This window comes from Haliotis cracherodii, unplaced genomic scaffold (assembly GCF_022045235.1).
Source record: "Haliotis cracherodii isolate W230 unplaced genomic scaffold, xgHalCrac1.p SCAF_30, whole genome shotgun sequence".
Classification (NCBI taxonomy): domain Eukaryota; kingdom Metazoa; phylum Mollusca; class Gastropoda; order Lepetellida; family Haliotidae; genus Haliotis; species Haliotis cracherodii.
The window spans coordinates 1,039,035-1,100,373 of NW_027266287.1; the positions used below are offsets into that span (position 1 = coordinate 1,039,035).

At 40.5% G+C, this 61,339-nt stretch overlaps 1 protein-coding gene and 1 pseudogene across 1 annotated transcript; both read left to right on the forward strand.

The window, feature by feature from the left end:
- Positions 1 to 9,903: 9,903 nt before the first annotated feature.
- LOC139476940 (uncharacterized) lies at positions 9,904 to 22,710 on the forward strand (annotated as a pseudogene).
- Positions 22,711 to 38,198: 15,488 nt separating this feature from the next.
- On the forward strand, positions 38,199 to 46,187 carry LOC139476941 (uncharacterized). Its single transcript, XM_071259500.1, has 7 exons — positions 38,199 to 38,244; positions 39,820 to 40,991; positions 41,903 to 41,993; positions 43,204 to 44,379; positions 44,661 to 44,711; positions 45,533 to 45,614; positions 45,910 to 46,187. Exons 1-7 carry the CDS (start codon positions 38,199 to 38,201, stop codon positions 46,106 to 46,108), a joined length of 2,817 nt encoding a protein of 938 aa, XP_071115601.1. The 3' UTR covers positions 46,109 to 46,187.
- Positions 46,188 to 61,339: the final 15,152 nt, after the last annotated feature.

Consider the following 61,339-nt stretch of genomic DNA (forward strand, 5'->3'; position numbering starts at 1 on the left):
CGACAACAGTGTGAACATTGGAGCAAGTAAGGGCCATGGGCTTAAAACTCAGTCAGTCAGTCAGTCGGTCGGTCGGTCGGTGGGTCAGGCTTGAAGACTTGAAAGGAAGTAGGTGTCGTTTCTGGAACAGAACTAAATACCTATTCAGCATTTTTCATCCAAACTTGGAATATTTATTAGTCGAGGGCTGAAGTGTTGTATTTTGCTGTTTAGGAATTCTTTAAAAGCATTTTCCAGTTTGACAGTCAGATGATTTGTTCTTTCTAATTTGTGGGGCCTGCGGCATTTGTCATCTTCTGAGGTTTCATTTTGCTGTTATTATTCACTGATTGTGATGCTAGAAATTATTATATTTTCAGACTATTGACAGTGTGTAGGAAACATGAAAGTCTGTTACTCACCGGCCAGCTGCATCTTACGTTCACACATAACGGAAACTGTAATGTCGTCATTGATTTGCTGTCTATTTAGGATCGAAAGGTTCTGAAAATAATACAACCCTGTCAACACCTCAGGTTCTACATAAAATAGAATTTTAAACAAGTTGCTATTCCAGTCATTCTGGGTGGGCGACAGGTGACGTGCGTCAGTCAATCAGTCAGTCAGCCAGTTCAGCTTTTTGGGGATTATCTCAATTTCCATAGAAACAATTTGTTTCAAAGGGTGGAGATAGGTGTCGTTTCCGTAGCTTTGCAAACGTGAAAAACTTTCCATCCAAACCTAGTACATGTATTAACCAAGGGCTGAAGACTTAAATGGAAGTAGGTGTCGTTTCTGGAACAGAACTAAATACCTATTCAGCATTTTTCAACCAAACTAGAAACATTTATCAATCGAGGGCTGAAGTGGTGTCTTTAGCTATTTAGGGATGGACAGTCAGATGATTTGTTCTTTCTAATTCGTGGGGCCCACGGGAATTGTCATCTTCTGATGACCCTTACTCATTTTAGATATCTTTTTCTTACAGTTACAAAGGATGAATGGTGAAAGTAAAACACGTGGCGCATGACTTGCGATTACTATGCTTTACCTCCATACTAGCCCAATCTGGCTAGTCCGTGCTATATACGTTTGAATACACACAGCATGATATATTTTACGAGTGTTTAATTTTGCTGTAAATATTCACTGATTGTGATGCTAGAAATTATTATATTCTCAGACTATTGACCGTGTATCGGAAACATGAAAGTCTGTTACTCACCGGCTAGCTGCATCTTACGTTCACACATAACGGAAACTGTAATGTCGTCATTGATTTGCTGTCTATTTAGGATCGAAAGGTGCTGAAAATAATAAAACCCTGTCAACACCTCAGGTTCTACATAAAATAGAATATTAAACTGTTTCAAGTTTCTATTCCAGTCATTCTGGGTGGGCGGCGGGTGACGTGCGACATCTACATGTTTCAAAAAACAACTGAAATTCAAAACAATTTTTCCCTTAAATTCAGGGGATGACACACAACATCAAAATGCACGTGGTCCATGTTATGTATCATCAAATTTGTGCATACTTGTCTGCGATTTATGCTTATGTGTTTTCGAAATATCGTCAAATCCTCAATGCCTCAGGAACTTGAAACCTAGCAAGTTATGTTTGTGGTTTGTGGTTTGTGAATCAGGTTGTCACACTCGCTGACATTGTTGATAGCGTGTCAACGCTCCTCGATGGCGTGGATTGTCGCTCGCAGTATCAAACACTGGTTTGTCTGGTCTTATAAATAAAATAATGGACCTGGACCATACAACCATTAACTGAATGCTCGAGCAATGATCAACTCCTTCGGGCAACATGAAATACAATCGTCCACATCACAAAGTCGGACCACTTAATAATCTTAAATGAATCATCCGACAAGCATGGGGTACTGGTTATACAGCTTGAATATTGCTAAGTGCAGCGTTTAACAACAAACAAACACAAAATGACGTGAGCCTTATCCTTGTCACAAAATTTAGACAGAATTAAATGTTTACAATATTATATTCATAGAAAAGATCAAAACTGCACTTGGATCTTCAGAAAAGAAAATACAGGCGAAGAAATATCAGGTCTGAAATGTGACCGCGAAAAAGGTTTTTTTGTTTTGTTTTGCTGGTCCAACCGGTAGGACAGGACATGCGTATCCTTTCGCGGACATCTAGTGTCATCTACAAATGACCCGAAGTAAGACTAGTTTTATGGATAAACAACTTCTTTATTACAATTAGTGCGACGTTTCGGTGTAGATCCTAACACCTTTATCGTCTTACATCATCACACCAACTTCTAAATGCCACTCAAAGAAGTTACAAATGACCCATTTATAAAACTTTCATCTTTTGCTTTTAAAGAGCCTGGTGAAATCTGCATGGGTGGATAATCGTTATTCTCTAACGTTGATGTTTTATTTTAAAGATGAATCTGGAGGTATAAATATATATAACCACTGTCAATATATTCATGTACGTGTGCGCTATTTATATACGTACACTCCCTTATCTGTCATGCCTTCCATGGTGACCTTTCAAGTTGTTAATACAAGTCGTGACTTGGTCATGTAAAAATATGAGAGACCAGTCAAATATAGTTATTAAATATTTCCGATGTCGTATTTAGATTCGCCTTAGTTTCAAAGCTAATGTATCATATCACTCTCTATTTCTTCCGGGGCGTTGGGGCAGCCTTGTGGTTGTAGCGTTCGCTCGTCATGCACATGTTCATTTGATCTTACTTCGTTTTATCCTTTTTTGGCTGTTTGAGCACCTTTGTCTGTACAGGATGGTAGGAATATACGCAGCTTTGTAGTCTTGTTTTAACATCAAAATGTGAATAGTTCTTGGCAGTCATGAGTGAGTAAGTGAGTATGGTTTTATACCGGTTTTAGCAATATTCCACAATATCACGGTGAGGGACACCGGAAAATTGGCTTCACACATTGTACCCATGTGGGGAATCGAACCCGGGTCTTCGACGTGACGAGCCAACGATTTAACCACTAGACTACCCTCCTGCCCCTCTTGGCAGTTATGGCATACGGTGAGAGATCCATCTATGTAATTGCTATGACTGGAGAGACTCGAAATGTCTGTGACAGGTAAGTATCCACACTGCAGTAGGGAACACGACAGTGTATATTGATGACTAAACGAAGATTAAAAGGTATGTTGAACGCAAGGCCATAACAATTAGTGCAAGCGATGCTGATATGCAAATAATAGTACGTGGTGATAGAAGGCTCTCTCCCCTGCCAATGCTTGTACCAGGAACCAAGTACACAATGACATCTTACAGTAAGTATACTGGGGAGTATCAGAAACTACTTGTGGTTGCAACAACACAACCAAACAGAACTGTGATCTGTGCGAGGGAAAGCATAGCCGTCTATTCCGGGATAATTTACAACAACTCATTTACGGCATACGATCAACTTCTCCCTGTCAAACATTACGGCCAGGAAACCCTTTTGAAACCACCACATAAACCCAACTTCAGGTGATCACAGACCAACGTGATCATGTTGAAAAGTGGCACAGCATTTTCCCTTAGTGAGAAACGTTTCTATCATCATCATCATCATTTATTGTATTCAGGCCATAGGCCCATATACATACAATAATATTATATATATACAATTTTGTACATGTACAAGTATAAACATGCAGACTTATATGCACAGAGATGTGCACGTGTACAATTTTGTGAAAAATAAATCGCATCACAACCCAACAGGAAGAGATTAAAGCATTTGATAAATAAAGGCAAATGACCTCAAGAATAATTAAACATGATTTGTACAAAGAAGGTTGCGAAGTCGTAAACCATAATTAATGTATAGGATAGTATTCTTTTGTTGATATTTCATCAAAACGGAGGAGCTTGATTAGTGTATTGATGTTTTGGGGTAAACCTTGGAAATATTTTGTTCCAAGCGATTCATAACATGGACAGATAAGCCTTAAAATAATATATACAATAAATGTGGGACAAAAAGGACAAAAACGCATATTTTTTTAAACTGAGGAAAAACGACCCGTATTACATACTAAATTGTTCAAACCTAATCTAAAACGTGTAAAGCACACTCCAAGTTTTCTGTCTGTTATTTCTGTTAAGTACTGTTCTGGAGATAAGCAGGATTTAAATGTTTTATAAAGGTCGTATCTTGAACTACTTTCCAATGTAGCTCTCCATTCGTGGATAAACATATCAGATGCAACTTGTTTAAATACACTAAGAAACGCTGTCTTATCTCCAACACCCCTGGTAAATCCAAACATATCAAAATCCATGAACAAATAAAGGTTGTCTGATTTAAGTGACCCATGTTATATAACGAACATTGTTGCGGTATTTCAGCATTTCATAACATTTACGTGGAATACGATCAGGTGACATTTCTGTAATCTTTAACCAATATTTCAGACTGCGTACATAAGAACAGATATATAAGGGATGTGTTCCACATTAAACCATACACCATACAATTTGGAGTAGATTTGCCAATATTTAAGAATCGTTTACATGCAGTTTAGTGATTTTTTTCCCAGATGTGATATTTTTCGAGACCCCAAATCTCTGAACCATATAACAGAATTGGTTTAACTTGAGAATCAAAAAGTTTAAAGAAAACAGACGGGGAAGACACTGAGTTTATCAAGAACAACAAATAAAGTAATGAGGGCTCTCTTAGCTCGTAGCGCAAGATCGTTGACGAGGTGATTTAGTTTCAGATTAAAAGGAAAAATGACACCAAGGTTTTTATAAGTTTGTTAAACATTAATTTGTTGCCAATTTATATACCATTTTTCCCTGGATGCAAGAGGACCCCCCTTTCTAAAAACAACAATTTTCGTTTTATCTGTATTAACAGTCAGTTTCCAGGAGATGGTATACTGAAACAATATCTCTATTTGTGTTTGAAGCCTATTAACAGCATCAGAAATTAGTATAACATCGTCTGCGAAAAGTAATATTAGCAATTCATACACATCTGGATAAAGTTGGACACAAAAGTTGGACACCAGGGCTTAAAATGCAGCCTTGTTTCACACCAATAGGGCAATCAAAGTAATCAGTGACACCATTTTTGTGACGAACACATGATTTGACATTTGCATATATAGATTTTAACATTTTATACATTTTACCCCCATGGGCCAACGACCGTTTTTCTCAAACAATCCCAAAGTTTACCACGATTAACACTATCAAAAGTTTTTTTGAAGTCCACAAATGCAACATACAGTTTTCGTTTCCGGCATCCAAGATATTTTTGTACAATATAATAAAGTGTAAAAATATGGTCGATAGGTGAATATGATCGTCTGAAGCCGGCCTGATTTTCTGGAATTTTATCATAAACACTAGACCAGAGCATTAAACGCTTGTTTAAAACTATAGCAAAAACTTTACCTAAAATACTTGTCAATGAAATTGCTCTATAATTATCAGGATCGCTTGTATCACCCTTCTTAAACAGAGGAACAATGATAGATTTTGACCAAGTTGACGGAACTATACCTTTGTTGAATATGTCGTTAAAGAGAGAATGCAAAAATGGAACAGTTATGTGTTTGAAACTCTTCAGCATATCCACTAAGATATTTTCAGGGCCTGGAGATTTTCCAGGTTTAAGTGAGTCAATAGCATCGAGAATTTCCTTTCTTGTTATTTCGGACTCAAGAATGTCAAACTCAACATCTGATGGTTTATAAACAGCAATATCGTCATGCTCATTTTCAATAACATCATGGAATATAAGATCGGCAACCAGTGTATGGCGCTTTTTATTTAAGTGCCACGTGACAAAACTCCATGTCCACATGTACTCACATGTCTTGTGCTCATGATCAGTTAGCGTTTGTCCAAATCCCTGAACCGTCAAATGGGTTTTTCTTAATCTTGCTCACTTATGATAATAATCACTTAGGTTATAGTGTTTGGCCATACAAATACTTGATCGCAAAATGTGTGTTTCAGCTGAACACACAGCTCAAGCTACTCTTCACAGTTTCCTTATTTCCTACATCTTAAAAAAAACCAAAAAAACCTAACCTTTATCAGAGAGAGAATGCGTGGATGTCGACTTCTTTATTATGAGGAACACAACTAGAGCGACCCCGGAGCAGGAGAGAACAAAGAAAGGTGTCCTGTTCACTGTATCGTAACTACATCAGTCTTCCTCCCAACAACGCCCCTCTATGTTTCTCCGCCCACAATCGACGCCTCGTGATCACGTACGGTATACTATTTCTATAGTAGGGAAACATACTTTGACCACAACTGTTGGAAGACGGATTTGAAGGGAATATGTTAATTTTGCTTATTAAGATATGTTTTTTTAAAGCTACAAAGTATCAGTGGTGGAAGTCAAACACGTGGTGCATTACTCGCGGGTACTATGCTTTACTTCCATGCTAGCGCAATATGGCATAGATCGTGTTATTCCGTCTATTTACGTTTGAATACACACGGCATGATACATTTTATGAATGTTTCATTTAAATGTTATTATTCACTGATTGTGATGCCAGAAATAATTATATTTTGGGACTATTGACGGAGTACAAGAAACTTTTCAAAATGATTTTAGATGTGGTGACAAGACAGAGGCGGGGACAAATGTCAGATACAATCGATGGCAGAGAACTGTTATGGAATCAATTGTATTGTGTAATTTGCAAATTTATTCACTGATGGTTACCGTTTTTATCCATTGACTTTATCTTGTCAAACGCTCACCAATGATATATGTTGTATGTGTTACATCGATTATTTGTCAATACATTAAAACTGTGCATATTAGCAAGGGTCGGGTATTAAGATCTATTCAATGGAAATAAATGTTCATGATGCAATAATGTTGTAGTTGTTGGCAAAGTGATTCTTTCATTGTTTTCTCATGGAATATCCTTGTAGAAAAACATTTTACATGGACATGTCTACATTGTAATGTACCTCTTAATGGTGTTTGCTAAATATCTGCCAAAAGCAAGTGTTCACCTACAGCATATCCTACTTGCTGTAAAGCGATCAGTATACAACACCAACTTTTTTACCACATTATTTGAGTTTTAAAACATGATAAGTGTATGAGTACATTGTATTATGGTCCTGGTATATACTTGGGACAAATGACTATGGAAAGTCGCAATGCATTTTAGAAAATGGAATTTTCTAAACTGCATATTTCCTTACATGATGGAAGATCATTACACTTTGAATGCTTTCTGAAGTACAATCAAGTGTTATATTTTCCATTAAACCAGTCATGTTCAAGTACAACGATCTCAGAATGTTTCGATATATAGCTAACCTGACCCGAGTGAATTCTGAGATTAAATATATCAACATTTGTCGATAAAAGAAGCAAATTACCTACATTTATTGAAGAGTGTTGATACGAAGACACAAGGGTGAGACTGTTTATCATCAAGCGTCCTAATTTAAACTATTTCTATAAGTGTCCAGAGGTGTCTGCAAAGGATTTGCTGTGTGTTGGGTTGGTTGATTTCAGGCAGTATCTTCTCAAGAAAGGTTCATAGACACAGAAAGTTGAGTTTTGGCTTTTGTGGGATTCAAACCACATGCAAAGGATATCCCATGGTCTCAAAGTCACACCCAATAACAACCCTTGTGATTCAAGAAGGATGACCTCTGTCCTGTGGTTGCAAGTGATGTCAACAAACACTATCAGTGACCACTACTGTATCTCCCGTGCTGCGCTGTCAGCACTCAAGCCATGTATAAAATCGAAAGGATCCTCGATTAGTCACGAGATCGCAAAAGTTAAAGTCGAAATGTGCTCTCTAATCATACACTATCGAAAAGGTTAACACAGGATGTTCAGAACGACAGTTACAAGCTGTACGACTGATTCGGAATACAAGACAGGGACATGACATTCCAGACATTTGAAATTTAACTGAGAGAAGTAGTGCCATACAATTTCAGTCATCTATGACATTCAAGAATCTTTGTTGCGTTCAGTTTTCTAATTTTGAACTAAGAACTTTGTCCAAATATTCTACAAAGCCTAATCTGGAATGGAAGTCGCCATTTTGAAACAGTGAAGATTGAAATGCTGCTTTTTGATTGGCTAATGTCATTACAACTTCCTGTTTTATTGGTCTGTCAATATGTTCACAAAAGGTCGTTCTGACGTGACCTATAATTGGCTGTTCTGAAATCTGTGTGTAGCTGTCGCAAGCTCTATTGCAGTAAAGGTAATGCTATTCACGCTATCATTTTGAATGAACGGATGAGAAGGATTTTATGCCACTTTCAACGAAAATTCAGACACATCACAGGGGAAGTGTGGAGGATTCAGAATTTGACTTTACATATTGTTCCCATGTGTACCTCATCTTCAAGGTGTACTTGTTATGAAGGTGTGATGTAGCATTTAATGTTGTATTTTGTATATGATCGTCTTTGAAAGGTATTTATGATAAAAGTAACTGACAACAATTTATGGAGACGCTCATACAATGGCAAGTCTTCTGTTTGCCGATGTGATACAGGCACGTTGTGTTGTCCCATGTGAGTGATGACCTAGATGTAGCATGACTTCCCTTGCTCCGTTTGTTTATACTTAAAAATCCGCCCACCGCTTGACATCTTCGCTTCCCACTCGGTATCAGAGGGTGCCAGTACGAGGAGCTCCACATCGTCACTTCCACAAAGATGGGTACCTTCCCGTCGCTTATAGGCAGAGCTCCTACTGTACTGAAACAAGAGCGACACGAGTGAGATTCCAGACCTTACTATTACGACCTGACTAACGTCTGTTTACTTCCTGAGTGAGGACAGGACACCTATCTGAAAACACCGTACCTGTTTAAACACTCATTCCTGCGTCATCCGATATATTCAAGTGTGACAATTACTGGACATTCATCAGTGCACTGACTTAAATAGGGCCTATACTTATATTGTTTATTACTGTTGCTACATAGCTTTATCGTATATTTCACCCATTGTATTGTCTTATATGATCGTCTGGTTATTTACTGATTTCATATTATCTTTCTGTTCGTACCGATCCCTGGGGTAACCTTCGAGTTTCAATTTGGGAATTAGTACGTAACACAGGCAATTCCATTTACAACAATTACACTGCATTGAATAATATTTCCATTAGCGATATACGCATACTTTTCCTTGTAGCGGATCATGTGAATTAGTGAATAGAGTCTAGGCCACTAAAGATAGATAACTACACAGCATTAGCATTGAGGGATCTCATTTTGTGATATATATCCATCAGGACATCCGAATAACCTGAACACGAATATGGTGCACATTGACCATAAATGTCCTACTTTTACTCAATCGGTCTGTCATACCCGATCATAACAATGTGGTTACATTTTAGGCAGTATTTCAGTCGTGTCAGATTGATGTCAGGGTATGGTTCTACCAATTATAGAAACCCGGATTCAAAACCACATTCATATCTTTCTGACAATTATAAGGGACGTAACTCTCCTTTTCCAATTGCGACGCTTTAGACGAATGGGCTACTGGTGGTAAGGCGTCAACCCCTGGTCATGATAAGTTAGATAGATAATAGATGTATGCGATGACACACGCTAAACAGGCACCACAATCACTCGACATTCAATAGTTCCATAATCGATATGACTGGGCTACATAAATAAACACTGACACCTTTTCTGCTGTTATCTTAAAAGCTTTTATACCCTAACGGCGGTCCTTTGAGTTATATTAAACAAGGAAGAAGCTATAGCAGTGATATACAAATACCCATAGTTGGGCATGAGTCTGTATGTACTCTCAATGTGTTCCTCGTTACTGACAGTGTTGACGATATATTTCAAACCACATACCTGTGCTTGGCTTCACACATCATTGTAACTGGGGAGAGCTGTCGAATTTCGTCCCTTTGATGCAAGGATGATTGACAAGATTTTTCCTTTGGCGCTGCTCCTTCTGGCAGTGCATTGTGTCAGTGGTAAGTACGGGCCAGTAGCACATTTGAAAAATGGAACTTATTTCTGAAGACAAAATGATGAAACACAGCTGATATTAAAGAAAGTTGTCTGAGACCTAAACTAATTTGTTTTCGAAATATCGTCAAAAATTGCCGAAAGTGAGAGTCGATTATGATGCCTCAGGACAGACACAAATATTTGACACTGTGAATAAGTGGTCATACACGAGTCTTATCCTTGTCCCAAAATGTATAGAGAATTAAATGTTTACAATATTATCTTCAGGGAATAGTGAGTGAGTGAGTGAATATGGTTTTACGCCGCTTTTAGCATTATTCCAGCAATATCACGGCGGGGGACACCAGAAATGGGCTTCACACATTGTACCCATGTCGGGAATCGAACCCGGGTCTTCGGCGTGACGAGCGAACGCTTTAACCACTAGGCTATCTTCAGGGAATAAGCCAAAAGAGACAAAGCACTTTGGATCTTTTGAAAAGAAAAATCAGGCAAGGAAATATCTAGTTGGACATGTGCCAGCTGAAACGTGTTTGTTGTGGAAATTTTATGGCGGGTGCTACTGGCAGGACAGGACATGCGTGCCCTTTTCGAGTAAGCCTGGTGTCATCACTGTTTTTTGCCTTTAAAGAGCCCGGTGGAATGTGTTACGGCAGATAATCGAGACTCGATGTTCCCTGGTGTTGACATCATCTAATTTAAGATCAATTGGGAGGATCGCGACTCTGTCATGTAATTGTGCCCTATTTATCTAGATACACTCCCATATCTGGCATGCCTTCCTTTTAATACACGTAGTGACTTGGTCATGTAATAATATTATATAGTTATTAGACATTTCCGAAGTCGTATTTTGATTTTTTCTTCCCTCTGTGTCTTATCTGGTCAAACATCCTTGTTTGTTTGCTTCCTTGTGTCCCAAAAAAATTTGGTTTTGACAGTGAATTAATGTTGTTTACCACCGCAGTCAGCATACATTAATAAATATCACAGCAGCCTGTACCTAATCGAATCTGGACCAGGCAAACCCATGCCCTCGGGGAACGATGGATCACCATCAACCAAGCCACTGATCCTTACCTATTGTAGATCCCCAAGCTGGGACCAATTCTATCCTGTAGTCACATCGGGTTATTTATTACAAGCGTGTTGGTTACACATATTTTATTTTATCTGACTTCGTTTTATCCTTTATTGGTTGTTTGAACACCTCCTTCTGTACAGGATGGTTGGAATATACACGGCTTTGTAATCTTGTTGTAACTTCAACAGGTGAAGACTTCTTGGCAGTTATGGCATACAAGACGAGAAACACCTATGTTAATGCAATAGCTGGAGAGACTGGGGGTCTATTACAGGTACAGTATCCTCACTTCGCATATGGAACATCAATACAATGTGGATCATTCGGTTCAAGCTCAGTGGAAATTCATGAAAAAATGAAGATTGGAAGTGCTATTGAACCCAAGACCATCATTATAAGTGCCAGCGATGCTGATATGGTAATAGCAGTAGGTGGCGAAAGTAGGTTCTCTCCCCTACCAATATCTGCCCTAGGAACCAAGTACATAGTGCCATCTGATAGTAAGTATACTGGGAAGTATCAGAAACTACTTGTGGTGGCAACACACAACCAAAGCACCGATGTGGAGATCAATTTGAGAATTGTACAAGGGTATTCAGTAAACATCAACGGTCAATACTACAGTGACGGCGATAGTGTTTCCATTGGCCTTGATACCTATCAAGCACTGACGATACTCACCCAGTATGATATCAATGGAACAGTGATCAGTGCGAGCGACAGCGTAGCCGTCTATTCTGGGATAATTTACAACAACACATATACAGCATATGATCAACTACTTCCTGTCAAACATTATGGCCAAGAATTTGTTGTTGTTGATATAGCAAGATATAGTCAACTTCAGGTGATCACAGAGCAACGTGACACGCAGATCAAGTTCAATAGTGGCGCAGCAATTCCCCTTGGTGAGAAACGTTTCTATCAGCAACTACATTACGGTCAAAACAGTCTTCATATAAGTGCCACGCGACCTGTTATGGTGACTCTAATCAGAGGAGATGGTCTGAAAAGTGTCTTTGCTACTATTCCACCTGTATATTCATATGTCAATCACACCGTCGGATTTGTGCCACATCTGGGATCTTCTTTTGGTCTCAAGATTTGTACCCAGAAGAGAGCTTCCGTTGTGATACAGAAAAAGAACCAATATCAGATTGCAGTTGACTGGGAGGAAATATCAGGCAGTGGCTACAAAATAGGAACTGTTACATCTGCAAGATCCTTTTTTTATGCCTCCTTTTCCTCTGACCACCCTTTTACTATCCTGAGGTATAAAATTGGATCAAATCCCTGTTACTTTTACCACTACAACTTGTTATTGGAAGAAGCAGCAACAAAACCTTTCAGAGGTATGTATTAAGTTTCATGAAAATGTCCAATGCAATTCCTTATTTTGACTACTACTAAAATATGTTCCGGTGTTTGCTCAGGTGAATAATTGACTTGCAGTTGTATGTGTTTATGATGGGTGCCACGGGTGTGTGTGTGTGTGTGTGTGTGTGTGTGGTGGGGGGTGGGGGGGGGGGGGGGGGGGGGGTGGGGGGGGGGGGGGGTACACCGACCTTTTTCGCGAACACCACTGTTACAATATCTGGCACGGCCCGGTTAACGGTGCCCTGCATGGAGCTATGGCCTGTCTGGATTTTACTGTACTATACACTTCCGTCAGTAAATGGCGGACTGCCGAACCTAGCTCTCTCTCACTCTCTTGCTTTGATGTGGGCTTTACACCCCCACAAGCTATTGAAACATGGTGGCAGCGGAAAAGAACTATCTTACTTACTGTATGGTTTGTGTTTAACCCTACTTTTCATTGACAAATGACTCTCTGTGCCGAACTAACTCAAATTCACACCGCCGGTTTACCGTGTGTAGAAAAAACCACGTGGATCGAGTGTGTTGCATATTCAAGGCTCAAGTGGTAAATACTGATTGAATCTGACTGGATTATTGACATAAACTGTATATGTTATCTTTATCTTACTTGAAACATTTAAATTCAAGTCAATAAAATGAATTCTAACTCTGATTTGAAAATGTCATCTGACGAATCTACGGAAGCTCAGTCTAGTCAAAACATGGCGACTACTGTCAATGATGCGAGTCATATTAGACTGCCTGAACCTCTGAAATTAGGGGATGATCCTGTTAAAAACTGGACATTATGGAAACAAATGTGGGGCCATTACTGTGTAATCACCGGTAAGAGTGATGAAACTTGTAATATGAATATCTTCAGATCTTACTTAATTTCTACTATGGGAGTAGAAGGACTACAAATCTACAACTCATGTGATCCTTCAGAAACTGACTCTGTAAGGAACATTATTGAGAAGATTGATTCACACATTCTTGGAGAAAGCAATGAGACTTTTGAAAGATAAAAGTTTAATACTAGAACTCAGCAACCAAATGAGAATGTTGATACTTATGTAGCAACTATTAAGCAGCTTGTGAAAACTTGCAACTTTTGTAATTGCCTTAGAGACTCTCTTACTAGGGACAGAATTGTTCTGGGCATATCTATCGTAAACGCTTACTGCAGGAGCGCAACCTGACACTTGCAAAATGCATAGACATTTGTCGAAGTCATGAAAACACAGCATCTCAGTTGAAAGTAATAACAGCAGCACAATCTGGTGAAGTAAACAAAGTCACAAGACAAACACCACACGTCAAAACATCACAGAGAAAACAAACAACACAATAACCCCAAACCTGCTTACAGAGGTACACACAACAGTCAAAGGTCAAATACTTACCAGGGACAACAGCCACGACTAAACACCTGCAAGTTTTGTGGTAGAGAACATGTATTTCGCAAAGAACTTTGGCCAGCATGGGGAAAGACGTGTAAGTTAAGCAAGAGACAAAACCACTTTGACATATGTTGCACATTCGGCCAGAAACCTGTCCATGGGGTACAAGTCCAAGATGATTGCTCTTACAATAGATATGTATCAGAAGATGGCTATGTATTTACTCTCTCAGAAATACAGACAGTTGTTAACAAAGTTAACACACCAGATACAGATCTTATCTTAGCGAATATGATTGTTGATGACAAGAAAACAGTGACATTCCAAGTTGACTGTGGCTCAACAGTGAACATTATCCCTGTCAAGTTTGTGAAATGTGCATTACAGGACAGTGAAACACAATTGAGAATGTACAATCAAACTCTCACAAAGCCACTAGGAAAGTGTATCATGAAGATCACCAACCCAGAAAACAAGATGACATATGACATCAAATTTCATGTCATCAAAGAAAACTTGACACCACTTCTTAGCAGGAAATCAGCAGAGCAAATGCAGCTGATCACTGTCAACTACCGCAACTTTCAACAAATCAACAACATCACCACAGATACCATGCTGTCAAACTTTAATGATGTTTTCAGCAAAAGCTTCAAAGGTAGTTTTCCAGGAGTAGTTCACCTACATGTGAAGGAAGGTATTATGCCGTCTCAGTGCCCACCAAGAAAAGTTCCTATTGCTGTGAAGCCCAAGCTGAAGGAAGAACTCGACCGGCTGGTCAAGCTTGGCATACTGACACCTGTTACTGAGCCCACAGAGTGGTGTTCCCAAATATCAGTCCAGGTGAAGAAAACTGGTCAATTGAGGGTATGTGTTGACCCCAAATCTCTTAATGAAGCTCTCCAAAGGGAAAGATACCCGTTACCGACTATAGAAGATGCACTGCCAGAGATTGCTAAAGCCAGAGAGTTTAGCAAAGTTGATCTAACCCATGGTTACTGGCACTGCGTACTGGATGAAGAGAGCAGTTACCTTACCACGGTTATAACACCTTTCATATTGAATTCCTGGGTCATGATATCACTGCAAATGGACTGAAACCAGACAAAAAGAAAGTCAAAGCAATCCTGGAAATGGAGACTCCGACTGATGTTGAAGCAGTTCGACGCCTTCAAGGAACTGTCAACTATCTCGCTAAGCTTCTCCCACGATTGTCTGATGTCATGGAACCAATAAGAAGACTCACTCACCAAGAAGTTAGGTGGGAGTGGACTGATGAACAAGACACCACTATGACAGAGATCAAGCAACTTCTGACTGAGGCACCTGTGTTGAGGTACTATGATCCTCTAGAGGAGCTACACATCGAATGTGACGCTTCAAGCAAGGGACTGGGTGCAGCATTGTTACAACAAAAAAGACCGCTAGCGTATGCTAGTAGAGCACTGTCTGATACTGAATGTGGTTATGCTCAGATCGATAAAGAGTGTCTTGCCATTGTCTTCACCCTGGAGAAGTTGCACCCGTATACTTTTGGCAGACCAACAATCGTACATTCAGACCACAAACCTCTCGAGGCTATTCTTCGAAAACCTCTGTACAAGGCACCCAAACGACTTCAGTCCATGATGTTGAATCTCCTTCAGTACGACATAGATGTTGTGTACAGACCAGGAAAACAGATGTACCTGTCGGATATGCTCTCCAGAGCATACATCAACTCAATCACACGTTCCAGTAAACCCGACACGTTCTCAGCGGTGAATGCAGTCAGACATCTGAGAGTCAGTCCTGAAAAACTAGAAGAATTGCGTAACGCAACACGAGCAGACGAGACAATGAACATTCTCAAGTCTGTAATCCTAAGGGGATGGCCTGAAAATAAGAAAGAATTACCTGAATCACTTGCTACATACTGCTCTACAAGTGATGAATACACTGTGCATGATGGTCTAGAGTTCAAAGGAGAACGCATCATTCTACCTGAAAACATGAGAACACAAGTCAAATCTCTCCTCCATTCATCTCATCTCGGGAAAGAAAGTATGCTAAGAAGAGCTCGAGAGTGTGTGTATTGGCCTTGCATGACCGACCAGATCAAGCAGATCACAGAATCTTGTGAAGCCTGTCAGACATATAGCAGAGCTCAACAGAAGGAATCTCTGATGAGTATTGAAGCCAACTATCCGTGGGAGATAGTAGGGACAGATCTGTTCACGTTTGGGGATCGTGAATACCTTCTTACCATTGATTACTTCAGTGGATTCTGGGAAGTTGATTATCTTCGAAAACTAACTCCTTAGCTGTGATTAAGGCACTGAAAATACACTGCTCAAGACATGGCATTCCAAACCAGCTCATCTCTGATAATGGTCCACAGTTTGTGAGTGAAGAGTTCTCCTCATTCACAAAAGTATGGGACATTGTACGTTGTACCAGTCCTCTTAGACATCCAAACACCAACGGCTAAGCAGAATCGGGCGTGAAAGCAGCCAAAACAATGATGAGCAAGTGCAAGAGTTCTAAGATGGATCCCTATCTCTGTTTACTCAGACTTCGGAATACTCCGACTCGGGGACTAGTCCGACCCAGAAGTTGTTCCGTCGACGGACTAGATCACAAATGCCAATGTCAGAAGAACTGCTGATGCCTGGAAAACACAGTGACTACCTGAATGATCGCAGATCAATAGAGAGTGCCTAGAGAAAAAGATCTCAGTCCTTATCTCCCTTGGAGATCGGAGATATGGGACACATGAAACCCTATCGACTAAGACAGAAAGAGTGGGAGAAAGGAACTGTGAATAAACGACTTGACAAACGCTCTTATGAAATCGAGGGTGAGAATGGTTCCAACAGAAGAAATAGAGTACACTTGAATCAAGCGAGACCAACCCTCCTACTCCTACCCAAAGCTGATTCCTGCAGCGGAGACAGGTGTAAGACCAGATGTTACACCTGTGACTCAACACTTAACAAATGTGAAGTCACCTGACCCTGTCTCAGTACATGAGACGAGCAGACCCAAATCTAAGGTAATACCTGTACCTGAAGTTCCAGGCAACCCGAGATGATCTACCAGACACAGCAAGACGCCTGCCTACCTCAAAGACTTTGAGGTGTCCATGAAGTAGATCAAAGACCTGATGTTCCTGTTCAAATTGATTGTTAATTGATAATTGTGTTCAGCGTTCAAGAATTTGCAAAAGACTGTAACTTGTGTTAATCTTTGGTGAATAAGCTCTTCAGTTAAGAAGTAATAACTTAATAAGTTCATTACCTTTCATGGTAATCTTAATCATTGTATTAATCACTTGTACAAGTGATGCTTTATTTGCTCCTGTTCTACGTTAAAGTTTAAAGCTTTTCAAAAAGGGGAGGATGTTACAATATCTGTCACGGCCCGGTTAACGGTGCCCTGCATGGAGCTATGGCCTGTCCGGATTTTACTGTACTATACACTTCCGTTAGTAAATGGCTGACTGGCGAACCTAGCTCTATCTCACTCTCTTGCTTTGATGTGGGCTTTACACCCCCACAAGCTATTGAAACAACCACGTGTCATCACTATGTGGTAGTCATACATAAACATATGCTTCTGATATCGCCGGAATCGTACCATTGACTCTTTTAGCTGATATTATGCATGATTATTGTTATTTGGTGTCACTTTCATTCACTTAAAAATATTGCGACAAACCCCTTCCCATAATCATACAGAAGCCTCTGTTCCTCCTCTGTCAAACAAACAGGATCATGAGGTCAAAATGGTGAATTGCAGCGGACATCAATTTTTGAATTAAAACGTCTAGTTTGGAAATGTCTTTCACATTTGTACCATAAAACTTCTTGAAAGCTTTGAGGAAAGAGCATGTTCAGTTGTAGACGCGAAATGCCCCTCAAGCTGAAGCACTTGTCATAGTCTTTTGTATAGTGTTTTTGTCACTCTGAACCTTTTTGCATCGATCTAACCGCAAAAGAAACGTCACTTATTTGTCCAAACGCTGTAAACATACTTTGAGACATACTAAAAAGATGAAACTTGGCAAAATTGATCAGCAAGGTTGAAATTAAGTGTCAAATGTTCTTAAAGTGAAACACAAGGCTAGTCTCTGAGAAAATGGCATCACAAGTCAGTTTTTTTATGTGTCCGCCATGTGCATTGATGATTGCCGTGCATCGTCGATACATGGAATGGATGAGGCGGTAGATGAAGGCAATAGGCACTTGAGCCCACACTCTGAGGAACGCCTGACACAGTTCAGCTGCAGTTGTCGGCCTTGGTCGGACGTCATTCAGCCGTCTTTGAATCTTGTCCCACAGGTGCTCAATGGGATTTACATCAGGACTGAGGGCAGGCCTCTGCATGGTTCTGATGCCATTCTGCTGGAGGAAGTCTCTTGTTGCTCTCGCAGTGTGGGCACAGGCGTTATCATGCTGAAAATCGTGGCTGTTGCAAAGTGCCAAATGAGGTATGGCGTTTGGTCTCAAGACTTGATCATTGTACCGAGCTGCTGTGACACCCTTGCCTCTCCCTGGACCGATGTTCTTGAAGACCACAGCGCCAACCCTCGATGCAAGACCAATTCCACCCCACACTATGATGCTCAGACCACCCAACGAGTCTCTCTCAACAACACAAGCATCCGAATAACGCTCCCCGCAGCGTTGCCAGACTCTCTCTCTCTCTCTCTCTCTCTCTCTCTCTCTCTCTCTCTCTATTGAGATACAGTAACGGCTCTTGTCTGAGAAGTGGACTCTTCCCCAATGCTGGTGGCGCCAATGCTGGTGCTGTGTTGCCCACCTGCAGACGGTCGCGGCCTTTACGTGGTGTCAGAATGGGTCCTCGGTGTGGCCTGTGAAAGTGGATGTGTCTGCTCGTCAATCGTCGACGCACGGTATCCGCACTAATGTGTTGCTGGTGTGTCCCTACGGTCTGTCCAGCAGTTTCCGCGGCAGTAACAAAGCGATCTTGAAGATGCTGTCCCACAATGTGACGATCCTGACGTCAGGTGGTGACCCTTGGTCTTCCACTACGTGGTCTGTCATCTGTAGTGTTAGTGGTCTGATATCCTTGCTGGAGCCTGTATATGGTCCTTACGTGGCACAGTCGTCTAAGGTGCTGCATTGTTGCATCCCTTGGGCACATCAGCTACATATGATTGTGGGTTCGAATCCCGGTTCGCCCTGATTATGTTTCTAGGTTTGTCAGCACCATACCCGTGCTTGTGGGTTTCACCGAAGTGGTAAACGTCTGAGACCTGCATCACTTCAGGCTTTCCTCCCACATTAAGTTCACCCGCTGCTATATAACTGGAAAACTGTTAAAAGTTGAATCCAACTCGTTCACTCATCTTACGTGGACTTGAAATGCATTGGCTACTTCCCGGGCGGTTTGTGCAACTTGCAATCATCCAAGGGCTTGACGTCGCTGATTTCTTGTCAATCTTGGCATGTGGTAGCAATTCAATAACGAATGAATGTTATCCAATCTGGGTGGATTTTTATAGGGCAAGAAATGGGTTAACACATGTACATTTCAATTTGCACGGAACTCACGTGCATCGGTTTACTATGGCCGTTGCATAGATGCGTTTTGGCGATCTGTTTTATTGTCATCTGCTTTGTGTTTTTATCATCAAATTTCATTTTTCCGGACATGGTAATGTTAAATTTCACAAACTTTGACAAAAAATTACCCAGATATTTAATATATACTTTTTTATGCAATGTAACTTGGGGTGACGTTTCTTTTGCGGTTCACTATGAGACAGTTTCACTGATCTCTGTAATCTCCAGCAAATCAAATATGTCGTGATGTTTTCAATGAAACACTTTAATCCTAATAACAACTGTGCACTTTGCATGTAACATCTTGTGATGATTGGATGCGAGTCAAAGAAAGATAGTACCAAGGGTACTAAAAAACTGCAAATGCATATGAAAAGCTATTCTACCACAGTTTACATTAGAAGTGATAATTGACTACACTTCCTGTTTTTCTTGATTAGGACGAACATACCTGATGGCTCTGGCAAGCTTTCCACACAGCCCTGAGATACGTGCATCGGCTGGAGAGGAAGGAGGACAATGGCAGGTACAAGATCCGTACACAGGGAAGATCTGGTCTCGACAACTCAAACCATTCAACACTGACAATTTCTACTCCCAATATTCTGTAAACACAACAAATGGTATTCAAAATAAAACTATCCTTGTCCATGTAAAAAGTATTGATATTCAGATCAGAGGACTGAGCGGCTCCACTCTTTTCTCTCCGCTCCTCATCTCTGCTTTAGGGACAAAATACGTCATGTCCTCTTGCCATCCTTCTGGTGGCTACGTCTCATTGATGGTGATTGCCACACACAGCAAGAAGACGAATGTAGACATCACATTTAGACTGGATGGTAACATAACCTATGACAACAAAATGTACAGTAATGGAGACACGCTCAGTGTCACACTGATGGAGTACCAAACTTTCACAATCAACAGTTCATCTGATCTCACTGGAACAGTAGTAGCTGCCGAAGAGACTATTGCCGTCTACGGTGCGACATATACAGCTGCTTCTTACACTCGTCTCATTGCGTATCAACAACTTCTCCCAAACATCCATCATGGACATGAATATGTTGTTGCAATTCATAATAATATTCTGGAACAGTATCACAGTTCCCTGCCATACCAGCTTCAGGTCGTCACCGACCACAGTGACACTCAGATCAGGTTCAATGGCGGCTCTACAGTATCTGTTGGTGATACACGGGTGTACAAAAAGCGATATGGACCTCGTACGCATCTCTACTTCAACACCACACATCCAGTTATGACAACACTGTGTACAGTTGCAGGGCCAAGCGGGTATTTCGGGCCAGGGCCAAGTCGGTACTTCAAGCAAGGTTTGTTCACTGTCTTATCACCCGTTAAATACCACACAAAACAAAGTACACTAATCTATGGTGTTACTTTACAAATACTGACAGATAAAGGAAGTAACAACGTGCACGTTGAACGTCGCTACGGATCTACAGTGAACAATATTCACGTGGACTGGACACCAATCCCAAGGACAAGATTTAAAGTAGGAACAAGCACAGTTGGTTCCTCAACGTTCATCCACTCAAACACCTCCTTCAGTGTCCTGGGATACAGTAATTATTACATCGACAATGGAGGCTTCAGTTTTAAATCTCCAGATCATACACGTAAGTAAGCCATAATATCAATGCCTCTAAAGTTGAGCCATGCATGTATATTTACATAGTCGTGTACAGGAATATCCGAATGTGTTTGTACATACTAGATATTCCTTTTACTACGATGAATAATCAACGATTGATAAAACATCTGGCACTTGTCTTCTATTTATGTTTCATCCCCGATTCGATGATGTTTTATTCGGACGAGGAATTAGAAACATTTTGTCTTCATTTGTATTGGGAGTCATTAATATTTCCTCATGTTTTCAGGGGCGACGTCAACGATTAGTGGTCAAACTCCACTCCAAAGTCCGCTAGTCAGTAAGTGACTTGTATAAGTAGTTCTTTTGTGAATGTACAAGTATTGTATTTAACTATAAAAAAACGCAACTTGAGAGTAAGACCAATTTGTATTAATTTATGCTTTTACAATTGAGCTGGTGCTTGTGCACAATGTTAAGTCAAGGTGAATCCTTCAGGAACACGTTGATGCGAGTCATTGGACTGGGTGACCACTTTGGTGCAAACATGGAGCAATCGACATGCAAATAACCAACATGAACTGAATACTTTCGAAATTCAACCATTTGCATGTCTCCTCTCCATTTCGATAAGTCGTTGCCTCTTTTTGTCAAGTGCATAATATGCACCTACAAAGTAATGGATCGTTACGTTTCTATAATGTCCATGGAGTGTGTTTGACTTATTGTGCCACACACTGACAATCACATGGACCCTTTTTTACGTGTGCTATTTGAGCAATAATAAATTAGTATTGCGTTTTTCATGCCTCCAACTATCTGCAAATAAGACAACCATTATCCATTCTATGATATAGTGAGTGATTTTGGCTTAACGCACAGTATTGCAGTGTCATCGAGTGTCAACTTGATGCGCGAGGAAAATCCCACAAATGTTTTTGTGAAACCACCATCTTCAAATATATCTGACATCAATGAAATGGAAAGTAAAAATATTTAGTAATATTTTTCGATACATTTAGTTTACATCTGTTATTGTCCTTTCTTCAAAAAGTTTAAATGGTATTTCAAGAGACTTTTGGTGACGGATAACTAATAAGTTTCCTAAGTTTAGTTTGTGGTATTGATTTGTTATATGTTTCCAGACGCTGCAATGATTGTGGGAGTGTGTTGTGGGGTGATCATTGTGTCCCTGCTGGTCGGTTTCATTGGACATGTTCTCTATGTGTAAGTATTGCATCCTGCTGCGGTTGTCTGTGTGGTGTGTGGTATGGGAGTGAGACACAAAGTAGGCAGACTGAAACAATCGCGTTCGGAGACGTCTTGGAAAGGAACCCACAACAAACCTTGGTAGAGCCTTATACAACTACGATGCCGTTTCCCTTTTGTATGATTAACCACGTACAATAAAACCATAACATCATGATCGGCATTGTTCTCTTATTGGGGATATATTGAAAATAATACGAAAGTGAAAATGGTTATTACCTGCCATTTTGAAAGACATCCTCTTTTCTTCAGACGCAGAAAGATGAAATCATTCGAAGATATTCAGAGACCGCGTCAGCCCCCTCCATCGACACCCGCAGATAGTTCTCTGAATGCTCCCATTTCCCAGATCAGTAACACATACATGGAGCTAGAAAGAAAAAACAGCCCAGAACAGTTCTACGACAATCCTCTTGATATCAGCGACAGGGCAGACAACAAGCAAAAATAGAAGTTCAGTTTTCAATATCTGTTCAGCTAACTTGACTGAAAGTCATGTGAGCGTATATGTATGACGAGGAGCGTTGACGTGCGATTTTTTGTTAACATTATATTGTCGACATCTCCTCTGAAACTGGAAGATTTATTAAGTTGAAACCTACGAAGGCCTATGATGCCAATTTGGAAGCATTAGTTTATTTTTTTAACTAAATTTCTTTACTTCGAATATTTTCTCGCTATTTCCACTCTATATCAAATTTTAATTCGTTTAATGTCTCGTTATTTCGATTATTTTCTCGTTGCCTCGAGGTTTTTCTCATTGATTAAATTAACATTTCGTCCTTACAAATTTTCAATTATAGTTTCAAGCTATTGCAAACACTCGAAATTTCTATTTTATTCTCGTTATGTCAATTGTTTCCTCGAAGTTATGAGTCATTTCTCGTTATTTCAAGTTTACTTTAAAAATTCAAAATTTCGAGAACATAGTCGAAATAACGATAAAATAATCGAAGTAAAGAAAATAAACTCCAAATTTTGAGTTTATGTAATAATCGAAACCAGAAGTTGAAACCTACGAAAGCCTGATAGTGCCACGTTGGTTGCATTAAAAAAATTAAGTCGAAATATCTCATATTTTCAATTAATCATTAAGTTCATTCTTGTTACTTCTGTTATTTTTTCGTGATTGCTTTTCGTTATTTCTCGAAATAACGCCTTTTTTCGCGTTACTTGGAATATTTTCTTCCTCTTTAAGTTTATTTCGAAATTTTCTATTGAATTCTTGTTGTGATGATTATTTTTAGATATTGATTATTTTGTCGTTATTTCGATTGTTTTGTCTTCGCTTCGAGTTTGTTGGTGTTACTTCGATTATTTTCTCGTAATTTTGATTATTTTCTTGTTAGTTCAAGTCTATTTCCATTACTCGAATTTCAATTTTATTCTCTATATTTCAATTATCTTTGAAATTTCCATCCATAAACCTTTTTCTTTGTGTTTGTTATAACACTGGGGTTCAGGATTTGATTTAAAAATCTTTTCTCTCCAACACTTAAAGGGTAAGAATCCTAAAACTTGTCAGATGAGACGATCATCATGTGTAGGTAAGTTCGTAAATAAAACATGACTTCTAACAGCCATAAATGAAAATATATAAGGCACAAAATCATCCGTGGTAAACATCTTCTCCTCAGACAGCCAACTCATTATAGCTGCCAGTCAGCCAGTCTCACTGAATAAAACTGTTTATGGTCATTACGAACCAATTGTTGCTGTAAATGTAATGAATTTTGGTTTATGTTTAGAAAGTGGAACTGAAAATATTGTTCCGTTTTTATATTGTTTTACATTTTAACCATGCTCTTAATTTTCAAAAGGCATTTTCGTTCTGTAAACATGTTCTTCTCAGAATTTGCCAGACCGAGGCAACTGCATTTGGCACCAATGCTTCTCCTTATGATGGCGTCATATTTTGTTGATATCATTCGGATTTTGGTGTGGTGTAAATTCAAGTATTCAAACATCAATAGTGGCTCTCTATGTTGAAATATTTAAATAATGACAACATACCTAGGTGAGCTACAGAGCCCTTTTTGTTTGTTTTGCTCAATTCAATTTGTGTTTTTTCAAAGAATTATGATTATGTTATACTTTTATTTTCAAGTTAGTTTACTTATTTTATGGTCAGGCTCTGTAATCGTATTCTGATGGCGTTGGACAATGCCAAGTATATTAACCGTTGGTTTGTGTGGTCAGGAGCGCTGTAATATATCTGCAATACGGCTGTTTTCGTCTTGAAACAACACATAAAAAGAAAAAATACATAATATCCATTTATTCTTTTATTTTATTTTTGAAATGTTAATATGTATTTTTTATTTTATTTATTTTTTTATTTTTATGTTATATATGTTTGGGTTTTTTTTGCTTTGTATGTTTGTAGTATTTCAAGTCTGACTTAGAAGTGCGATTTGTTGAGTATTTACAAAATGTTAAGATATTGGAAGCTGACTGAGAGGAAGTTTCGTACATTGAGACACAATAACATACATGTATCTGTTGTCTTCTGACATACTTATATGACAGCAGAACAAACCTGTGAACATCGAGAAGGGGTATAGACTATTGATTTTATCTTTCATCAATCACACAGATTTTATTCCACAAAATGATTTTCATTTCAATTAATTTTACTAAATCCCATTATCGAAACAGCTTAAGAACAATTCGTGCTTTTTTCAGTTTTCATGTATAAGTATTTCTATGAAAACATTTCTGATTTTCTTTTTTATTGTATATCTTTTTCAATTAAATAAAAGTTAATATCCTAATGTCATAATTTGTCATATTTTCTGACACAAACACATTTTGTGACGTGAAATTATGCGAACTTCTACCTATCAACCAGCAGGGATTGAAATAGATTACGAATTCCCTTTTACAAAAAATGATATCAGAAAGGCATTGAAAGGGGGAATTAAATCTGCCTGTTGCTTTATGTCGTCCGATGTCGTTGTAATTGAGTGAGTTGGGTTCAAAGCTGCTTTGAACATTATTCACGTTATATATCGCGGCGTGTCATCGTTGGAGGATAGCCCAAAGTGATGCAGGTATGAGACGTTTGCAACTTTAGTGAAATTCACGCCACGGGTATGGTACTGACAACCTAGAAACATAATCGGGATTCGAACCAATGACCATAGGTTTCTGGCATGCCAATGTGACGCTGCGCCCGAGACGACTGGTCCCCGAGGCTCCCGTAATTTAAACCCTCTTCACCAGTGTGAGTGAGTGAGTGAGTATGGTTTGACGCCGCTTTTAGCAATAGCGATATCAAGGCGGGGGACACCAGAAATGGGCTTCACATAATCTACCCATATCAGGAATTGAACGCGGGTTTTCGGCGTGATGAGCGAACGCTTTAACCGCTAGGCTACCCGACCGCCCTTTTCACCATTGTATCAGTATTCAATGCAAACGCGTTCATATTTCTGCCTAAATACAGAACTGACTGGAAGTCAGGGCATGCAGGGAACAATGGAACAGGTGTTTTCTTTTCGTACGTCATTGAGTTGCCAAGTTACCATGAGTTTAGTGTGTTTATGTTATAGTGAAAATAAACTTATTTGACCATTATTTATGCTTCTGAATTCTTTACAGATAAGATATCATTGATGGCAGGAGCGATTTTTTTCCTGGTGTATCATAAAATCAGTATTGATGTGCATATATTTTCCTCGTCTGGATAAGGAAAAAGATTATCTCGGATTGTAAAATATTGAATTTTGTTTGACAATGATGTTTTGATAAACTCTCATGTACCTAACTACAGCGTTGTCCAGCTGAGCAAATATACACCTCATGGCAATATCATTTAGCCAATCTCTGTAAAAGCTCAATCCTTACAAGGAAAGGGCGTCGCATAATGTTTATCAACACTGACCTTTAGATTACATGATGCACAGAGCTTCAACAAATTGACGCCTTGCAATGGGGATAAACAATCACTTTACATTAATCTCTGTTTGTTTTCAAATTGTGGTAAATGATAAACACGTTTGTAAGACACATTCACTGTAGGCTTATCCCCAGCGTGCTACGGGGGTTCGGACACACCAGGGTACAACAAACTAATGGAATGAATGGAATGTCGAGTCGTACAAACGTTCAGCTTGTATAATCCAGTACCAAACCCCCTATGAATATTCATAACGACTTATCATTGCCAAGTCACTGGTTACAAGGACTTGTCTTCAGTGAAAAGCTTTATAATGACAAAAGTATGTGGACCTGTAGTATTGTAAGTTCCAACAGGTTCAATTTTGACAGGTCATGCAAATACATGAAATCAAACGCACATATAAATAGGTTGATTAAATGTGATTATGACAATAAAATACCACGGGAAGCTGCAATTTCTAGAAAACCTTCCAGCCAAAACGAGAAAACTTTATAGGAAACGTTGCTGTATTGTTTTAGGTGAACAACAGACTTGCATGTTAGTGATGGGTGCCACCTGTTGGGCAGGATACGATCACCTTTCCGTGAACACCTCGTCTCATCCCTGTTTGACACTCATTCATAAACCCATTCTCATGATGTAGTAGAAATGTCCAGATGAATACCCTCTATTCCCCCTCTGTTGTATCCAACTGACACTATCAAGTAAGGATAAAAAGGTGACAAATGTTGCACAAAATATAAGGTGCAAAATATGTTGCTAATATGTTTTTTAAAGATTACTGCAAGAAAGGGGCTGGCATTTAATATTCGGAAAAGGTTTCGGTTTGTGGAAATCAGGGTGACACTGAACATTACCGCAGCCACCTCAACAAGCTGTGAAGTGCCAACTCGAACGAGTTTTGGCCCTTTGACTGGGAAATGTGGAACTAAAGCTATCCCTGCTTCAAACAGTGTGTACACATATTATAAACTGTTTACAATCTGTATGTAGGGTAGTCGATGGTATGATCATCGTCCCATGTTGTCGAGTTGTTATGACAGTCAAGTCACTGTGCCTGACACCCGATCCAATGTCGCCTCCTCAATGACCAATGAGGGGGTGGGGACCTATTCTAACACAGATCCCCACGGGACATTTGCTAACAACGAGGATATTGAGGATTACAGGCTGCCGTCGCATGGCACAAGTACTATGTGGCCTCAAGCAACAAACACACACCTTTGTGCAAAACGAGTGGCGGGTGCTGCCGGTTGGACGGGCCAGGACTGCCCTTTTCGCGAACACTTGATGTTTTCACTGATTTTCAGTGATCCATATTTGTAGTTTTCACCCCTATTTTGCCTTTCACGACAATGGAAACTGTTTCGACGAATAAGTGAGACTAGTTATTCTCTGGCGTTGACGTTACCTATTGACTTGATTGATGGTTCTGCTGGTGGACTGAAAACCCAGAGGTCCTTTAGGAACTCAGTAGCATTTCTCAGTTATGCTGACTCAGCTATTAAATAAATATTTATATCGAGACATTAAAATTGCTCCCCAAAATATGTTTGCTAAACGAATATATTTCTTAAACGTTTTTCCTTACTTATAAGCCTCAAAATAAATAAAATTGAACATATCGTTTTCAGTTTCAGCATAATCAGTATATGCGCTGTGGTATAACTTGATTGTCCTGTTTATCGATCACATGATTGCATGGATTTTTTACATGCCGCCGTTGCTGTGTGACGTTTGTTTGTGGCCTTCAGATATCATTGTCTACATTCAGGTGAGTTTCCTGCACTGTGGTCATTCGATCGTGGGTATGTATTATACTGGTGCGTGAACTCTCTCAACAGATCAGGGTATTCATTGCGTTCCCGGGGCCCGTTTCACAAAGTGTAACGCTAAGACTACCAACTCCTATACTTTAACATAGACTGAGGATCCTCTTAGGGTATTCATCATGTACCTGAATAGCGGTAAACACAGGCATTTATTACACGCCTGGGGAGGGGGAGGTTTTCCGAGCGAATTGGGGAACTACATAGATTCTTAAAAGGTTTCCTAAAACTTCGTCTATACATGTACATATCCATGAAGGTGTCAGATATTTCTACCTGTCGAGAAGGTCGGAAACAGGTCTGCAGCATATTGCTATGCGGAAAAAGTTGACCCAGTTCCCGTGTAGCGAGATATTAGCACTTTTGAACAGTGTGCAGGCTACATGAGTCCATAAGGGAGGTAACTCTCACGGAGAAGAATAATTTCGAAAACACTTAGTATATACATGTAGATATACATGAACATGCCAGATATTTGTCACCTGATGTATGAAAAATGAATGTTGCAACGGTGCCCGAAGTCGTTATACAGAGTAGCTCCCACAGCTGTGCAACAATTCGCGCCTGTCCGAGGCTGTAAGGACTGTTTTATATTAGAAGTGGAAATCTCAAATTATGTTTTCTATTTATTCCTTTAGACTTAAAATTGTTTGCACTCCACATTATTTATATATTCGAACTATATGACGGCGGTCTGTAAATAATCGAGTCTGGGCAAGACAGTCCAGTGATTGACATCATGAGCATGAATCAATGAAATTGGGATACGATGCCATGCATGAAGCAAGTCACCGAGCCTGACCAACCGATACAGTAAGTCGCCACAGGTGAAGTAAAGGTCCCTGATGAGATTCTAAGGCATGCTGAAATCCACATGACAGGACATTTTGCCAACTACCTCAGCAGATGTGAAGATGGTATCGCAATTGTTAAGACCACATGGCAATATGGGGGCGTTAATGAAAATACAGGAAGTCATGTGAAAATGTTCATTCAATAGCCGCTCATAATAACCACACGATACTTCATATTTCTCAGACCGCCTCCGTGGTCTAGTGGTAGAGCGTCCGTCCAGATAGCGGAAGGTTCTGGGTTCGATCCCCGGTTGCGTCATACCAAAACACGTCAAAAGATGGTACTTGTTTTAACCCTGGCGCTCGTTATTAAGGGGCTAAAACAAGGTCTGCTTGGAGTCAGTATACTGTGTCTGAGTGGGGTATTCATGTTAAACTGCGTCATGGTATCACAGTGGGCTAGCATTATAAATCGGCATCAATCCAGACTAGTACAAGCAGACACACACACACACACACACACACACACACACACGTGCATGCACATCGCTATATAAGAGCAAGAATCTTATATGACGCAACGTTAACCCCATTTCACCTCACTTCACTTCATATTTCTCCACACTGCAAGTCCAGAGTAAGCATACAGGATAAGAAGGGTGAACTATGGTATACAGATATACGAAATATGAAAAATAATATAATCATACGTGTCATCGCTGGAACTACAATGTCGTACATAAACAGCCTCAATCAATATTATACAAATAATTACTCTTAACCAGGGCAATATGCAAAACCATGAAACCGAGGACCCTACTTCTGAGATGGTCTGACAGGATCCGGCAGAGGCCCGGTCAGGCAGCCGAATGGGTCGGGTCCGAGGGTCCCTGGTTTCGAATATTGACCTTGTCAAGATAATCAGTCGTTTTGTTATACCGAAATTCACTTAAAAGTTCATGAAGTCTTTAAACGTCCTGTTTCATTGTAGTATATTAGCTGTGAGCCGACACTCCGACATTGTGGTGACTTGACGTCACACCACTGCCACAGGCAAATCTGCATATCACGTGACCGGGCGTGTTTGTAAACGAACACGCTTCTTCTATAATCAGAACAGACTGGTCTAATGCAAGGTCTATCGGAGCGCTTTACATGCAGTTTTGTGTGCATATATATATATAACTGCGACAGCGAGGTGCATGACAATATATCTGTACACATATATTTATAGTGGCCGTATCGCAAGCTCTCACTAGGGCTTCGATAACAGCACGTGGAGTACAACCGATGTAAACAACAGACAACTACGCAAATGGAAATAGTTTTTAACGATTTAGGATATTTTCTCCATGAAAGTTCACCATTCTATGACATGTTTATCTTGATTTATCATCCAAAACTGGCTCCTACAGGAGATATCGCTTGGGTGAGATCAAGCGATATCTACACTGTAGATATTACATCACAATGCTTTGCAGACCATTGTGACATCACTGGTTACCATGACGTCACAATCAAATGACATGACTAATGGCGCTGCTACTGAAGCTGTTAGCAGTACTTTTTACACTGAAAACACTGCTAATTACTGTCTACAATTTGAAAAAGTTGGAAGAATGATGTTGGATGATAAATAAAATCTCACCCGAGTGTCTTTTGATATCAAATATATCAACACTCGTTGATAAAAGTGTCAAATATCCTCGGCAAGCCTCGGAATTTTTCCACTTTTATCAACTCGTGTTGATATATTTGATATCAAAAGACACTCGGGTGAGATTCTCCATATGTAGACGTGTCAAAAATGAAACAGACGAAAAACATATGCAATATTTTGAATGGACTGTGTAACATATGACGCATCGCTGGCCGCATGGAACTCTGGATAGGAGAGTGCTACGAACCGAGAAATGATAGGACCAGTATCTTGTTTACTTCCAGACGAGTCAATATTCATCACGTGACAGGTCAATACTGATCTTGTGACGAGTCAATATTCGAGATTAGTGTTAGTCACATGAGTTGGGGACCCGTGAAGATCCGATGTAGAATAGGTCTTCAGCAACCAATGATTGCTGTAAAAGCGACTATGCTTGTCGTAAGAGGCGACTAACGGGATCGGATGGTCAGGCTCGCTGACTTGGTTGATGCATGTCATCGATCCCAATTGGATCGATGCTCATGATATTAATCACTGGATTGTCTGGTCCAGACTCGATTTTTACAGACTGCCGCCATGTAGCTGGAATATTGCCGAGTGCGGCGTTAAACAACCAACCAACCAACCAACCAACCAACACATGATCTGGGGTCTACAATGGAAGGTATCGTTCGTCACGTTGTACGGATTAACCAATGAAATTACTAATAGAATTAAAAGATTCTTCTTCTATTCATGAGGGGCACGGGTGGCCCAGTCGTCTAAGGCGCCGCCATTCGCTGTGCAGAGTTGCGTCCTTGGGCACGCCAGAAACCTATGATCCCGGTTCGCCCCGATTATGTTTCTAGGTTTGTCAGCACCATAACCGTGCTCGTGGGTTTCACCGAAGCGGTAAACGTCTGAGACCTGCATCACTTCGGACTTTCCTCCCACATTAAGTTGACATGCCGTGATATAACTGGAATACTGTTAAAAGCGGCGTTAATTCCAACTCACTCACTCACTCTTCTATCCATGAGGTTTGTTGTACCTCATGGATAGAAGAAGAATCTTGTAATTCCATTGGTTAATCCGTTACTTTAATTTTTGTTTTAATGTTTAACTGGCACGAAACTTATACCTACATCAATGAAGTGACCAAACACATATACGAGGACTGATGTGGCCTCACACACAAGATCAACAGAGTCGGAGGAGCTTCAGCGCCAGACATGCACATGACGGCTGTCACTGTATACAATTCAAGCAGATGTCCCATAGTCCCCTATTTTACTCGCGCTTCACTCTCAGATACGACTCGAGGCAGTTTCAACTGTAAACAGTTCTGTGCCGCTTTTGGCAATATTCCAGCAATATTACAAATGGGGACACCAGAAATGGGCTTCGTACAGTGTTACCCATGTGGGGTTCGATTCCAGACATGGAATACAAAGCCCATTTCTGGTGTAATATTCCTGGAATATTGTTAAAAGCGGCGTTAAACCATACTCACTCACTATTATGACCATATATGATGAACTTGGTAATGAGTGGCCACATCGTCTACATCGTCTCAGGAGCGTCCCTCAGGCGTAACGTTGAAGCCAAATACCAGTTTGAAAATACTTCAAACTAATTTACTCACTAACTCTCATTCAAAAAGTATACAAAATATCTAATGCAGCAGCACTTGAAGAGCGATTCAAGATCGGTTTTCGTATTGAACATGAGTTTCCCTGCTTGGGTTTAGATTAGAGTTTGTTACAATAGAATGTAAACGTTATGATGAACATGATTGATATTCTACACATATTCTAGTGCTATATTAGTTTTGTTTAAAATGGTTTTTTTGTTTTCTTCCATGTTGAGTGTTCAGATGGTGTTTTAGATACAAAGGGACTTAAGTGTATTTTGTTTATGTGCTAAATGGTATTTACACTGATAAACACGGGTGTACTAGTTCAAGGCACGTGTCTTAATGGTGCGAAAAGTTATAGTTGTCACATCCGGTGTGTAATGGACACTGTGGAAACACATCACTTTCACCCTCTTGCCCCACGTCAGTACCAGTGAGAGATTGAATGAATGGCTAACAACGTTAACAACCACCCACGTCGTTGGAATATATCAGATGAGCAACAGGAGTGAGTGAGTGAGTGAGTGAGTGAGTGAGTGAGTGAGTGTTGCCAGTTGTGGAATGGTACTACACACATAAAGAAACATACCATTTTCATATCATTAAATCTGTCAAATGAACACGTCTATTTTGAAATCAACGTCTATACTGCAAACAGGATTAGTGCAAAACAAAGTTGCTTGTCATTTTAATGTTTATCTTAAAAGGGGGCACGGGTGGCCCAGTCGTCTAAGGCGCCGCAATTCGCAATGCAGAGTTGCGTCCCTTGGGCACGCCAGAAACCTATGATCGTGGGTTCGAATCTCGGTTCGCCTTAATTATGTGTCTAGGTTCGCAGCATCATACCCGTGTTCGTCAGTAAACGTCTAAGACCTGCATCACTTCAGGCTTTCCTCCCAAATCAAACTGACACGCGGTGATATAACTGAATACTGTTAAAAGTGGCGTTAAACCAAACTCACTCACTCACTCATCGAACCATAATTCTATCTCTTTGCAGACGCCAACAAGATAACCATATTCGGTTGGTGCATCTAAGGAATCGATGCCAAACTGCCACATTAACAGCTCGGTCATACCCTCGGTTGAGACCAAGGAGAGGAAGAACGTACCCAAGCAGAAAAGGGAGGACAACAACCGCCCCCCACGTCCAGCGATACCCCCGTTTTCTTTGTAGTTAGCTAGCAATTACCCCAAGTAAATGACACAAATTTAAAATCGTAGGACCTATGTATGCGGCTTTTGCGTTTTTTGTAGGTAACGCAGATGACGAACACGTATGTCTTGTCCTGATAAAAAACAGTGAGAGTATTAAAATTTTCACTCTTTCATTTTAAGTGAATGGATGAAAACTGAGTGGTTAAAGCATTCTTAACAATGACTCTTGACAGCTTCCCAGACTAAGACTTTACACATCCACAACGGCGGTCCATAGATTAGATCCAGGACCTGTCGATAAAGGGAAATAACCATGACTAGGCCTACCTCTAGAATACAGTACCACAAACTTTTCAAACACGTGAGCATACCCTATGACGTAATTTGTAGTATTTGTAGTGTTTTGTCGCCAGTCACACCGGTGAAACAATGCCCTGTGACGTCAGGGGTCATTGAGTGTGCATAAGCTCCTCCCAGTGAGCTATCATCTCTACACGTAATGTCATTAAATACGCCCTGTGGTGTTGAGAGTTTTGAATATTTGTTTACTGATTATAGCCTGCGGCGGCGCAATTTAGAGCAAGCGCTAGTTTTTCTCGTAATTCAAGTAGATAAATGGTTATTAATGGGAACTAATATACATATATTATTTTTTCGGTTCATTAATTTTCATTATTATGCGCAAGAATGCAGTTTATAAGGGATATTATATTGGCGCTGAACACATCCAAATGTCGCCAGTGTTAGGGTAGGTTACCCCGAACTCTATCCTTAGCCCTTGGATCCCCTTTACGATCAACCACCCCTTTACGATCATTAGGGTTAGGTACTCGTTTAGTGGCTATTATAGATTATATAACTGTTCCTAATATTCTTCACACAAAAACGTCGAGTAAAAAGGATGAAAAGGTTTTGAGTAGAATATTTTGACAACTGGAAACTGTTCTGGAACATTCACACAAGCCACTTTCCCCGGCTACATTTTTTCAATACTGATTCAAAAGCGAACTCACCGTTGTGTCGTCACTAGTCATGCTTATTCCTCCCTCGTTCCTTACTATTATCAACATCATCCTTACAGTGTTCCCTACTACACTTTTCTGTCACAAAAATCACCCGACGAATTATTAAATACCATATCATTCGTGCGTACTCGCGAGTTAGACGTCTGACGTCTGACACCTGGAGCCGTTTTCAGTTCGCGGCATATTGGCTCATTCCTCTCCACTCGGTATCTTGTACATTACGGAATGGGACGAGTGTGCCAAATGGCATCGGGACCATTCGTAAGTGTCCGTAGACTAATGTCACGAGACACCATGCCTACCCGTAACCTTCGTAAGCGTCCGTCACCTATTCGACCCTTTTCGTTCATGTCCGTAACGTCATAGGCATGACCAGGTAAATGTGCAATAAGTTTAACAGTGTGGACGTAGCTCAGTCGGTTAGCTGTCAGGCTAACAATCCGAAGGTCGCGGGTTCGCGTTCGAAGGATTCTAAAAAAAAACTGGTTGCTTGTCTTGAGACATGTGACCTACGGCCGAGATCGTCCTCACGAGAAATTGTGGTACTGTATTCTAAAGGTGCTCTCATGACTGCCTTAATGTGTGTGGCTAGGTCTATTCGGAGACCATTTTGTGATGTGTGCCAATCAGGACCAATGAATAACCTGATAAGATTTTGGTGCAAGTATACCATTATTATCTTCCCCTCGTTTCGTTTCGGTAACTGCATGGCTTGAAATTTCAAATACACCAACATGTCGACATACATGCTATAAAATTAACCTTGTCCTTATACTTCCCCGCCTCCATGGCGGGGAAGAATTGAACATTAATTTACACACATTATTAAAATGTTCTGCTGTTCTCCTTTGTACACAACGATATTATGGCATGCTTAACAATGACTTTCGTCAGCTTCCCGAACAAAGCATTTACACATCCCCAATGGCGGTCGACAGATGCAGCACCTGTCGGTGAAGGGAGATAACCACGGCAGTCATTGTGTGTGGCTTGGTAAATATGGAGATCATTTTGTGATATATGCCAATCAGGGCCTATGAATAACCTGATACGATAAGGGTGCACGGGAACCATTATTATCATACCCTTAAGGGTGAAGCGGTGTAATCGAGTGGATGAAGCGGCTGATTCACAGCCTGATTCACAATATAGGAAGTTAATTCAGTGTGTTCACCCCGACTGTTGAAATGCTCAACCGTTCATTGCGTTTACTGAGAATTGCAACACCAGTAGTTAGACGACAGGGCTACCAGTCATAATAAGTTATGAATAGATGTACATGTATGCGATGAGTCACGATGAACGGTCAATCAACAATAGCTCGACATTCATAATCAAGATTGTTGGGCTATATAGAACACCATATCTGCAGTTATCATAACAGCTTGTGTACGTTGAAAACCGATCATTGGGTTATTTTAAACCAGGAAGCAATAGGCTAAGGCAGTAAATTTGAGTCGGTATGAATTCTCACTTTCTTCCTCGCTGCTTCTGACAGTGTCGACGATAGATTTCAAACCACCTACCCGTGCTTGGCTTCACAGAACATTGTAACGGAGGGGAACTGTCGAATATTTCAGTCGTGTGTTCGGATGTGTTGCAAGGACGATTGACAAAATGTTTCCTTTGGCGCTGCTCCTTCTGGCAATGCAAAGTGTCCGTGGTAAGAACGGGTCTGCAGCTCAGTTGAAAAATAGAACTTGTTTCTGTAAAATTTGAAACGAAACTGAAACTTTGAAGACAACTGAAATTAAAAATTGTGTTTCCCTTTAATTCAAATGATGACACACAACATCAAAGTGCACCTGGTCCATGTAATGTATCATCAAATTTGTGCATAATTGTCTGCGATTTTTACTTATGTGTTTTCGAAATATCGTCAAAAATTGATGCCTCAGGAACTTGAAACCTAGCAAGTTATGTTTGTCGTTTGTGTCGACTCAGTGAATCAGGTTGTCACACTCGCTGACATGGTTGATAGCGTGTTGACGCCCCTCGACGGCGTGAATTGTCGCTCGCAGTATCAAACACTGGTTTGTCTGGTCTTATAAATAAATTAATGGCCCTGGACCATACAACCATTAACTGAATGCTCGAGCAATGATCAACTCCTTCGGGCAACATGAAATATAATCGTCAACATCACAAAGTCGGACCACTCAATAATTTTAAATGAATCTTATGACAAGCATTCAGTACTGGTTATACAGCTTGAATATTGATAAGTGCAGCGTTTAACAGCAAACAAACACAAAATGACGTGAGCCTTATCCTTGTCACAAAATGTAGACAGAATTAAATGTTTACAATATTATACAACTGTCAATATAGTCATGTACGTGTGCGCTATTTATGTACATACACTCCCTTATCTGTCATGCCTTCCATGGTGGCCTTTCAAGTTGTTAATACAAGTCGTGACTTGGCCATGTAAAATTATGAGAGAGACCAGTCAGATATACTTATTAAATATTTCCCATGTCGTATTTTGATTCGCCTTAGTTTCAAACCTAATGTATCATATCAGTCTCTATTTCTTCCCGGGGCGGTGGGGCAGCCTTGTGGTTGTAGCGTTCGCTAGTAGTCATGCTCATGTTCATTTGATCTTACTTCGTTTTATCCTTTTTTGGTTGTTTGAGCACCTTTGTCTGTACAGGATGGTAGGAATATACGCAGATTTGTAGTCTTGTTTTAACATCAAAAGGTGAATAGTTCTTGGCAGTCATGAATGAGTGAGTACGTGAGTATGGTTTTACGCCGCTTCTAGCAATATTCCACAATATCACGGCGTGGGACACCTGGAAACGGGCTCCACACATTGTACCCATGAGGTGAATCAAACCCGGGTTTTCGACGTGACGGGCCAACGATTTAACCACTAGGCTGCCCCACCGTCTATTCCGGGATAATGTACAACACCACATATACAGAATTACGATCAACTTCTCCTTGTCAAACATTACGGCCAGGAATTCTTCTTCCTTTTGAAACCACCACATAAACCCAACGTCAGGTGATCACAGACCACGTGATCATGTTGAATAGTGGCCCAGCATTTTCCCTTAGAGAAACGTTTCTATCGGCAACCTGTGTATGGAGCTCTTTATTTAAGTGCCACGCGACAAAACTCGATGTCCACATGTACTCACATGTCTTGTGCTCATGATGGTCAGCGTTTTTTCCAAATCCCTCAACCGTCAAATGGGTTTTTCTTAATCTTGCTCACTTATCATAATAATTACTTAGGTTGTAGTGTTTGGCCATACATGTACTTGATCGCAAAATGTGTGTTTCAACTGAACACACAGCTCAAGATACTCTTCACAGTTTCCTTGCCACATCTTAAAAAAACCGACAAAACCTAACCCTTATCACATAGAGAATGTGTGGATGTGCCATTTTAGGCAGTATTTCAGCCGTGTCAGTTTGATGGTAGGGTATGGCTCTACCAATTGTAGAAACCCGGATTCAAAACCACGATCATATCTTTCTGACAATTATAAGGGACGTTACTCTCCGTGTCCAATCGCGACGCTTTAGACGACTTGCCTACTGGTGGTAGGGTGTCAACCCCTCGTCATGAAAAGTTATAAATAGATGTATGCGACGACACACGCTGAACAGGCAATCCAGATGTCAACAATCACTCGACATTTTCTATTGACATAATCAATATGGCTGGGTTGTACAATACACTGACACCTATTCTGCTGTTTTCTTAAAAACGTGTTTACTTTAACGGCGGTCCTTTGGGTTGTTTAAACAAGGAGGGAAGTGATATACAAATGCCCATGTTTGGGCATGAGTCGGTATGAACTCTCAATTTGTTCCTCGTTACTTACAGTATCGACAGTATTTTTCAAACCACATACCTGCGCTTGGCTTCACACAGCATTGTAACTGTTGAGAGCTGTCGAATTTCGTCCCTGTGTTGCAAGGATGATTGACAAGATGTTTTCTTTGGCGCTGCTCCTTCTGGCAATGCATTGTGTCAGTGGTAAGTACGGGCCAGTAGCTCATTTGAAACATGGAACTTGTTTTTACTGTTGACGAAATGATGAATTACAACTAATATTCAAGAAAGTTGTTCAAGATTTAAACTTGTTTGTTTTCGAAATATCGTCAAAAATTGCTGAAAGTGAGAGTCGAATATAATGCCTCAGGAATTTGAAGCCACTAGTAATCACTTCAGTACCTGGTTAGATTTGACCCGAGCAAGCTGTGTATATGTCGAGTCAGCTGGTCACACTCGCCGAGTTGGTTGGTAGCGTATCGACCTATCACCGACTGCGTGGATCGTAGGTCACAGTATCAGCCACTCGTCTGTCTTGGCATATAATTAGGATCATGGACCTGGACCATACAACCATAGCTAAACGCACGAGCAATGATCAACTCAATCGAGTATCGATGAAACACAATCGTCCACATCACAAAGTCTGACCTCAAAATCGGTTTAATCGACTTTTACAAGCATGGATTACTGGTTACACAACTTGAATATTGTTGACAGCAGCGTTAAACAGCAAACAAACTAAAAATATCTTCAAAGCCAAGTGTCATTTTGGGGTCCTTTACAACCTTAAATAGCTTGTTTCAGCGATTAAGTAAACAACTTACAGCAAGGACAGATACACAATTATTCGACACTATGAATAGCATTTATACGTGAGCCGTATCCTTGTCCCAAAATGTATAGAGATTTAAACGTTTACAATATTATCTTAAAGGAAATAAACCAAAAGAAACAAAGCACTTTGGATCTTCTGAAAAGAAAGCAGGCGAGGCAATATCTAGTTGGACATGTTCCAGCTAAAACGTGTTTGTTATGCAAATTTTATGGCGGGTGCGACCGGTAGGACAGGTCATGCGTGCCCTTTTCGCGTAAACCTGATGTCATCACTGGTTTTTGCCTTTCAAGAGCCCGGTGAAATCTGTTACGGCAGATAATCGAGACTCGTTATTCCCTGGCGTTGACGTTATGTAACTAAAGATCAGTTGGGAGGATCGCGACTCTGTAATGTAGATACACTCCCTCATCTGTCATGTCGTCCTTTTAATACACGTCGTGACTTGGTCATGTAATAATATTATATAGTTATTAGACATTTCCGAAGTCGTATTTTGATTTTTCCTTCCCTCTCTGTCTAATCTGATCACACATCCTTGTATTTTGCTTCCTTGTGTCCAAAATAATATTGGTTTTGTCAGTGAGTTAATGTTGTTTACCACTGCAGTCAGCATACATTGTTCATAAATATCACAGCGGGCTGTACCTAATCGAATCTGGACCAGGCAAACCCATGCTGGATATTACGAGCAGCGCCACACGCCCTCGGGGCACGATGGATTACCATCAACCAAGTCACTGATCCGTACCTCTTGTAGATTCCCAAGCTGGGACCAATTCTATCCCGGAGACACATCCGGTTATTTATTACAAGTGTGTTGGTTACACATGTTTTATTTTATCCGACTTACGTTTTATCCTTTATTGGTTGTTTGAGCACCTCCTTCTGTACATGATGGTTGGAATATATGCGGCTTTGTAATCATGTTTTAACTTCAACAGGTGAAGACTTCTTGGCAGTTATGGCATACAAGACGAGAAACTGCTATGTTTATGTATATGCTGGAGAGACTGGAGGTCTGATACAGGTACAGTATCCTCACTTCGCATATGGAACATCAGCACATTGTGGATCATTCGGTATTGGATCAGTGTATATTGATAAAAAAATGAAGATTGAAAGTGCTATTGAACCAAAGGTCATTATAATAAGTGCCAGCGATGACGATATGGTAATAGTACTATATGGTGAAAGTAGGTTCTCTCCCCTACCAATATCTGCACTGGGAACCAAGTACATAGTGCCATCTGATAGTGAGTATAACGGGAAGTATCAGAAACTACTTGTGGTGGCAACACACAACCAAAGCACCGATGTCGAGATCAGTTGGAGAATTGTACAAGGGTATGTAAACGTCAACGGTCAGAACTACAGAGGCGGCGATAGTGTTTCCATTGGCCTTGGTCCCTATCAAACACTGACGATACTCACCCAGTATGATATCAATGGAACTGTGATCAGTGCGAAGGAAAGCATAGCCGTCTATGCTGGGATTATTTACAACAACACATATACAGCATATGATCAACTACTTCCTGTCAAACATTACGGCCAGGAATTTGTTGTTGTTGTTGAAACTCCTGTAAGATATAGCCAACTTCAGGTGACCACAGAGCAACGTGACACGCAGATTAAGTTCAATAGTGGAGCAGCAATTTCCCTTGGTGAGAAACGTTTCTATCAGCAAACACTGTATAGGAGTCTTCATGTAAGTGCCACGCGACCGGTTATGGTGACACTATTTAGACGAGATGGTGTGAAAAGTGTCTTTGCTACTATTCCACCTGTGCAATCGTATGTCAATCACACCCGCGGATATGTGCCACGTCCGGGGTCTTCTTATGGTTTCAAGATTTGTACCCGGAAGACAGACTCAGTGGTGATTCAGAATAAGAATCAATACCGCATTTCAGTAAACTGGGAAGAAATATCAGGCAGTGGATACAAAGTAGGAACTATAACATCATCAGTTACCGGATTATATACCTCCATTTCCTCTGACTACCCTTTTACTGTCCTTGAGTATTATACTGGAACAAATCTTTATCACTGTTACCACTACAACTTCTCACCAGAGGAAGCAGCAACAAATCCTTTCCGAGGGGTGGGGGAGGTAGGGTGGGGGGGGGGTGGGGGGGGGGGGGGGGGGTACACTGACCTTTTCACGAACTCCTGGTGTCATCACTATTTGGTAGTCATTCATTGATACATGTTTATGATACACTCGGAATCGTACAATGGACTCTTTTAGCTGATGTTATTGATGAAATTGGTTTGTCCCTTTTATTTCATTATAAATAATAATTTATACTTAATGCGACAACGCCCTTCCCATACTCATACACGAACCCCATACTCATACACGAACAGGATCATGTGGTACAAGTCAAAATAGTGAATTGCATCGGACATCAATTTTGGAATTAAAACGTCTTGTTTGGAAATGTCTTTCACATTTGTACCATAAAACGTCTTGAAAGCCTGAATGAGGCCTTGAATGTTGTGACCCTATTCAGACAACTTTCAAGCAAGCGTCGTATGATGCTTTTTGAAACCTTTGAGGAAAGAGCATGCTCAGTTGTATCTCAAAAGTTGTGAAATGTAGACGCGAAATGCACCTCAAGCTGATGGAATGTCGCTCTTCTTAAAGGTAAAGTTGACTTTTAGGAACTTGTTCCACTTGTCATAGTCTTGTGGATAGTGTTTTTGTCACTCTGAACCTTTATGCATCGATCTAAATATACTGAACCGCAAAAGAAACGTCACTTATTTGTCCAAACACTGTTAACATACTTTGAGACATATTAAAAAGATTAAACTTCGCGAAATGGATCATCAAGGTTGAAATCAAAGTGTCAAATGTTCTTAAAGTGAAACACAACACTAGTCTCTAAGAAAATGGCATCACAAGTCAGTATCTCGTGTGTCCGCAATGTGCATTGATGATTGCCGTGCAACGTCGATACATGGAATGGATGAGGGGGTTGATGAAGGCCATAGGCGTCTTTGAGTTTTGTCCAAAAGGTGCTCAATGGGATTTACATCGGGACTGAGGGCAGGCCTCTGCATAGTTCTGATGCCATTCTGCTGGATGAAGTCTCTTGTTGCCCTCCCAGTGTGGGCCCGGGCGTTATCATGCTGAAACTCGTGGTTGCGGCGACGTGCCAAATGAGGTATAGCATGTGGTCTCAAGACTTGATCAATGGACCGAGCTGCTGTGACACCATTGCCTCTCCCTGGACTGATGTTCTGGAAGACCACAGGGGCAACCCTCTATGCAAGACCAATTCCACCCCACACCCCACACCATGATGCTCGGACCACCCCATGAGTCCCTCTCAACAACACAACAACGATCTCGCGGCGTTGCCAGATTCTCTCTCTCTCTCTCTCTCTCTCTCTCTCTCTCTCTCTCTCTCTCTCTCTCTCTCTCTCTCTCTCTCTCTCTCTCTCTCTCTCTCCTCGGTGTGGCCTGTGACAGTGGAGGTGTCTGCTCGTCAATCGTCGACGAACGTTGTCCGCACTAATGTGTATGTTGGTTCGAATCCCGGTTCGCCCTGATTATGTTTCTAGGTTTGTCAGCACCATAACCGTGCTCGTGGGTTTCACCGAAGTGGTAAACGTCTAAGACCTGCATCACTTCAGGCTTTCCTCCCACATTAAGTTGACCTGCCGCAATATAACTGGAATACTGTGAAAAGCGGCATTAAATCCAACTCACTCACTCATCTTACGTGGACTTGAAATGCATTGGCTACATGCCGGGCGGTTTGTCCAACTTGCAATCGTCCAAGGGCTTGGTGTCCTTGATTTCTTGTCAATCTTGGCATGTGGTAGCAATTCCATAACGGAATTTGCACGGAGCTCACGTGAATCAGGTTACTATGGCCGTTGCCGTGATGCCTTTTAGCGATCGTTTTTATTGTCATCTGCTTTGTCTCTTTGTCATCAAATTTCACTTTTCCGGACAAGGTAATGATAATTTTTGCAAACTTTAACAAAAATTATCCAGATATTTAAATGACAACTTTTTATGCAGTGTAACTTGGGGTGACGTTTCATTTGCGTTACACTATATGAGACAGTTTCACTGATTTCTGCAATCTTCAGCAAATCAAATATGTCGTGTGATGTTTTCAATGAAACACTTTAATCCTAATAACAAGTGTGCACTTTTGTATGTAACATGTTGTGATGGTTGGATGCGAGTCAAAGAAAGATAGTACCAAGGGTACTATAAAAAAACAAATGCATATGAAACGCTATTCTACCACAGTTTACATTAGAAGTGATAATTGACTACACTTCCTGTTTTTCTTGAGTAGGACATACATATCTGATGGCTCTGACAAGATTTCTATACAACCCTGAGATACGTGCATCAGCTGGAGAGGAAGGAGGACAATGGCAGGTACACGATCCGTACAGAGGGAAGATCTGGTCTCGACAAGTCAAGCCATTCAACACTGACTATTTCTACCCCCAATATTCTATAAACACAACAAATGGTATTCAAAATAAAACTATCCTTGTCCATGTAGAAAGTAGTGATATTCAGATCAGTGGACACGGCGGCTACACTCGTTTCTCTCCGCTCCCAATCTCCGCTTTAGGAACAAAATACGTCATGTCCTCTTGCCATCCTTCTGGTGGCTACATGTCTTTAATGGTGATTGCCACACACAGCAAGAAGACGAATGTGGACATCACATTTAGACTGGATGGTGATGTAACCTATGACAACAAAACGTACACCCATGGAGACACGCTCAGCCTCACTCTAATGGAGTACCAAACTTTCACAATCAACAGTTCATCTGATCTCACTGGAACAGTGGTAGCTGCCGAAGAGACTATCGCCGTCTACACTGCGACATATAAAGCCTCTTCTTACATTAGTCTGATTGCCTATGAACAACTTCTCCCAAACAGCCACCATGGACAAGAATATGTTGTAGCAATTCGTGATAACAGTCCGGAACAGTATCACAGTTCTCTGCCATACCAGCTCCAGGTCGTCACCGACCACAGTGACACTCAGATCAGGTTCAATGGCGGCTCTACAGTATCTGTTGGTGATACCCGGGTGTACAAAAAGCGATATGGACCCCGTAAGCATCTCTACTTCAATACCACACATCCAGTTATGACAACACTGTGTATTGTTGCAGGACCAAGCGGGTTCTTCAAGCAAGGTTTGTTCACTGTCTTACCACCCGTTACATACCACACAAAGCAAAGTACACTAATCAATGGTGGTACTTTACAAATATTGACAGATAAAGGAAGTAACAACGTGCACGTTGAACGTCGCTACAGATCTACAGTGGTCAATATTCACGTGGACTGGACACCAATCCCAAGGACGAGATATAAAGTAGGAACATGCACCGCTAATTACTTAACGTTCATCCGCTCAAATACCCCCTTCAGTGTCCTGGGATACAGTTATGATAACATCGACAATGGAGGCTTCAGTTTTAAATCTCCAGATCATACACGTAAGTAAGCCATGTTGAGCCATGCATGTATATTTACATAGCTGTGTACATGTATACCCGAATGTGTTTGTACATACTAGATATTCCTTTTGGGTACCATGAAGGATGGAAGGTTTACTACAATGAATAATCAAAGATTGATAACACATCTGGCACTTGTCTTCTTTTTATGTTTCATCCCAGATTCGATGATGTTTTATTCGGACGAGGAATAAGAAACATTTTGTCTTCATTTGTATTCGCAGTCATTGGCAGTCATTAATATTTCCTCATGTTTTCAGGGACGACGTCGACGATTAGTGGTCAAACTCCATACCAAAGTCTGCTAGTCAGTGAGTGACTTGTATAAGTATTTCTTCTGTGAATGTACAAGTATTATATTTAACTATAAAAACGCAACTTGAGCGTAAGACCCATTTGTTTTAATTTACACTTTTCGAATTGAGCAGGTGCTTGTGCACAATGTTCAGCCAAGGTGAATCCTTCAGGAACATGTTGATGCGAGTTATAGTCGTGGGAAAGGGTTACCACTTTGGTACCTGATGCATGCCTGCAAACGTGGAGCAATCGACATGCAAATAACCAACATGAACTGAATACTTTCCAAATTCAACTATTGGCCTGTCTCCTCTCCACTTCGATAAGCTGTTGCCTTTTTCAGTCAAGTGCTATATGCACCTACAAAGTTATGGATCGTTGTGTTTCTATAATGTCCATGGAGTTGTGTGTTTGACTTATTGTGCCACACACTGACAATCACACGGACCCTTTTTTACTTGTGCTATTTGAGCAATACAAAATTAGTATTGCGTTTTTCATGCCTCCAACTTTCTGCAAATAAGACAACCATTATCCATTCTATGATACAGTGAGTGATTTTGGCTTAATGCACAGTATTGCAGTGTCATCGAGGACTTGATGCGCGAGGAAAATCCCACAAATGTTTTGGTGAAACCACCATCTTCAAATATACCTGACATCAATGAAATGGAAAGTAAAAATATTTAATCATATTTTTCGATACATTTAGTTTACATTTGTTATTGTCCTTTCTTCAAAAAGTTTAAATGGTATTTCAAGAGACTTTTGGTGACGGATAACTAATAAGTTTCCTAAGTTTAGTTTGTGATATTGATTTGTTATTTGCTTCCAGACGCTGCGATGATTGTGGGAGTGTGTTGTGGGGTGATCATTGTGTCCCTGCTGGTCGGTTTCATTGGACATGTTCTCTATGTGTAAGTATTACATTCTCCTATGGTTGTCTGTGTGGTAGGTGGTATGGGAGTGAGACACAAAGTAGGCAGACTGAAACAAATCGCGTTCGGAGACGTCTTGGAAAGGAACCCACAACAAACCTTGGTAGAGCCTTATACAACTACGAAGCCGTTTCCCTTTTGCATGATCAACCACGTACAATAAAACCATAACAGCATGATCAGCATTGTTTTCTTATTAAGTATATATTGAAAATAATACGAAAGTGAAAATGGTTATTAGCTGCCATTTTGAAGGACATCCTCTTTTCTTCAGACGCAGAAAGATGAAATCATTCGAAGATATTCAGAGACCGCGTCAGACCCCTCCATCAACACCCGCAGATAGTTCTCTGAATGCTCCCATTTCCCGAATCAGTAACACATACATGGAGCTAGAAAGAAAAGATAGCCAAGAAGAGTTCTACGACAATCCTCTTGATATCAGCGACCGTGCAGACAACAGGCAAAACTAGAATAAGTTCAGTTTTCAATATCTGTTCAGCTAACTGGACTAAAACTCATGTGAGCGTATATGTATGACCTGGAGCGTTGACGTGCGATTTTTGTTAACATTATATTGTCGACATCTCCTCAGAAACTGGAAGATTTATTAAGTTGAAACCTACGAAAGCCTATAATGCCACTTTGCAAGCATTAGTTTATTTTTTTAACTAAATTTCTCGTTATCAAAATTATTTTCTCGAAATTTCGAGTTCTGTCTCTTTACTTCGAATATTTTCTCGTAATTTTAATTCGTTTAATTTCTCGTTATTTCGATTATTTTCTCGTTGCCTCGAGTGTTTTTCTCATTGATTAAATTATCATTTCGTCCTTACAAATTTTCAATTATTATTTCAAGCTTATTGCAAACACTCGAAATTTTTATTTTATTCTCGTTATTTCAATTGTTTCCTCGAAGTTATGAGTTATTTCTCGTTATTTCAAGTTTACTTCAAAAAATCAAAATTTCGACAAAATAATCGAAATAACGCTAAAATAATCGAAGAAACGGGAATAACTCGAAATTTTGAGTTTTTGTAATAATAGAAACAAGAAGTTGAAACCTTCGAAAGCCTAATGGTGCCACGTTAGTTGCATTAAAAAAAGATTAAGTCGAAATATCTCGTAAGTTCATTCTTGTTACTTAAGTTATTTTTTCGTTTTTTCAAAACTCAAAATTTCTATTGATTTCTTGTTGTGACGATTATGTTGTTGTTATTTTGATTATTTTCTCGTTGCTTCGAGGGTTTTTTCTTGTTACATCGATTATTTTCTCGTTGCTTTGAAGGTTTTTTCTCGTTACTTCGATTATTTTCTCGTAGTTTATATCATTTTCTTGTTATTTAAAGACTGATTTGCAAGGGCTAGCTTTGACAAACATGTTGATTGATGGTTTTGGCAGACTACAGGACAGTATTATTTATTAAAAACAGCCAAGATCGGATTTGCGAGTAACACAACTAAAGGAGTCATTTTCATCTGACCGCATGTGGCCACGTGAACACAAAATGAATTCTGAATACCAGCTCACTTGACCACGTGAGCATTTTTCGTCGGAAGTCGTCCGCCATCCATTGTCAGCCATTACAACACAAAGTACAAAGGAGTTCCGCTTACACCATTACAACACAAATGTACAGATACATTTGTGCTAACCAAGCACAAGACCACGTGAGCTTATATGATTGTCCGTCATCCGTTGTCGGACATAAACCTGTTTCTTCATGTGTTTGTTATTACACGGGGGTTCAGGATTGGATTTTAAATCATTTCCTCCACAACTTAGAGGATAAGAATCCTAAAACTTGTTCGATGAGATGATCACCATATGTAGTTCTAGGTTTGTAAATAAAACATGACTTCCAACAGCCATAAATGAATATATATATATATAATTTTTTAATTTGAAGTTTACACGATATACGGCTTTCCCATTGGACGAGAGAGCGGTCACATGACCGCGAAATAGACGTTCATAAGTGTATGAACGACACAATTTGACGTTCATACGTTTTTCACGAGACCGTGTTCTTGAAATGACGTAAACACTGACGGACTACTTCCACATTCCTGGGGAAACCCCTTGGAATTCCCTAGCACGAAAACACACATAAGCGTTCTTTCTGATCATTTAGAACCTTTATTCTTGGTTTCAGCGTTTCAGTATACATTGAGAAATGTCAGAGAGCGTGACTGCATGATTGTTCACGAATATCCTCGCTGCGGCCTATCCTAATGAACAAACGATGAAATGCACATATAAACTATCGTAGTGTCGACTCGATCCGTGCCTAGGCTGACATTGACCATCTCCAGCAATCTATGAACTTACCTTAGTGTCTGTTTGACGCATCTTTATTCACCTTTCAATGATCGGCCAGTTGATCAATGATGACTAGCACATGTAACCGCCACACGTTCATTAACAACTTCGGAAATCTCTCCCGTCACGTTTATCGTGTCGGCCATTTTGACGTCTTGTACTTGATGTAAATGTATTACGACGCGCTGTCATTGTGACTGACTTGCTGAGGTAGTTCTTTACAGACCTTTCTCATCTAATGAGGATATGATTTGAACACACGTGCTGCTTTAGATGTTTCTGAAGAGCAAGTTGTGCATCCATACGCCCATGCCACCTCTCTTTTTGAGGAACTATTTTACTCCGCGATATAGCTGGTTGTTGTATGGCTGTCAGTGTAAACATGAAGTCACACGTACTAAATAAAATTGTGTTTAGATCTTGGCCTACATCCTTTGAGGTAAGAAATTGTGATAATTTTTTTATAAGAATTGACTTTCACTTTGTGTGAGTTCATTGGAGTATGAACCTTCATAGAGTGAGGGCCAAACATTGTATGAACGTCGGAGCTTCTTAAATACACAAAATCATCCGTGGTAAACATCTTCTCCTCAGACAGCTAACTCATTATAGCTGCCAGCCAGTCAGTCTCACTGAATAAAACTGTTTATGGTCATTACGTACCAATTTTTGTTCAAAATATAGTGAAATGTGGTTTATGTTTAGTAAATGAACTGAAAACATTGTTCCGTTTTTTTATATTTTATGTTTTACATTTTAACCATGCTCTTAATTCTCAAAAGGCATTTTGTTCTGTCAACATCTTCTCCTCAGAATTTGCCAGACCGAGGCACCTGCACTTGGCACCAATGCTTTTCCTGTCATATTTTGTTGACATCATTCGGATTTTGGTGTGGTGTAATTTCAAGTATTCAAACATCATTAGTGGCTGTCTATGTTGAAATATTTATATAAAGACAACACACCTAGGTGAGCTACAGAGCCCTTTTTGTTTGTTTTTGCTCAATTCAATTTCTGTTTTTTCAGAGAATTATGATTATGTTATATTTTTATTTTCAAGTTAGTTTACCTATTTTATCACATGCCTGTGCATTCTGTGTAGACTCCTTGAGAAACCGGGTTAGTATATAGGTCCCGGCACTCTATTGCTTGTCTTAAGAGGGGACTAAAAATGGATAGTCAGGCTCTGTAATCGTATTCTGACGGCGTTGGACAATACCAAGTATATTAACCGTTGGTTTGTGTGGTCAGGAGCGCTGTAATATATCTGCAATGCCGCTGAGTACACATACAAAATACATAATATCCACTTATTCTCTTAAATTATTTTTGAAATGTTAATTTGTATTTTTATTTTAATCTTATTTTAATTTTATGTTATATTTCCCTTTGTTTTTGCTTTGTCTGTTTGTGGTATTTCAAGTCTGACTTTAGAAGTGCGATTTGTTGAGTGTTAACATATAACATTCCGCCTGGTTTGTTTGATAATATACGCAACAACACGACAGAGAAATGTTGAGATATTGGAAGCTGACTGAGAGGAGGTTTCGTACATTGAGACACCATAACATACATGTTTCTGTAGTCTTCTGACATTTTTATATGACAGCAGAACAAACCTGTGAACATCGAGAAGGGGAACAGACTTTTGGTTTTATGTTTCATCAATCACACAGATTTTATTCCACACAATAGTTTACTTTTCCTAGCCAATTAACTTTACCAAATCCCATAATAAAAACGGCTTAAGAACAATTCGTGCTATTTCAGTTTTCTATGAAAATATTTCTGTTTTTTTCTTTGTTATTGTATATCTTTTTCAATTAAATAAAAGATAATATGCTAATGTCATAATTTGTCTTTTTTTCTGACACAAACACATTTTGTGACTTGAAATTATGCGAACTTCAACCTGTCAACCAGCTGGGAATGAAATAGATCACGAATTCCCTTTTACAAAAAATTATATCAGAAAGGCATTCAAAAGGGAATTAAATCTGCCTGTTGCTTTATGTAGTCCGATATCTTTGTAATTGAGTGAGTTGGGTTCAAAGCTGCTTTGAACAGTATTCACGTTATATCACGTGCAGGTATGAGACGTTTGCATCTTTAGTGAAATCCACGCCATGGTTATGGTGCAGACAAACTAGAAACATAATCGGGATTAAAACCCATGACCATAGGTTTCTGGCATGCCAAAGTGACGCAACTCTGTACAAAGAATTGCTGCGCCTGAGACGACTGGTCCCCGAGGCCCCCTTATTTAAACCCTCTTCACCAGTGTGAGTGAGTCAGTGAGTGTGGTTTTATGCCGCTTTTAGCAATAGCAATATCAAGGCGGGGGACACCAGGAATAGGCTTCACACATTCTACCCATATCAGGAATTGAACGCGGGTCTTCGTCGCGATGAGCGAACTCTTTAACCGCTAGGCTACCCGACCGCCCTTTTCACCATTGTATCAGTACTCAATACAAACGCGTTCATATCTCTGCCTAAATACAGAACTGACTGGTAGTCAGAGCATGCAGGGAACAATGGAACAGGTGTTTTCTTTTCGTACGTCATTGAGTTGCCAAGTTACCATGAGTTTAGTGTGTTTATATGATAGTGAAAATAAACTTATTTGACCATTATTTATGCTTCTGAATTTTTTAAAGATAAGATATCATTGATGGCAGGAGCGATTTTTTCCTGGTGTACTGACAACATGCAACTGTCAAAAAATCAGTATTGATGTGCATATATTTTCCTCGTCTGGATAAGGAAAAAGATTATCTCCGATTGTAAAATATTGAATTTTGTTGGACAATGATGTTTTGATAAACTCTCATGTACCTAGCTACAGCGTTGTCGAGCTGAGCAATTATACCTCTCGGTCATGGCAATATCATTTTGCAAATCTCTGTAAAACCTCAAGCTCCTTACAGCGAAAGGGCTTTGCATAATGTTTATTGACACTGACCTTTAGATTACACGATGCACAAAGCTTAAACATCAACAAACTGCCGACTTGCAATGGGGATAAACAATCGCTTCACATCAACATGTTTGTAAGACACATTCTACCATGAATTTGGAATTTACTCGATTCTGATTGGTCAATCAGAGGCTATTAAATCAAAATAAACCCCCTCTGATTGAAACAGCTGGTTTGACGGCCGCGTCACCGCGGAAGCTTATATTCATAGAATAGTACTATTTTCAGTCATTGTCGGTAGGCATATTTCAATAACTATATCAACAATTACAGCTTACAAAATGCACAGATGCGGTTACTACAATGTTCAATGAATGTGTGGCAATACATTTCGTGCAGAAAAACACAACAGAAATCAACAAAAGCGAATGTATTTACGTTTTGGAGACAACAGAGAGCTTGGAATTTTGGCGCTTTTCTATATACGACTGTGACGTCATATTTTTTGCGTCACAATGAGCGATATGACGTCATAATGGTGACGCGTGATGTAGAGCGAAAGCATTGCAAAGCTTGCTTTGTTTTCCTTAGGGATGCCCACCTCATGTTAGCTTACCAAGTTGCCGTGCTTATATGCTTTCAATGCCTGTCATATGTTCGAGTGAAGTATTACGGTGTAAACAAACTGCTTGAGTATATACAGCACCATATTTTGTTCGGTGATTCCGTAATTCAGATCGACAACCCACTCAAAACACTGAACTCAACCCATGCCGCTTCACTCAGTATATTTGCTAACACCAAAGAGTTCGCGTTTTATTTAGTCATGGTAGAATGGAGATAAACATACTGTGTTTTCAATGTAGAGCTAGGTTACCTGTAGATTTAACCGCGCTAAATTTAACATTTGAAACCTCACGCTGCGCGTTCGGTTCCAAATTCAATTTAGCGGTTTTAAATCTACAGGTAACCTAGCTCTACATTGAAAACACAGTATGTTTATCTCCTAATTCTACCATGAATTTGGAATTTACTCGATTCTGATTGGTCAATCAGAGACTATTAAATCACAATAAACCCCCTCTGATTGAAACAGCTGGTTTGACGGCCGCATCACCGCGGAAGCTAGTATTCATAGAATAGTACTTTTTTCAGTCATTGTCGGTAGGCATATTTAAATAATTACATCTACAATTAAAGGTTACAAAATGCACAGATGCGGTTACTACAATATTCAAAGGATGTGTGGCAATACATTTCGTGCATAAAACACGATAGCAATCTACAAAGGGAATGCATTTACGTTTTGGAGACAACAGAGGCCTTGGAATTTTGGCGCTTTTCTATGTACGACTATGACGTCATATATTTTGCGTCACAATGAGCGATATGACGTCATAATGGTGACGCGCGATGTAGAGCGAAAGCCTTGCAAAGCTTGCTTTGTTTTCTTTAGAGATTCCCACCTCACGTTAGCTTACCAAGTTGCCGTGCTTATATGCTTTCAATGCCTGTCATAGGTTCGAGTGAAGTTTTATGGTGTAAACAAACTGCTTGAGTATATACAGCAATATTTTGTTCGGTGATTCAGTAATTCAGATCGACAACCCACTCAAAACACTGGGCCACTGGACCCATGCCGCTTCACTCAGTATATTTACTAACACCAATGAGTTTGCGTTTTATTAAGTCATGGTAGAATGGAGATAAACATACTGTGTTTTCAATGTAGAGCTAGGTTACCTGAAGATTTAACCGCGCGTTCGGTTCCAAATTAAATTTAGTGGGGTTAAATCTACAGGTAACCTAGCTCTACATTGAACACACAGTATGTTTATCTCCTAACTCACTGTAGGCTTATCCCCAGCGTACTGCGGGGGTTCGGACACACCAGGGTACAACAAACTAGCCGAATAAATGGAATGTCGAGTCGAACAAACGTTCAGCTTGTATACTAGCCATATAAAGAAACTGTGCACGGAGAAAATATATTCTGGATTGAAATACAACACAGCAAGAACAAAACGATGCAGACGCTGTAGCAGCTGAATGGTCGGACCATAAGAAAATGTCAACGGGACCTGAACAACATCTGTTACGATGACGTCAGAAGATCAAAATGGAGTAGGGGGTCAAACGACAAAGTCACAAAGTCAATAACAGGTATGACCACCCTGTGCGTGAATCACAGCAGTGCATCGGCGACGCATGGAGTCCATCAAATGGGCATGGAAGGCCTGGGGAATGCCCTGCCATATCCTCCTCAAATCCTGTGCCAAGTCACGGACGTTATCTGGAGGATGTGGAAGACGACGCAGACGGCGCTCAATTTCATCCCACACATTCCCTATTGAGGAGAGATCTGGTGAATTTGCAGGCCATGGCAGTAACATAACATTGTTATGGTGAAGGAAATCCATTGCGACCCTAGCCGTGTGAGGACGAGCGTTGTCCTGTTGAAATGTCAATCCCGGGCCATGACGTTGCAGGAAAGGAATGACCACAGGCCTCAGAATCTGATCTCTGTAGCCAACACCGATGAGATTGCCCTGAACAACCACCAAAGGGGTTCGGTGCCGTGCTGTTTTCCCAACCCAAATCATCACAGTGCCACCTCCAAAACGATTCCTCTCCACAATACAGTTGCGTGCATAACGTTCTCCCAAACGCCGGTAGACACGTTGGCGCCCGTCACTGTGGGAAATGTTGAACCTCGATTCATCTGTAAAGACAACATTTCTCCACCGTATTCGAGTTTTGCGAACATGATTTCGACACCATCTTAGACGGTTGACTCGATGACGGTGTGTCAGGATGGGACGTATGGCAGGGCGTCGTGGTCGAATCCCATACTGACGTAAACGATTCCTGACAGTGTTGGGATGTAAATCTTGGCATGATTTGCTTGTGATATGCTTTTGTCTGCGCCTGAGAAGTTTTGAATTTTTGAATGACCACAGATCATGCTTTCGAAAGTGACAGCGAATTTTGAGTTGCACATGCTGTGTACAGCTGCACAGGATGCACGTGCAGTAAACATTGCACGTCCATGGGCCTCCATCAATGACGACATATCGCATGGCACATGCATGAGCGTTTGAATGTCTCCAATAATTGCTGTGTTAAAACCTATATTTCATATGTGGACGGTGTGCCCTTATATCTATATTTTCGCCGTGCATAGTTTCTTTATGTGGCTAGTATATAATCCAGTACCAAATCCCCTTTGTAGAATCATAACGACTTATCATTGCCAAGTCACAGGTTACAAAGGCTTGTATTCAGCGAAAAGCTTTTGAATGACAAAAATGCTCCAGAAAATGACCACGTGTGGACCTGTAGTATTGTAAGTTCCAACAGGTTCAATTTTGACAGGACATGCAAATGACGTCACCTCAAACACTATGACGTCATGATGACTAAATATGCTGGGAGCCGACAAGTCAGTGCCTAGCCAATCATGCCTAGATCATGACGAGGAATAATATTACAATAATGAATACACACATTCACTACATGAAATCAAACGCACATACAAATAGCTTGAATAAATGTGATTATGACAATAAAATACCACGGGAAGCTGCAATTTCTACAAAACCTTCCAGCCAAAACGAGAAAACTTTAAAGGAAACGTTGCTGTATTCTTTTAGGTGAACAACAGACTTGCATGTTTGTGACGGGTGGCACCTGTTGGCCAGGATACGATCACCTTTCCGTGAACACCTCGTCTCATCACTGTTTGACACTCATTCATAAACCCATTCTGATGATGTAGTAGAAATGTCCAGACGAATACACCTCTGTTCCTCCTCTGTTGTATCCAACTGACACTATCAACCAAGGATAAAATGGGGACAAATGTTGAACAAAAGATAAGGTGCCAAATATGTTGCTAATATGTTTTTTTAAACATAAGTCTTTAAGGCTGCAAGAAAGGCGCTGGCCATTTAATATTCGGAAAAAGGTTTCGGTCATGTTTGTGGAAATCAGGGTGACACTGGATATTACCGCAGTCACCCCAAAAAGCTGTGAAGTGCCAACTCGAACGAGTTTTGGCCGTTTGACTGGGAAATTGGAATGTGGGATCTAAGGTTATCCCTGCTTCAAACATTGTGTAAACATATTATAAACTGTTTACAATGTTTATGTAGGTTAGTTTGAAAGAATCTATCACATTTATTGTCAATGGTATGATCATCGTCCCATGTTGTCGGGTTGTGATGACAGTCAAGTCACTGTGCCCGACACCCAATCGAATGTCTCCTCCTCAATGACCAATGAGGTGGTGGGACCTATTCTAACGCGAGTCCCCACGGGGCATTTGCTAACAACGAGGATATTGAGAATTAAAGGCTGCCGTCTCATGGCACGAGCACTGCGCGGCGTCAAGCAACAAACACACACTGTTGTGCCAATTGTGTGAGTGGCGGGTGCTGCCGGTTGGACGGGACTTGACTGCCCTTTTCGCGAACACCTAATGTTATCACTGATTTTCGGTGATCCATTTTTGTAGTTTTCACCCCTATTTTGCCTTTCACGACTATGGAAACTATTTCGACGAATAAATGAGACTAGTTATTCTCTGGCGTTGACGTTACCTATTGACTTGGTTCATGGTTCTACTGGTGGACTGAGGACCCCGAGGTCCTTCGTGAGCTCAGTAGCATTTCCCAGTTAAATATTTATGTCGAGACATTAAAATTGCTCCCCCAAATATGTTTGCTAAACGAATATATTTCTTAAACGTGTTTTCCTTACTTATAAGCCTCAAAATAAATAAAACTGAGCATAATCTGTATATGCGCTGTGGCATAACTTTATTGTCCTGTTTATCGATCACATGTTTTTTTACACGCCGCCGTTGCATGGCAGGAGGACTGCTGTGTGACGTTTGTTTGTGGCCTGCAGATATCATTGTCTACATTCAGGTGAGTTTTCCTGCACTGTGGTCATTCGATCGTGGGTATGTATTATCCTCGTTCGTGAACCCTCTTAACAGATCAGGGGCGGTTGGGTAGCCCAGTGGTTAAAGCGTTAGCTCGTCACGCCGAAGTTCGATTCCCGACATGGGTACAATGTGTGTAGCCCATTTCTGGTGTCCCCCGCCGTAATATTGCTTGAATATTGCTAAAAATGCGGCGTAAAACCATACTCACTCACTCACTCTTAACAGATCAGGGTATTCATTGCGTTCCCGGGGCCCGTTTCACAAAGTGTAACGATAAGACTACCAACTCCTATACTTTAACATAGACTGAGGATCCTCTTAGGGTATTCATCATGTACCTGAAGAGTGGTAAACACAGGCATTTATTACACGCCTGGGGAGGGGGAGATTTTCCGAGCGACTGGGGGAAATACATAGATTCTGTCAAAGGTTTCCTAAAACTTCGTCTATACATGTACATATCCATGAAGGTGTCAGATATTTCTACCTGTCAAGAAGGTCGGAAATAGACCTGCAGCATATTGCTACACAGGAAACGTTGACCCAGTTTCCATGAAGCGAGATATTAGCACTTTAGAAAAGTGTGCAAAGTAGCCTGCAAAATGTGTCAGGCTACATGACTCAACAAATTACCATAAGGGAGGTAACTCTCACAGAGAAGAATAGTTTCGAAAAACTTAGTATATACATGTAGATATACATGAACGTGCCAGATATTTGTTGCATCACTTGCAAAATGAATGTTGCAACGGTGCCCGAAGTCGTTATAAAGAGTAGCTCCCACGGCTGTGCAACAATTCGCACCTGTCCGAGTCTGTGAGGACTGTTTTATATTAGAAGTGGGAATCTCAAATTATGTTTTCTATTTATTCCTTTAAACTTAAATTTGTTTGCACTCCGCACTCTTGATATATTCCAGCTATATGACGGCGGTCTGTAAATAATCGAGTCTGGGCAAGACAATCCAGTGAGCATGAATCAATGAAATTGGGATACGATGCCATGCATGAAGCAAGTCAGCGAGCCTGACCACCCGATACAGTAAGTCGCCACAGGTGAAGTAAAGGCCCCTGATGAGAATCTAAGGCATGTTGAAATCCGCATGACATTTTGCCAATTACCTCAGCAGATGTGAAGATGGTATCGCAATTGTTAAGACCACATGGCAATATTGGGGCGTTAATGAAAATTCCGGAAGTAATGTGAAAATGTTCATTCAATAGCCGCTCATAATAACCACACGATACTTCATATTTCTCAGACCGCCTCCGTGGTCTAGTGGTAGAGCGTCCGTCCAGATAGCGGAAGGTTCTGGGTTCGATCCCTGGTTGCGTCATACCAAAACACGTCAAAAGATGGTACTTGTTTTAACCCTGGCGCTCGTTATTAAGGGGCTAAAACAAGGACTGGTTGGCTCGGAGTCAGTATACTGTGTCTGAGTGGGGTATTCATGTTAAACTGCGTCATGGTATCACAGTGGGCTAGCATTATAAATCGGCATCAATCCAGACTAGTACAAGCAGACACACACACACACACACACACACACACACACACGTGCATGCACATCGCTATATAAGAGCAAGAATCTTATATGACGCAACATTAACCCCATTTCTCCTCACTTCACCTCACATTTCTCCACACTGCAAGTCCAGAGTAAGCATACAGGATAAGAAGGGTGGACTATGGTATACAGATATACGAAATATGAAAAATAATATAATCATACTGTCATCGCTGGAGCTACAATGTGGTACATAAACAGCCTCAATCAATATTATACAAATAATCACTCTTGACCAGGGCAATATGCAAAACCATGAAACCGAGGACCCTACTTCTGAGATGGTCTGACAGGATCCGGCAGAGGCCCGGTCAGGCAGCCGAATGGGTCGGGTCCGAGGGTCCCTGGTTTCGAATATTGACCTTGTCAAGAGTAATCAGTCGTTTTGTTATACCGAAATTCACTTTAAAGTTCATGAAGCCTTTAAGCGTCCTGTTTCATTGTAGTATATTAGCTGTGAGCCGACACTCCGACATTGTGGTGACTTGACGTCACACCACTGCCACAGGCAAATCTGCATGTCACGTGACCGGGCGTGTTTGTAAACGAACACGCTTCTTCTGAAATCAGAACAGACTGACCTAATCCAAAGTCTATCGGAGCGCTTTACATGCAGTTTTGTGTGCATATATATATAACTGCGACAGCGAGGTGCATGACAATATATCTGTACACATATATTTATAGTGGCCGTATCGCAAGCTCTCACTAGGGCTTCGATAAGAGCACGTGAAGTACAACCAATGTAAACAACAGACAACTACGCAAATGGAAATAGATTTTAACGATTTAGGATATTTACTCTATGAAAGTTCACCATTCTATGACATGTTTATCTTGATATGTAGACGTGTCAAAAATGAAACAGACGAAAAACATATGCAATATTTTGAATGGACTGTGTAACATATGACGCATCGCTGGCCGCATGGAACTCTGGATAGGAGAGTGCTACGAACCGAGAAATGATAGGACCAGTATCTTGTTTACTTCCAGACGAGTCAATATTCATCACGTGATAGGTCAATACTGATCTTGTGACGAGTCAATATTCGAGGTTAGTGTTAGTCACATGATTTGGGGACCCGTGAAGATCCGATGTAGAATAGGTCTTCAGCAACCAATGATTGCTGTAAAAGCGACTATGCTTGTCGTAAGAGGCGACTAACGGGATCGGATGGTCAGGCTCGCTGACTTGGTTGATGCATGTCATCGATCCCAATTGGATCGATGCTCATGATATTAATCACTGGATTGTCTGGTCAAGACTCTATTTTTACAGACCGCCGTCATAGAGCTGGAATATTGCCGAGTGCGGCGTAAAACAACAAACCAACCAACCAACACATGGTCTGGGGGTCTACAATGAAAGGTATCGTTCGTCACGTGGTACGGATTAACCAATGAAATTACTATTAGAATTAAAAGATTCTTCTATTCATGAGGGGGCACGGGTGGCCCAGTCGTCTAGGGCGCCGCCATTCGCTTTGCAGAGTTGCGTCCTTGGGCACGCCAGAAACCTATGATCGTGGGTTTCACCGAAGTGGTAAACGTTTGAGACCTGCATCACTTCAGGCTTTCCTCTCACATTAAGTTGACATGCCGTGATATGACTTGAATACTGTTAAAAGCGGCGTTAATTCCAACTCACTCACTCACTCTTCTATTCATGAGGTTTTTTATACCTCATGGGTAGAAGAAGAATTTTGTAATTCCATTGGTTAATCCGTTACTTTACTTTTTGTTTTAATGTTTAACTGGCACGAAACGTATACCTACATCAATGAAGTGACCAAACACATATACGACAACTGATGTGGCTTCACACACAAGATCAACAGAGTCGGAGGAGCTTCAGAGCCAGACATGCACATGACGGCTGTCACTGTATACAATGCAAGCAGGTGTCCCATAGTCCCCTATTTTACTCGCGCTTCACTCTCAGATACGACTCAGTAAACGTAAACGCTTTTGGCAATATTCCAGCAATATCACAAATGGGGACACCAGAAATGGGCTTCGTACAGTGTTACCCATGTGGGGTTGATTCCAGACATGGAATACAAAGCCCATTTCTGGTGTAATATTCCTGGAATATTGTTAAAAGCGGCGTAAACCCATACTCACTCAATATTATGACCATATATGATGAACTTGGTAATGAGTGGCCACATCGTCTACATCGTCTCAGGAGCGTCCCTCAGGCGTAACGTTGAAGCCAAATACCAGTTTGAAAATACTTCAAACTAATTTACTCACTAACTCTCATTTAAAAAGTATACAAAATAGCTGATGCAGCAGCACTTGAAGAGCGATTCAAGATCGGTTTTCGTATTGAACATGAGTTTCCCTGCTTGGGTTTGGATTAGGGTTTGTTACAATAGAATGTAAACGTTATGGTGAACATGATTGATATTCTACACATATTCTAGTGCTATATTAGTTTGGTTTGAAATGGGTTTTTTGTTTCCTTCCATGTTGAGTGTTCAGATGGTGTTTTAGATACCAAGGGACTTAACTCTTGTTAGACTCTGGTCACACGAGCCGAGTGCAGGCCGATTCAAGTGTATTTTGTTTATGTGCTAAATGGTATTTACAGTGATAAACACGAGCGTACTGGTTCAAGGCACGTGTCTTAATGTTGCGAAAAATTATACTTGTCACATCCGGTGTGTAATGGACACTATGGAAACACATCACTTTCGCCCACTTGCCCAACGTCAGTACCATTGAGGTATTGAATGAATGGCTAACAACGTTAACAACCACCCACGTCGTTGGAATATATCAGATGAGCAACAGGAGTGAGTGAGTGAGTGAGTGTGTGAGTTGAGTGGGTGAGTGAGTGAGTGAGTGATTAAGATGGTGAGTGAGTGGGTGAGTGAGTGAGTGAGTGGATGGGTGGGTGGGTGGGTGGATGAGTGAGTGAGTGAGTGAGTGAGTGTTGCCAGTTGTGCAATGGTACTACAAACACATATAGAAACATACCATTGTCATATCAATAAATCTGTCAAATGAACAAGTTTATTTTCAAGTCATGATTAACAATTTTAGGTGCATGTTCATACACGGCGCACAAATTGTATACTTGCGTGTTTGTTGGGGCCATGGTATCACACTCATGTTTGTTTAACCGTAAATAACGTTTATGAAATGCTACGGAAATCAACGTCTATACTGCAAACAGGAGTAGTGCAAAAAAAGTTGCTTGTCATTTTAATGTTTATCTTAAAAGGGGGCATGGGTGGCCCAGTCATCTAAGGCGCCGCACTTCGCAATGCAGAGTTGCGTCCCTTTGGCACGCCAGAAACCTATGATCGTGGAACATTCACACAAGCCACTTTCACCTGCTACATTTTTTCAGTACTGATTCAAAAGCGAACTCACCGTTGTGTCGTCACTAGTCATGCTTATTCCTCCCTCGTTCCTTACTATTATCAACATCATCCTTACAGTGTTCCCTACCACACTTTTCTGTCACAAAAATCACCCGACGAATTATTAAATACCATATCATTCGTGCGTACTCGCGAGTTAGACGTCTGACCTATTAGACCCTTTTCGTTCATTTCCGTTACGTCATAGGCACGACCAGGAACATTTGCACTAAGTTTAACAGTGTGGACATAGTTCAGTCGGTTAGCTGTCGGGCTCACAATCAGAAGGTCGCGGGTTCGCGTTCAAAGGATTCTCAAAAAACTGGTTGCTTGTCTTGAGACATGTGACCTACGGCAGAGATCGTCCTCACGAGAAATTGTAGTACTGTACTCTAAAGGTGCTCTCATGACTGCCTTATTGTGTGTGGCTAGGTCTATTCGGAGACCATTTTGTGATGTGTGCCAATCAGGACCAATGAATAACCTGATAAAATTTTGGTGCACGTGAACCATTATTATCTTCCCCTCGTTTCGTTTCGGTAACTGCATGGCTTGACATTTCAAATA

Coding starts and splice junctions, on each gene's coding strand:
- LOC139476941 (XM_071259500.1), top strand. CDS start 38,199: ATGTTTTCTTTGGCGCTGCTCCTTCTGGCAATGCATTGTGTCAGTG. Junction 40,992..41,902: donor CTTTCCGAGGGGTGGGGGAG/GTAGGGTGGGGG, acceptor TTTGTCCAAAAG/GTGCTCAATGGGATTTACAT. Junction 41,994..43,203: donor AGTCTCTTGTTGCCCTCCCA/GTGTGGGCCCGG, acceptor TTTCTTGAGTAG/GACATACATATCTGATGGCT.